The 69,204-nt window shown below is 34.2% G+C and overlaps 10 protein-coding genes and 1 long non-coding RNA gene across 18 annotated transcripts in view; 9 read left to right on the forward strand and 2 right to left on the reverse strand.

Annotated features, from left to right (window-relative positions):
* Positions 1 to 9,071: 9,071 nt before the first annotated feature.
* Positions 9,072 to 20,152, forward strand: LOC120253494. The gene is made up of 15 exons (XM_039261830.1): positions 9,072 to 9,774; positions 10,306 to 10,590; positions 10,702 to 11,019; positions 11,082 to 11,309; positions 11,478 to 11,578; positions 11,659 to 11,752; positions 11,900 to 12,280; positions 12,378 to 12,535; positions 14,670 to 14,736; positions 15,042 to 15,234; positions 15,348 to 15,433; positions 15,522 to 15,653; positions 15,753 to 15,917; positions 16,916 to 17,110; positions 17,805 to 20,152. Exons 1-15 carry the CDS (start codon positions 9,316 to 9,318, stop codon positions 19,905 to 19,907), a joined length of 4,965 nt encoding a protein of 1,654 aa, XP_039117764.1. The 5' UTR covers positions 9,072 to 9,315; the 3' UTR covers positions 19,908 to 20,152.
* LOC120253500 (11-beta-hydroxysteroid dehydrogenase B) lies at positions 14,519 to 17,131 on the forward strand. Its single transcript, XM_039261838.1, has 6 exons — positions 14,519 to 14,736; positions 15,042 to 15,234; positions 15,348 to 15,433; positions 15,522 to 15,653; positions 15,753 to 15,917; positions 16,786 to 17,131. The coding sequence occupies exons 1-6, from the start codon at positions 14,554 to 14,556 to the stop codon at positions 17,068 to 17,070; spliced, it is 1,044 nt and encodes a 347-aa protein (XP_039117772.1). The 5' UTR covers positions 14,519 to 14,553; the 3' UTR covers positions 17,071 to 17,131.
* A 399-nt stretch (positions 20,153 to 20,551) lies between the features above and the next one.
* LOC120253497 (inositol-tetrakisphosphate 1-kinase 6) lies at positions 20,552 to 25,560 on the forward strand. Of its 5 annotated transcripts, none has more exons than XR_005534294.1 (12): positions 20,552 to 20,758; positions 21,852 to 21,887; positions 22,317 to 22,515; positions 22,645 to 22,736; positions 22,857 to 22,922; positions 23,002 to 23,204; positions 23,547 to 23,700; positions 24,022 to 24,135; positions 24,320 to 24,382; positions 24,689 to 24,834; positions 24,910 to 25,053; positions 25,250 to 25,388. XR_005534294.1 is itself a non-coding variant. In XM_039261836.1 (12 exons), the coding sequence occupies exons 1-11, from the start codon at positions 20,630 to 20,632 to the stop codon at positions 25,044 to 25,046; spliced, it is 1,302 nt and encodes a 433-aa protein (XP_039117770.1). In that variant the 5' UTR covers positions 20,552 to 20,629; the 3' UTR covers positions 25,047 to 25,053; positions 25,250 to 25,388. The 5 variants fall into 5 exon arrangements, 4 of the variants coding, with proteins under 4 accessions (XP_039117770.1, XP_039117768.1, XP_039117767.1 ...); XM_039261836.1 differs by having other exon boundaries at positions 24,947 to 25,053; XM_039261833.1 differs by having other exon boundaries at positions 20,565 to 20,758; positions 24,903 to 25,053; positions 25,250 to 25,560.
* A 2,069-nt stretch (positions 25,561 to 27,629) lies between these two features.
* On the reverse strand, positions 27,630 to 32,244 carry LOC120253501. Of its 3 annotated transcripts, none has more exons than XM_039261841.1 (12): positions 32,200 to 32,244; positions 30,651 to 30,695; positions 30,481 to 30,542; positions 30,307 to 30,364; positions 30,153 to 30,198; positions 29,172 to 29,282; positions 28,988 to 29,092; positions 28,852 to 28,904; positions 28,696 to 28,756; positions 28,529 to 28,620; positions 28,266 to 28,454; positions 27,630 to 27,977 (listed from the first exon to the last, which is right to left on the reverse strand). In XM_039261841.1, the coding sequence occupies exons 2-12, from the start codon at positions 30,690 to 30,692 to the stop codon at positions 27,825 to 27,827; spliced, it is 972 nt and encodes a 323-aa protein (XP_039117775.1). In that variant the 5' UTR covers positions 30,693 to 30,695; positions 32,200 to 32,244; the 3' UTR covers positions 27,630 to 27,824. The 3 variants fall into 3 exon arrangements, with proteins under 3 accessions (XP_039117775.1, XP_039117776.1, XP_039117773.1); XM_039261842.1 differs by having other exon boundaries at positions 28,266 to 28,418; positions 30,651 to 30,754; positions 32,200 to 32,242; XM_039261839.1 differs by having other exon boundaries at positions 30,651 to 30,754; positions 32,200 to 32,242.
* A 4,944-nt stretch (positions 32,245 to 37,188) lies between these two features.
* LOC120253499 lies at positions 37,189 to 41,366 on the forward strand. Its single transcript, XM_039261837.1, has 6 exons — positions 37,189 to 37,356; positions 37,521 to 37,602; positions 37,708 to 37,828; positions 38,770 to 39,585; positions 40,308 to 40,409; positions 41,033 to 41,366. Exons 1-6 carry the CDS (start codon positions 37,203 to 37,205, stop codon positions 41,246 to 41,248), a joined length of 1,491 nt encoding a protein of 496 aa, XP_039117771.1. The 5' UTR covers positions 37,189 to 37,202; the 3' UTR covers positions 41,249 to 41,366.
* A 59-nt stretch (positions 41,367 to 41,425) lies between these two features.
* LOC120253502 (probable thiol methyltransferase 2) lies at positions 41,426 to 45,674 on the reverse strand. Its single transcript, XM_039261843.1, has 8 exons — positions 45,428 to 45,674; positions 44,178 to 44,308; positions 43,315 to 43,401; positions 42,597 to 42,697; positions 42,428 to 42,527; positions 41,902 to 41,948; positions 41,695 to 41,773; positions 41,426 to 41,596 (listed from the first exon to the last, which is right to left on the reverse strand). Exons 1-8 carry the CDS (start codon positions 45,639 to 45,641, stop codon positions 41,543 to 41,545), a joined length of 813 nt encoding a protein of 270 aa, XP_039117777.1. The 5' UTR covers positions 45,642 to 45,674; the 3' UTR covers positions 41,426 to 41,542.
* Positions 45,675 to 47,824: 2,150 nt separating this feature from the next.
* On the forward strand, positions 47,825 to 48,740 carry LOC120253506. Of its 2 annotated transcripts, none has more exons than XR_005534295.1 (2): positions 47,825 to 47,901; positions 48,153 to 48,740. It is a non-coding gene; the product is annotated as an uncharacterized LOC120253506 (long non-coding RNA). The 2 variants fall into 2 exon arrangements; XR_005534296.1 differs by having other exon boundaries at positions 48,236 to 48,740.
* A 1,049-nt stretch (positions 48,741 to 49,789) lies between these two features.
* Positions 49,790 to 50,990, forward strand: LOC120253504 (zinc finger BED domain-containing protein RICESLEEPER 4-like). The gene is made up of 2 exons (XM_039261846.1): positions 49,790 to 50,238; positions 50,322 to 50,990. Exon 2 carries the CDS (start codon positions 50,323 to 50,325, stop codon positions 50,926 to 50,928), a length of 606 nt encoding a protein of 201 aa, XP_039117780.1. The 5' UTR covers positions 49,790 to 50,238; position 50,322; the 3' UTR covers positions 50,929 to 50,990.
* Positions 50,991 to 51,005: 15 nt separating this feature from the next.
* Positions 51,006 to 51,878, forward strand: LOC120253495 (zinc finger BED domain-containing protein RICESLEEPER 2-like). The gene has a single exon (XM_039261831.1). The coding sequence runs from the start codon at positions 51,006 to 51,008 to the stop codon at positions 51,876 to 51,878; it is 873 nt and encodes a 290-aa protein (XP_039117765.1).
* Positions 51,879 to 51,881: 3 nt separating this feature from the next.
* LOC120253505 (zinc finger BED domain-containing protein RICESLEEPER 3-like) lies at positions 51,882 to 52,758 on the forward strand. Its single transcript, XM_039261847.1, has 3 exons — positions 51,882 to 52,389; positions 52,475 to 52,549; positions 52,626 to 52,758. The coding sequence occupies exons 1-2, from the start codon at positions 51,892 to 51,894 to the stop codon at positions 52,508 to 52,510; spliced, it is 534 nt and encodes a 177-aa protein (XP_039117781.1). The 5' UTR covers positions 51,882 to 51,891; the 3' UTR covers positions 52,511 to 52,549; positions 52,626 to 52,758.
* Positions 52,759 to 68,178: 15,420 nt separating this feature from the next.
* LOC120253496 (polygalacturonase-like) overlaps positions 68,179 to 69,204 on the forward strand; it is a 3,682-nt gene continuing 2,656 nt past the window's right edge. The window contains exon 1 of the mRNA XM_039261832.1: positions 68,179 to 68,625. Within this exon, the coding sequence (XP_039117766.1) occupies positions 68,179 to 68,625 (447 nt within the window). The remainder of the gene's footprint in view (positions 68,626 to 69,204) is intronic.

Genomic DNA, 69,204 nt, shown 5'->3' on the forward strand with positions numbered 1-69,204 from the left:
CAACGACTCACTCACAAACATGGTCATCGTGCGTCTCACCGTCCTACTACAAGCAAGGGGAGGATGCGGGTTGACACTAAGATGCAACACTAAGACTCCGTCGTGCATGTTCATGAGAGAATGCGACGCTCGTAAGCGTGAGCGAGACATGAGAGACGTGGCCTATTCTGAGGGGATCGACCAGGTCTCGCCTTGAAGGCGGGCGCGGCTAAGGGACCAACTAAGGGGTCATTCTCCTTGAGGTCAGACACAGCGCGGCGTCGGGGAAACGACTCACTCACAAACATGATCACGTCCACTGTCCTGCTACAAGCAAGGGGCGATGCGGGTCGGCACTAAGGTGCAATAGCACCAAGGCTCCGTTGTGCATGTTCATGAGGGAATGCAACGCTTGTGAGCGTGAGAGAGTTACGAGGGACGGGATAGTAGATCCGCGATGTTCCACACTTGCGAAGTAAATGGAGCCACCGAGCCCTCAAGAAATGGGGAACGAGTTGATTTGCAATAGCCTGCGGTACACAAGCAAACACAAAATTGAGGGGGCACCGGGGCACAACTGTGGACGGTCGTGGATAGCAGGATAACCCTACAAACCGGGTGGGCGGAGGATGGGCGGTGCCACGCTTGCGACGACTACGTCACTCGGCCCCGATCGAGGTTTGGGAGGCTCACCAGCAGCCACCAGGATGTGCCATGATGGCCGTGCGCCTGCGGAAGGTGAAGCATAGCACTATTGGCTCGCCTATAATATGCCATCAAGACATGTCATGCCCGACAGCCACCCCGATAGAGATGGTGGGTTAGCGAGGCACCACCTCAGCGGCTAGCACATGCACTAACCCAACAAAATGAGTGGCCAAAGCGCAACGGGGTCCATTACCCGGTCAAGTCAAGGTCTGGTGGCTCACCGTCAACCACCAGGGGAAACCATGTTTTGAGCGAGAGGTTACGTCGCGCTCGTAGCCTGGGACACACCCAATCAAGGATAACACTGTTGCGTTACCGAGTATGGCGGGTATAGGGGATTGGGGCACAAATGTTACAGGCCCGCAAATCGGGTGACCACTTAGCCCGCCCCTGAGTGCAGCTGCCACTAACCAAGGTTCGGGTGGCTTACAGACAACCACCCACCCATGTACCAAAGCATTTCCCTAAGTAACCCCGGGCGTAGACCCTTTTTGTTAAGAAAGGGTGCTTAACCTCAATGTGTGAAACTAGTGTCCTACCGGGACCCATGCCTATGCGTGAGGTAGCCAAACCATGTAAGTTCGGTGCCAACCTTGCTTGCTTGCTCGATAAGTGCAGATTTTCTCGGTTACCCTCACCATCAAAGCAGATTTTCTTAGGGTGTGGCAGTGCTTGCTGGCGTTGCTAGATGATGGTGCCCGTGGCAGCCCACAACCAGGTCACCTAACCAAAAAGACTGGTCATCGATAAACAGTGGCTGCCAGTGTCCGATTCCACTAGTCTACTGGTCATCGATAAACAGGCCTCGTCAAGCGATATTGGCCCGCCCACACTCGCCCTATTCATGTCATGGGCACGCCATGGGGTAAAAGTACTTGTAAAAAAAAACATCACCTCCTAACCCTAGGGTACATAAACCTTTGTGAGACCCCTTTTTATCTAGGGTGTCACTATGAAGCTTAATCATACCCAACTCCAATCAAACTCATCAAAACCAATGAACCCAAAAGGATTTTATGTGATGCCAAGTGAGGGACCGATGACACCAGGCCCATATGTTGTTGTCACTTGAAAACTGGTCTTGTTTGGTTTGGGCATGTGATCCTACTTCTCAGTTGAGAGAAAAAAATAGAATCGTAGGAGAAAAAGCAAAAACTTTCTTTTTTCTCTATATTTTATATGCATAGAAAGCTAGCTATATATAAGTTATTACAAATATGATTGTTACACAATTGATAAGAATGAGGAAAAGGTTGTTACGATCTCCTCTAATCCAGCAACAACTAGTGATAAGAATATCATATGTATCTATCACTTAGTTGGAGTTCTCATATCTATAGAAGTACCAATTATGTAGAAATTTGTTGCTCATGTGTCCTTGTCACCAACCATATTTCCTTTGATATTTGTGTGAGTATTATCACCCTTATCACTTCATGATTTATGGGACTCCTTATCACTCCATGAACTCACACATTTGATATCAAGATGAGACTTTTGTGTGTTAATATCCCCCTGTAAACTGAGCCAGGGCTGAAGGCACAGTTTGGTACGAAAATAGCAAGGCCAGTCTTGGGAACAGGTTCAGTAAATATATTAGCAACCTGAGTACCAGAGGACACATGTTTAGTGACAAGTAAACCAAGAGCAACTCGTTCACGTACATAATGGTAATCCAGTTTGATATGTTTACTCCTTGCATGGAAGACAGGATTGATGGTCATATACAAAGCACTGATATTATCACAATATAAGACGGGTGTAGAAGAGTGATATACGGAGATCATTGAGAATGTATATGAGCCATGTAAGTTCAGCAGCAGCATCGGCCATTGCATAGTACTCAGCTTCAGTACTAGAGCGAGAGACCGTATATTGTTTCTTAGCACACCAGGAAATGATATTTGTGCCAAGGAAAGTGCAATACTTAGTAGTGGACCGCCTTGTTGTAGAACAGTTAGCCCAATCAACATTGGAAAAGGCAGATAATTCAAGAGATGTATTGGAGGTGAGATGTAAACCGGAATTAATAGTGCCTTTCAAGTACCGAAGAATGTGGCGAACCAATTTGAGATGAGAAACAATAGGAGTGTGCTTAAATTCTTTTGCCCAAGAGTTTCCTTAGAGAGAGTACCAATGATCCAACCCCGAAGGAGGCGATCAGACTTTTGCCAAGCAATGAATTCTTTTATCAGTTGTGGTGTGGTATTTTCTGTGGTGTTTGGATCTAGAGTAATAAATTTTGGTGGAGGTGGGGTTTCTTTGGTGAAATGATCAAAAAAATCTTGGCTTTCGGCTACTCCTAGAATCTGTTCTCTCCATAATGGGTAATTTGACTGGGTGAGATTTAAGGTGACAAAATTGCCAACATTCAAAGAAAATGAAGTCATGTTGAGGAAAACAGGAACGTTCTGCGCTCTAATACCAAGAGAAAAAAAATAGAATCGTAGGAGAAAAAGTAAAATATTTCTTTTTTTCAATATTTCATATACATAGAAAGCTAACTATATATAAGTTATTACAAATATGATTGTTACACAATTGATAAGAATGAGGAAAAGGTTGTTATGATCTCCTCTAATCCAACAACAACTAGTGATAAGAATATCAGATGTATCTATCACTTAGTTGGAGTTCCCATATCTATTGAAGTACCAATTATGTAGAAATTTGTTGCTCATGGATGTCCTTGTCACCAACCATATTTCCTTTGATATTTGTGTGAGTATTATTATCCTTATCACTCCATGATTTATGGGACTCCTTATCACTCCATGAACTCACACATTTGATATTAAGATGAAACTGTTGTGTGTTAATAGGTTGTACAAGAAGTCATTCTTGTTCATTTGGTCAAGATGCTTCAATCAAGCGCAACTCCCTTCTTGCGCGCTACCCAACTCACGTTGTTCTATGCCCACACGCCTAAGGCAATTAAAACACAAAGTCTTCCTCAAGCCTTTTTTGGCCTCTTGGGTAATCAACGTTGATCTCGGTTAAGGCTTCCGCCAAAGCCCTTATAAAACATCCCACTCAAAGATCCAAATATTCTTAAGTTTTTTAACTAATCCTTCAAAGTTGTCAATCTGAAATATATTTAGCCAATATACTGACCATTTTGCACTGTATTAAGGGCATGATGTTAGAGCCTTTGCGAAGATCATTAGGGTGATCATGTTGGCTAATGCTTATCAAGTTGTTGAAGCCAAGAATGGCCAACGAATAAGATTTGTAAAAAAATGGTTATAAGAGGACAAGAGAACACAAGTAGAAAGCTTATATGAACTTACTGTTTATTCTCCAAAGGCTGCGAAGGAAAGACGACGACGACGAAGAAGAAGAAGAAGATAAACAACAACAATTTTAGCTATAGGATAACTAGCGTGGGTAACCGAACTTCTCGACTGATACCGAGTTATAAAACCATAAAGAGTTTTATGCATACCAAGACTATAAGGACAAGTAAACATGGTCAAAAGTACACAAAATTATAGGCTCAAGATCTCTCAAGCCTATGGTCTTACAAGACCAAGACTAGGGTCTACCTAAGACCAGGGTCAAAAGATTGTACAGGACAAGTGAACAGACAAGACTGTAGACATGACACATGACTAGATACCACACTTGGGTACAAGGCTTCCATGTCTTCCTTCTGTAGGTTATCTTCCCCGTGACATCTTTACTCCTTTGGAGTGCCAGCTCGAAATAGGTTTTAATGAGTCTCTTGCCTTCTAATGGCTTCCCTACTAAGGCTCAAAGATAACTGGGAGTTGAATGTGACCCACGAGCTTTGGGCTCGTTAAAGTCACCGGAACAGGGCCCATGACATCTTTTCTCCTTTAGAGTGCCAGCTTAAAATAAGGTTTAATGAGTCTCCTGTCTTCTAATGGCTTCCATATTAAGGCTCAGAGATAACTGGGAGTTGAATGCGGCCTGCGAGCTTTGGGCTCATTAAAGTTGCCGGAATAGGGATCAGAACAGTAGCTTTACCAAGATACGGGGTATGCAATCAACACCTAGAGATGAAAGTGTTGGGAGTAGATGCATTATAATGAGCTTTAAAGAATATATGTTCTAGCTGCTACATCTAGTATCTCTTCTTTGGTTGTAATCAACAAGCTTTGGAGAATATGTTATGTGTGTGTATACCCCGTTTAAAAGTTATCCTTGTACTTTTGTTTTTTTATTTTTTTTGACTGTTTGGTTACCTGCAATTAGCTGTAAGTAGCTGTAATGTAACTTATTTTACATGTAAAAGGTTGTTTCGTTTGCTATAAAATCAGGTTTATATGTAAAAAGTTTTGCAGTTTTGTGTACTTTTGCAGTATTTCAACTTACAATAAAGCTTGTTGTAAGTTGAAATGCAACAAAACATTTGGGTTAAAATCACCATTCTTCACTCTCTATATTATGCATTAAAATGAAATGAAAACTTACATGGTAATCAATTGTTAACATAATTAAACTTAAATTTTTTTTTTATGTTTTATTACATTAATCTTTTATTTAAAATATACCAATTTGTATTTAATTTTAATTACAAAAATATTTTTTTAGTATAAAATTAAAAAATATTACATAATTTTAATTTAATAAAATTATCATTATATTAATTAATTAATTAATTTTCTTACATTAGTGTTAAGAGTAATGCTATATATAACGAATGAATTTTACGAAATCCTCACACGACCAACGTGGCATCTGGTTTTCTCTTTCCTAATCAGCATGTATTAAAAATTAGAAATAAAAAAGAATTGTGATTTCAAGGCTGACATCATCACTTGTAAGTCTTGATCGGCTGATAGATAATGGTCATTAGTTGATGGACTACCAGTGTTGGTTAACAGGCGACAGGCTGCGGCAAATGGTGGACGTGAAGAAGAAACAGCTAGTTTAGAGATGGTGTGAAGACAAAGATGGTGATAACAAATACATCTTAATCACAAAAACAAACGAAAATTTCATCATCGTTGCCTGTCTAACAAATTGAAAAAAACAACCCATTTTTTTCCGTCTAACAACTTCATCGTTGCCAGAGTTTCCTCCATTTTTCCCCTTAAAAAAATAAATTTAAAAAAAGAAGAAAAAAAACACATCGTCATCATCTTTGAGCTAGCATCACAATCGACAAACCCTTGAATTGTCTCATTCTTCGCCGGTGGTGCTTACAGGCTTCCCCAATTCTCTTTGATCCCAATCCATGAATTCCTAGATTCTTGTTTTCCACTTCTTTTGGATTTCGTTCGAGAAAAAGAGATGCAAAACAATCTCTTCGCAAAGATCCGAGCTTGAAGCTTGTCGATGGCTGCAAGTCTTCCGCCATCTTCACCATCTCTCCATCATCGTCATCCTCATCAGCGGCTTCAACATTGTTGACATTGGCAGCATCGTCGTCCACCTCCTTTGAAACCTCTAGTAAAGCTCACCTCCTTCCTCTCCTTTGCTCCAAATCCATCCAACCTCCTCCTCTCTCTCTCTCACCACAACCAATCTCTGTCGAAGCCCCCTCTCGTGCTGAGTGAGTTGCTTGACCCGTGGATGGATGTCTCATTGATGGACTATTGGCGACAAACTGCCACGGTGTGGTTGACAGGTTGGCTACAAGTGGCGGCGGCGTTGGTTGATGGGCGGCTAGTGATGATGCGAAGACGGAAGATTAGGGCTTGCAAAATCACAATTTTCACAAATTTTTTTATTTTTTATTTTTAATATATGTTGATTAGGAGAGAGAAAATCAGCTACCATGTTGGTCGTGTGAGGATTTCGTGAAATTCATTCGTTATGTATAGCATTATTCTAGTGTTAATAGTAGATTGGGAAAGTTAAATTAATTATTTTGAGTTAGTGATTAATTATTTAAGTTTCTGATTATTATTTGGCTTAGTTATTTAAGTTTCTGATTATTATTTTTAAATATAATAAATACTTTATTAAATCAATTAATTAATTTTAAAATTAAATTAAATTAAATTAATTACTTTAGTTTATTTTTTTTGAAATGTATTAAATAATTAATAATAATACTGGATAATGGGGTAATCTCACCCCTCCACGTAAATGGTGACCATATCTTCTAAATTATATCAAACCAAACAAATAAAAAGTAATGCAACATTTTTAATTACAGTAAACAAAACAGTAATGATGTAAATTGAAATGTATTATTTTCACTTACACTGTAATTTTATAAAGATAACCAAACAACCCCTTAAAATAAAAATATTATCAAGTCATATAGGACCCTTGGTTTTAGAAAAATCATGGGTGTGTTTCCATTGTAGTAAAGCCATGGGAATAAAACCATGGTTTAGGATTTATAAAACCTTGGGCTTAAGTGGTTTTAAGACCATTTTTTTTGGAGTATTTGTAAATCTCTTTAGTATTTGTATTCCGGCATAGGTCGAGAGATTGGATCGGGCAGTCACTTGTGCTAGTTAGTGGTTAGCTTATAAATAAAAATTTATATATTATATTTTGTATCTTTGTATGTGTGCTTCTCCCTCTTTTCTACCCTTCCTTCGCTTAACACACTTCACCAATAGTGATTAGTGCATATTTTCTCCTAACACTCTCATCTCCGGGTGTTGAGTGCATACCACGTATCTATCGGTCGAGAGGATTGATCTGCCGTTCACCGTCATTGGTTAGCTTATGAATTAAAATTTATATTTTGTATTTTGTATTTTCTTCTTGTTGTGTGCTTCTTCCTCTCCTCCGCCTTTCCTTCGCTTGACACTCATCACCTTCATCTACTCCCCACACTCCCACCTTCGAGTGTTGAGTGCATCTTCATTTACTAGAGTTACAGTTTTGATCTCTTAGATCGGCTACTCTGCGGATTTGAGTTCGTGGGTTCTTCTCAGCTCGCAGTCATCTGCAAGTCTCAATAAAGAAGTCGTCAAAGAGCAAGTGGCCCGTTTAAGGTGGTCTGACTAATGGTGGAGACCCTTGTTTGACCTGACACTCCAATGGAGCTAGGATCTCGCCGGTCTTAGAGAAGATGGGATCAGGCAAAATCATAATAAATATTTTAATTATTTTTATTAAATAGTAAATTATGTAATAAAAAATATTATCATAAATCAATTAAATAAATTAAATAAGATAAATTTTAAAGTTTAAAAATAATTAAAAATGTTTAAAATTATAATTATGTGGATATAGTAAAGAAAAAGTTTAAATATATTTTTTTAAAAAAAAAAAATTGAATTGTGAGGTTCTAGAATGTGCAGGGCCCTTTTATAAGTGTTATAGTTTAAAAAAATGTTCAAAATTATTATATGGCTACATTTATGATAATACATAAATTTTTTTAAAAAAAAACATGAATTGTGAAACCGTAAAAAATTACGGGCTTTATTATAATAAAATTATAGGATGATAGTAAATAAAAATTTAAAATATAATTTAAAAAAAAATAAATTGTGAGGCCTTAGAAAATTTCGAGACCCTATTATAAAGCCAAATTTGTTATACATTTTATAGTTGAAAAAATAAAAAGTTAAAACCTTCGTGATGATAATTATTTGGATAGGATAATACTAAATGAAAATGTTAAATATAATTTTTAAAAAAAAAAATGAATTATGGGTCTGGGAAATTGTGGGGCTCTACGTATAAGCTTTGGTCACTTACGCCTAAGAGCAACCCTTCTTGCCGAAAAGTCAATCTACAAGAGGAAGACATGAAGCTCTGTATTGGTAATCCTATTACCACCAAATTTGGTGTCTATCTTGGATTACCGTGGTAATCTTATAACTTTTTATATTTTAATAAATTGATTACCATGAAAATCAAAGTAATAAGAGTTCCCAACCAAACATGGTTATATTAAATTATCGCAATATTCCTACCTATATAATATTCTCACTCATATTACCATGGTAATCTCGTTACGTGGTAATATATCATTACTACGAATTAAACGGCCCTTAGTGGGATCACTTGTGGCTTATTATCCCAAAAAAAAAAAAGAAAAATTATATACACGAGTTCACATTTTTCAATTGTGCACAGTATTAAAAACCCCTTAAAAAGAAAACCCCATGGTAATGGGGTGCATGACGCACCAAACACAGTCCCAAATCCAATAATTAACTAAAACAATTTTAAAAAAAATCTTCAACCAATAAGCAACCTCCACGTCATTCAAGCCACAGAACATCACACGCTGTCCAAGCGCCCACACAGCCAAAATTAAACAATCCTTCGGTTGGCCGCGCTTAACGGGTTCGCGGGAACCCGATAATCCCTCCCTCTCTTTCCTTTCTCTCTTTCTCTTTCTTCTCTCCTTTTTCCCATCCCTCTATTGAGTCTATTCTCCTCCTCCCTTGCTTTTCTTTGCGTTTTCCACCCTCCTTTTCCCTCTAATTCTCCCTCTCTCCATAAACATCAAAAAGTTGGCACCTTTACCGCCCCCGAACCGCCTGCCGGGGCCTCCATTCTGGCGATTCCAAGCTGGGATTTTTATGGTCTCCTGGCGCTCCTCGGCCGGCTTCCCCTCTCCCGACCATTTTGCGCTTCAATTTCTCATCCTTGGAGTTGTTTTCCTGAGTTTTTTGGGCTAAAGATTTCATCTTGTAATGGTGGTTTCTGAGTGATTCTTTGACTTTGTGGAGGTTCTTAATGGGCTGCATTTGCTCCAAGGGGGCGAAACCGACGGAAGAGGTCGAGGTTCAGCATGAGAAGGAGCCGAGCAAGTCGCCGAAACTGTTGTTCACTTCCTCAAGGAGACAGAATATAGGTTTTGTGGAAGTTGATGGCATTGGTGGTAATGATTTGAGGTTTGTGTCCAAATCTCAGGAGGCCGTGGTTGTTCCGGTGTCGGTGGCGTCTGTTGATAGGATTATAATAGGAGGTCATCAAAGAAGAGCTACTGTGGATGTTGGCGTTCATGGTACTGTTTCTAAGGGTGTTGCTTTAGGAGATGAGGATGAGCCTCAAATGGGGATTGTGGATGTGCCTGATGGGTTCAAGGGGGAGCATGTAGCCGCCGGATGGCCATCTTGGTTGACTGTTGTTGCCGCAGAAGCAGTAAAAGGATGGTTGCCACGCAAAGCAGAATCATTTGAGAAGTTAGACAAGGTTTGTTGTTGTAAGTTTGTGTTCTGTAGTTTGGATTGCATTGTTATGTTTTATTCTTTGTTTTTGCTAATTAGCTTTCACTGTTTGAAGTTCTTTTGTTTTTAATCTGTGTCTTGAGTGTGGTTGGCTGCATTGTTCTTTTCGGTTTGAGAAAAGTTTGTATTATGTAGTTTCATCTCTAAATTGTGAATTACATTGTGTTTTTTAGATAGGAAGTCTTTGTTTCTGCTCATTAGTTTTTACTCTATCTGAAGTTCTTTTCAGTTTAATCTGTGTATCTTGAGGTTGTGTGGCTTGCTCTTTTCAGTTTGAGAACTTAGATGAGGGCTTTTGTTTTAAGTTTTTTTTTTTTGCTTGATCTCTATGTTTTGGAGCATTGTGTTTTTGCATTGGCTAGTCTTTGCTCATATTCATTAGCTTTTACTGTTTGAAGTTTGTTTTGTTGAGAGTATGTGGAAATATAATGGTGAAATCATATATGGTTTTGTTTGCGCTTTAAACCTTCAAAATTTGTTTACCTTGCTTGTGTAGATTGGACAAGGCACTTATAGTAATGTGTACAAAGCCCGTGATCTTGAAACTGGCAAAATCGTGGCACTGAAGAAAGTGAGATTTGTTAATATGGATCCCGAGAGTGTGCGGTTCATGGCAAGAGAGATTCATATTTTGCGCAGGCTTGATCACCCGAATGTATTAAAGCTTGAGGGTCTAGTTACCTCACGAATGTCTTGCAGCTTGTATTTGGTATTCGAGTATATGGAGCATGATCTTGCCGGCCTTGCGGCAACACCTGGTATCAAGTTCTCCGAGCCACAGGTTTTTAGCTAGAAAGTTGTCTTACAAGCTTTTGCTTTTCAAAGTATTCAACTCATTGTGCATTTGCTTTTGCTCAACACATATAATCTGAATTCAGAAACCAAATTTCAGGTTAAATGTTATATGAAACAACTGCTTTGTGGGCTTGATCATTGCCACAGTCGTGGGGTTCTACATCGGGATATCAAGGGATCGAATCTTCTGGTCAATGATAATGGAATTCTTAGAATAGGAGACTTTGGTCTTGCAACAATTTTTAATCCTGATCAAAGTCAGCAATTGACGAGTCGTGTTGTAACTCTATGGTATCGTCCACCAGAACTTTTACTCGGTGCCACTGAATATAGTGTTGGTGTCGATCTGTGGAGTGCTGGATGTATTCTTGCTGAGTTGCTTGCTGGGAAACCAATCATGCCAGGACGAACTGAGGTAAGGAAACACATCTTACTTGCTTGTCCAAATCCAATTCTTGTTGATTAAACTTCTTGTAGGTAGAGCAAATGCACAAGATTTTTAAGCTTTGTGGCTCACCGTCTGAAGACTTCTGGACCCATTCAAAATTACCACATGCCACCATTTTTAAGCCACAACACCCTTACCAGCGTTGTGTCCGGGAAACGTATAGGGATTTCCCTTCTTCGGCTTTAGATCTTTTGGATACCCTTCTTGCAATAGAACCTGCTGATCGAGGAACGGCATCTGCTGCACTTAACAGCAGTGTGAGTGTATATATCCCTTTGTTTAACGATAAATGTCTGTTTCTAAGCTATTTGTAACAAAAAACATGCAATGTTTGGTTAATGTAACATTTTGTTCAAATCAACAATATTCTCTGCTTCTCTTCATTCAATGATCTTATGCCGACTAATTTTCAATTGCCTTTTCAGTTCTTCACCACAAATCCTCTTGCTTGTGACCCTTCGAGTTTGCCTAAATATCCGCCAAGTAAGGAGCTTGATGCTAAGCTTCGGGACGAGGAAGCCAGAAGGTAGTTTCTTGTGCATATATACTATAGTCTTTATGCGAAATCATCGCAATATTTGTGTTCACTTATTATGTTTACATCAGACAAAGAGCGGCTCTGAAAGCACATGGTGGATCAGTGAGAGGATCAAGAGAGCCTAATGGATATCCGGTAGCTGGTACTCTTGCAGAATCACATGTAAGGTTTTTCGTATGTTTTGTTATCATATCAAGTACACTAACAGGTGTTGGAATTTGATGATGTTGTTTTATCTGGTTTTGAATCATTGGCTTTCGGTTTGTATAAATTGAGCCTAATCAAATACCATTTATCACTTTGACATAGAATCAACATGCACGAGAGGATGTTGCAGCAGGATATATAACAGACAATGGTGTAGCAAGTGTAGTTTGGAATCATAAAACAGTTCCGGGTCGTTCATCAACGACGTTGAGGCGATCAAGTGGCCCGCAATTAAAGACACAGGGATCATACAAGTCTCAAAAAGGCAATGCTGGCTTTGCGAACTTTCCAGGTCTAGGGACAGGAAGCAACATTGTGAAATCAGATAATTTCAGGGAACCGACTAAGCATCAACATTGGCCAGAGCATCGACCAAGCAATCGATACAATCAGCTTGATGTGGCTGATGCATCTAATCATGTGCTTGATAGACCTTCCTCCACTCATAATAAAGATTTAGGAGTCAAGGACACTACAATAATGGTGAGTTCTTTAACTACAATTTTCACTATAAAAATAGCTCATCAAAATAGCTTATCAAACTTTTTGTTTCACTGATGATGATCATCACTGAAAGCAGGGTTATGGGACTAAGAAAAGTCGAATTCATTACTCTGGACCGCTAATGCCACCGGGCGGGAACATTGACGACATGCTCAAAGAGCACGAAAGACAAATCCAACAGGCAGTACGCAAAGCACGCTTAGACAAAGACAAGACCAAAAAACACTTTGGTTAGCAAAGCCTGCTGAAAGCCGAAGTTTCACCTGCAGATAGAATGCAAATTCTTTGCGTGTCTGTCATTCCGAATTTTTCTGCAATGGTACTGAATTGAAAAGGATGATGGCACAATTTGCTGAACAGATGAAGAACTTGTAATTAACAGAAAACAAAAAACTACATATGCTCAACCTTGATTTTATCCACATTGATTATGATTACATGATCAGAATGTGGGATGTCAAATGTTTAGTAAATATATTGCATGGTACTGCAGGAGTTGTATGGTTAACATCATCCATTCTGTAAATCAAATTTACTGTATATTCTTGTTGAAAATTGATGTCAGCATCTCGAGTAATGCTATTTGAACCGAATTGAATTCTCGATAGAAACATTAAGGGCTAACAGAAATTCAATGGTTAATTCTATTAAACTTATTTGTGCAAATAGCATTTACTTTTTCTTGCATGCAGACCTTCTCAAAGCCTCATAAGGTTACTATTTATTCCTGTATTGTTACACTGATTAATTCAACAGCTTTTGGGTAAAGGTGGAGTTAATAAATAGGAAAGTTATGACATAAATTATGAAGAAATTACAAAAATTATAGCTTTTTTTTTTAATTACTTATTTGTCAATTTTGCCAGTAAATTCTTATAAATGTTACATTTGACTTTGTTTCATTAAAGATATTTTTATTATTTTACTACTTGTGATTAAAGGCAATTAATTTGGGTTAAAAAAATAGGCCAGTATACACACTGTTGTTAGCACGGTATAAGGCATTGTTAGTGCACAATTTTTAAAAAAAAAAATATAACAAACACATATAATTAGGGAATGCACACAAAAAATTATAAATATTTGTCCATGCATTCTCACTCTATTTGGATTACAAACCCACATCAACATTAAGGGACTATTGATATCATTGCATTAAAATTATTTTGGACCTTGGTAATAAAAATTCTATAAACCTAAGTTTTTTTTTACAGTGGAGTCAATACCATTGCAACAAAAGTTTTTGAGTTCACATATTTTACATAGTATTTAGATAAATAAAAAAGTAAAAAGTAAAGATATATAACATACTAAACTTGTAAAGATATATTTATATGTATATGATAACAAAATTACCAGTGATTCCATGATTTTTCAAAAAATTCTATTCCCTATTGTCTTTCTAATAGATTAAAGTTAAATAAAAATATAGAACTATTACAATATATAAACACAAAAATAACCGGATTAAATAAAGTTTAACATCCAAATTTCACTTGTAGTTGTGGAGAGAACCCTATATAAAATACCTAGTTAATAATAAACTGATAAAAAAATATTAATATCACTTAAAAAATAATCATTAAATAAGTATCAACCAAAGCCACTTGTTTCAAGTGGTTAGCACATCAAAATAAGTCACTTGTGTGGCATGTAGAATAGTATTATAGAAACAAACACTTGTCGTCCTTTTAAAAAAAATAAAAATAAATATGTATCATTAACCAAGGGCCGCATTAGAAATAACCGTAAATACATGATTAATAATAAATATTAAATAATGTATATTAAAAATATTATTAGTCAATAGCCATACCTTCAATATTAATTGATGTACATTAAAAAAATTTTATATTAATATAGGGATAAAAAAATTATAAAATAAAATTCAAAACGGACAATATATAATTTTTTTTTCTAGAAAAAAAAAAGGAAAATTGAGTTCAGAGGACCCTGAATTCAAAACCATCTCAACAACCCAAGTACACAGAAAAAAATTAAGATAAAGGGAACACACAAAAAGACAAAACTCCTTCCATTTCCATATGTCACCACCTCAACAAGCAAGCACTACGTGTGCATGCATGGCTGCATGCATTGCATGCAAACATCCTCCAACTCTCCCAATCCCATTACACACCATATATCACCTCTCTCTACTCTTTTTCTCTCTCTCTTAACTTTGTTCTTATCTCTTCCCTTCAATCCCAATCCTTTTCAAGCACCTTCTCATCCCTATCCTTGCCACTCCCATGGATTTCTTCAACTCATTGCTCAACTTCATAGTACCACCAGCCAGCATGGTCATGCTTGCCTTTTCATGGCCAACTCTGTCTTTTATCCATGGTTTAGAGTGGCTTTTCCGTAGTCTCTCCAAGGAGAACATGGAGGACAAGGTGGTTCTCATCACTGGTGCTTCTTCTGCCATTGGAGAGGTAATTTCAAGGAATCTAATTTTGTTATCATGTTAATTTGGTGTGTATGAAAAAGCAGAGCAAAATTGGGACACCAAAAGGGGCTAATCTATTTATGTTTACAAATTCAATCTTGATGTTATGATGCTTTGATTTGTGCTTTTTATCTTGTTTTTGCTTCCATTTTTGCTAGATTTGGTTTAAGCATAGAAGTTAATTAGGAGATTTATTTAATTTGTGTATCATCAATCATCCTTTTGATCAATGAATGCATCTTGTTGTGATTGAAGTCATATTATTGGTATTAACTCTATTAATTAATGCAGCAAATTGCATATGAATATGCTAAAAAAAAGGCGAATTTAGTATTGGTTGCTCGAAGAGATCATCGTCTTCGAGGGATAAGAGAGAATGCACGATTGTTAGGTGCCAAAACTGTACTTATAATGGCAGCTGATGTTGTCAAGGAGGATGAATGCCGGAGATTTGTCGGTGATACCATCTCGTATTTTGGCCACTGTGAGTAACTGGAATGTAATCTATACTTACAATATTCGTTATTGAATTTAAGTTAATTCTTATAATCATATAAACATTTCTACCATTTTGTTGATTGCTTGTACCAATAATAGTGGATCATCTAGTGAACACCGCAAGCTTGGGGCATACCTTTTATTTCGATGAAGCTCACGACACTAGTGTATTTCCTCACTTGATGGTATATATCTAACTTTTTCAACGAATTCTATGTCAATATATGTGCTAATTGTTTTTTAAGTTTTTGTTGCTAAATTTGTTGCTGACAGGATATTAATTTCTGGGGCAATGTATATCCGACATGCGTCTCACTTCCGTATTTGAAACAAAGCCAGGGACGGATTGTTGTCAATGCGTCGGTGGAGAGCTGGATGCCAATGCCAAAGATGAGCCTCTATGCTGTGAGTGTCAAGATATATATATATATATATATATATATATATATATATACCGGTGCCTTCAAAATAAGTTCTTACTATAATTTCTTCACTGTTGATTAGGCAGCGAAGGCGGCTGTGATTAGTTTCTATGAGTCATTGAGGTTTGAAGTGAAAGACGAGGTTGGAATTACTATTGCAACTCATGGGTGGATCGGCAGTGAGATGAGCACAGGCCGGTTTATGCTAGAGGAGGGCTCGGAAATGCAATGGAAGGAAGAGAGAGAGGTTAGCATTTCTACTGTAAATTTTAAATAACTATATTATTGAAGTTTATCCATGATCAGAAACCCACAAATAAAGAATTTCAACTTCAATTGCTCACCAATGTATTGTTATTCTGCTGTAAATTGCTTATTGTTTCTGTTCCTTTTTCTAATGATAGATTAAAATGTGTTGTTCATGATAAAAAATTACATGTTATACTAAATTTTGAAACTTTTTCTGCTTTCACATGAAGTTGAAGTTTATCAATGATAAACAAATTACAATTAAAGAACTTCAAATTGTAACAACTTAGAGTTGCTCTGTTGTAAAATGTATATTGTTTCTGTTCTTTTGATTATATTTGGTAGAATACCCTATTTAGTCTCTCTAATACAGTCAGTCTGCCACTTTGGTCCTTCTAATATGATTTGTTCCTAAGAGGTTCCTCTATTTTAATATTTTAAAGATTTAAATCCCTCTTTTTAGTATAATTTGTCCATATAAAGTTTTTATGATTTATATTTTTTTTAAAATATTAAAATAGAGGGGCATCCTAGACAAATCATATTAGAGGGACCAAAAAGACAGACTGATTATATTAGAGAGACTAAATAAAGTATTTTACCATTATATTTTGTTACAGTAAAAGAGAGGTTTTTGTTTACATATATTGTCTATGACCAAATATTATATGTGTTTTCTTTGTGTGCTTCTCAAATGAACTTGTAAGTTTGTCAATGGTCAGAAAAACACAAGTAAAGAACTTCAATTTCTCACAGATTTTAAGTTATTCTGCTGTGAATTAGAATAATCACAATAGATTAAAGTTGATAAGTGATCAGAAAATTCACAATTTGACACCAATTGATACCAAAAATTGATTGCTTAGGTGTCATCAACCGCAAGCCATGTGGAAGAGTTTGCAAAAATGATAGTAGCTGGAGCATGCAGGGGCGACTCATACGTGAAATACCCAAGTTGGTATGATACATTTCTATTGTACAGGGTATTCTCTCCAGATGTTCTCAGCTGGACATTTCGCCTTCTCTTTGCGAACCATGGAACAAGGAAGCTCTCGCACAGCGGAACAAGGCAGCCACTCCTTGAAGGCCCTCCTCCCCGGAAACTGCTCACAGCACCTCCAACTGCAGTTCAATATCAGCAATGGGGATAAATGCATGACTATCAGAAATGAGAGTAGTAATAGAATTATGGTGCTTTTGAAGTTTCTTATGTTTTTGAAGTTGATTTCAGTAAACACTTTGAGCATGAATAAGGCATGGCTTGAGCCATATGAGAACTCTTGTACTTCTATCTTAAGTTTCTGTTGATCAATACCAACAACAATGTATGCATGATTTCATGAGCAGGACATTTGGAACGGTTTGTTATGTTTATTAGAAAAAAAAAAAATTAAACAAACATACTATCAGCAACAACTCAGTTTATTATTATTATTATTATTATTTTATAAAAATATATAAACTACAATTTTATTAATAAAAAAAGTTAAATAATGAATTATAAATATTAAGATAAATTAACATAAATTGGGATATACCACAAGCTGTGATTATAATGATGGATCAACTGAGTTTTCAGACAAAAATGTTCATGTAGAGTTAATCTTTCATAGTCACTCTGGATTGATCAGTCAAGATGATTCTCTGGGAAAATTTGGGAACTCTAAAAAGTTTGGTTAAAAGAGTATTTTTCTGTAGTTGAGTTGCAATGAGAAAGGAAAAAATTTTGTTACCTATTTCTATTGATAAATCAAAATATGGTCAACAACGCTATTAGTCAAAGGATAGGTGGATGCACCAATTCCCTGTCATGCAACTTTGGATCCAAAGTTGCCCACAGCTAGAGAGGACTCTACTCATTTTCCTTCCTCATGAGTTCTCATGAGTCATGAGCATTTCATCATCCTCCTCAAGGAACCTCTTGAGAATTCATTCATGGCTGCCAAATCCCTCACAAGCATTTCAACAAACAACTTCAGTCCCTTCCCTCATTGATGCCATTGCCAACCTCTCCGCCTCCAACCAACTCTCCAACGCCTTCACTGCCTTCTCTCTTCTCCAAGTCCACTCCCCTTCCTCCTTCCTCCTCCTCCGCCCCATCTCCTCCCTCCTTTCATGCTCCACCACGCTTAAATCCCTCCCCCATGGCCTCCAACTCCATGCACAATCCATTACTCTTGGTTTCCTCACCAACCATCTCATTGCACCCCGGCTTATCTCCTTCTACACCTCCCTTGGCCTCCTCTCTGATGCCCGTTCGCTTGTTGTTGATTCATTGGATGCCTTTCCGTGGAACGTGCTCATCTCCAGCTACGCAAAGAATGGGTTTTTCTTGCAGGCTGTTGATGCTTATAGAGATTTGGTTGGGAGAGGCGTGGAGCCAGATAGCTTCACTTATACTAAGATGCTCAGTGTCTGCGGTGAGGTTGTTGATTTGGAGCTTGGGAAGGAGGTGCATGCTCGGGTAATGGTAGGTGGTGCTGGTTGGGATTTGTTTGTGATGAATGCTTTGGTGGGAATGTATGGAAAATGCGGGTCACTTGATGTTGCGCGGAAGTTGTTTGATGAAATGCCTGAGAGAGATGTGGTTTCTTGGAGTAGTATGATATCCGGTTATGCATTCAAGGAGATGTGGAAGGAAGCATTTCAGGTGTTTGATTGGATGCGTGCAGAGCGTGTGGAGGTGAACTCTGTGACTTGGAACACAATTGCCTCGGGATATTTGCAGGTTGGTAAGCATGAAGAAGCATTGAGGCTGATATCTCAGATGATTTGGAATGGCTCTGGTGTGGATTTTGTGACAATGGTTATCGGTCTCAATGCCTGTTCAAGGTTTGGTTCTCTTAAATCGGGGAAGGAGATTCATGGATTGGCTGTGCGAATGTGTTCTGATGAAATGGAAACTGTGATGAATGCTTTGATTACAATGTACTCGAGGTGTAAGAGTATAAATTATGCTCGCATTGTGTTTGGAAGAGCTATGAATCGGAATTTGGTTACTTGGAATTCGATGATTGCGGGCTTTGCACTTGAAGATCAAGTGGAGGAAACTTCTCTGGCATTCCAAGACATGGTCTTATCTGGTCTTCAACCAAACTATGTGACAGTTGTAACGGTACTCTCACTTTGTGCCCGAGTGGTGAACCTTCAGCATGGTTGTGAACTGCATTGTCACATTATCAAGCATGGATACAAAGGCTACCGTCTGCTCTGGAATGCTCTTGTAGACATGTACTCCAAGTCGGGGAGGATATTGATCGCCAGAAGAGTTTTTGACACAATGAGTGATCGTGATGGAATATCCTACACTTCACTGATGGCAGGTTATGGGATGCAAGGGGATGGACATTCAGCAGTGAAACTCTTTGAAGAGATGATTGAGTATGGTATTAAGCCAGACCATGTAAGCATGGTGGCGATTCTCTCGGCTTGTAGCCACTCTGGGCTTGTCTCTGAAGGTGAGATGCTATTCGACAAGATGATTAACTTGTATAAAATTGCTCCTCGTATGGAGCACTTCTCTTGTATGGTGGATTTATATGCTCGAGCAGGATTGCTATCAAAGGCTGAAGAGATGCTGAATAGAACACCAATCCCTCCAACAGCAGCGATGTGGGCAGCTCTTGTTGGCGCATGTCAGGTTCATGGTGACACAGAGATCAGTGAGCGGGCAGCTCGCAAGCTTTTGGATATGAATACGGACAACGCAGGAAAATATGTACTGATTGCCAACATGTATGCTGCTGCTGGGTGCTGGGGAGAGCTTGCAAAAGTGAGAACACTGATGAGAGATTTGGGTGTGAGGAAGGCGCCTGGGTGTGCTTGGGTAGACTTGGGGACTGGATTCCATCCATTCCTGGTCGGGGACCGATCGAGCCCGCTTTCACCTGAGATTTATGATGTCTTGGATGCATTATTTGAACAAATGAGAGACACTGGGAATATTGATGCTGAAATGCTAGCGTTTGATGAGCAAGTGGAAGCATGAAATCTGAGTTTCAGAATCCAAGTGTTCCAGTGCCATGGTTTCTATAGCTGATGATACAACTTGAGTTCCAAGTGAGTTGCTGACTGAATTTTCAGTGAACTGATGATACAATTGAATTTCAGGAATGCAGTGAATGTTGCTAGGAATGTTAGCCATGAAATGCTAGTGTTTGATGAGAGCAAATGGAAGTATGAATTCTGTGTTTAAGAATTCTAGTGTTCCAATGCCTTTGTTTCTGTAGCTGATGATGCAAATTTAAGTTCAATTGAGACACTGATTGAATTTTCAGTGAACTGATGACACAATTGAATTTCAGGGATGGAGTGAATGTTGCAGATTGGCTTTAAATAGCCTGAAATTTTTGTCAATCAGGAAACACTAAGCCATTGCTACGAATCAATTTTGTTCATCACTGATGTATTTTTATACTTGGAAATTATATAAAAGTTATCCATTTTTTTTTTTTTTTTGCTATTAATTGGTCAATGACAAGATCAAGATTATATATATATATATATATATTTCCTACTAATTTATTTTGATTTTTTGTTTCAAACTTGTTTCTTTGCTCCTACAGGGGATTTGAAGGACCTGGATGTAAAAAGTTGAAAAGTTATCTGCTTTCTTGAAATTTAAAAAACTTTAAGGTATGTTTCTGCAAATATACCGAATGTAGAAAAACAAGAAAAGCGGTCACTCCTTCCGAGCTGTGACTGGCAGAGATGGGCTTCGTTCGGGGATTGCTGCTCGACGAGTCGCTTCTCCTTGCCGACGACGAGCATGGTGATCCCTTTCTCCCTCCGAGATCCGCGAGATTGCTTCGCAGGCTTCAGTATTCTAAACTTCGTGTGGTATACCAGCTCATCCGGAGTTTATTCTTTGAATCCATGGGTTTTAATCCTCTGAGGAAAGGGGTTTATTTGGTTCCCTAGGGCTTGTTTTTGGGTGGAAAAAGGAGAAGTTTTGTTGTAAACACTGTCGTAAAGCCTGTTTCTTTGTTGCATTTTCATTAGAATTGTGGATTTGATGTGTAAATAGCTGCGTTTTTTCTTTATTTTGTTAGTTTTATTTCATTAGGAATTGTTTCTTGGAGGGAATTTGGAAATTGCTCAAAAAGAGGTTTATAGATGCGTGCTTTCTTAAAGCTTGTTCCTTTGGCGCATTTTCCATTGATTACGCGGGTTTTGATTCCTGTTTTCTACCTGCTTATTTGTTTTCTTTACTATTGATTGCTTTTGGAGAAATGTGCAATCCTATCTAGGGATTGATAATATGATCAGTTGTCTTAGCATTTGCTGTCTTATTCAATCTGTTACTGGAATTTTGATGCATTTGAAGAAGTGCCCTTGTTTCATTTGTTTTGAATAATTTTTGGGAATCAATCCAAAGATAAACCTTTCTTTTGCTGGTGAAGTGCATAGGACTGGTAATCATATTTATCAAGCTTTATACTATCTATTTTTGGCTGAAATTCTGAATGTTCTTTATAAATTATTCCTATTAACAGTTTCTTGGTGAGAGCCTAAAAGGATAATGATGCTAATAAATCCAAACTTGGATTACAAAAGGTTGATTGCTTGCAATAGGTTGCAAGCCCATCTTTATGATAGCTAAACTATGAAAGGAGACATAATTTGGTCTTGGTGATGGTTCTTGATGTAAGTAGAAAGGAAAATCCAAATGTACATGGCGTTTGATTATGTTTTGATGAACCTGCCGTGTAGTATGCTATATTCTAGTTTTTCCCTTTGAGTGTATGGCTGTAGTTATGGGTGTTTATTTGTTCTTATTCCTGTATGTTCCTGAAGTTCTTTCAACTGTATTCAGTTAATTGATGTTGGCTTAGTGCGATGTTGATTGATATGTATCTTCTTTATTTCTTCTACAGTTCTAGAGCATTACTTTGCAACATGGCCTGACCTCTATATTGCATTCATTGTTCAGGGCATTTGTCATCAAGAGGATCTGTCAAGTAGAAAGGTGTGCTTCATTTTCATGTGTATGGGCAACATGTTTGTAGATGTTTATGTTACTGCAGCTCTTGAAAGTTCCATTTGAAATCACAACTGTGCATATTTCAGATGTGTAATTTACAATAACTTCAATCCTAATTTCACTGCTTATTTATACCTGCATCGGGATCTGATCTTTATTTGGCGATGAGGGAGCTTTCTGGTTATCTTGTGCCTTCTGAAAACCATTAATCAATCCTGGAAAGTGCAGCCTAGTAATACGAAAACAATCAAACTAGTATTGTCTTACTCTGCTTCCAATCCCATTTAGAAATTGTTTTATGATGATTTTAAACCCAGTGTGGCCATCATAATCTTCTGGTGAATGTTCACTATCTTATTACCAAGATACTGTACTAACAATGGACCATGACCACCTCTTCTGTTTTGTTTTTAGGCAAATTTTCTTGGAAGAACAGCAGCTTTGTACTCCTTAGAGTGCATCTCTATGAATCCATTATTTATAACTGATTCACTTAATAAGAAGCTACCAGCCTTGAGTGGCTCTGGTGAAACTTGTTTTTATGTGGCATCAGGAAAAAGTAACGAGCCTATATCTGAACTTAAGAAACTGGGTTGGAAGATCATATACCAGAGTAAGACTTCTTTTTAGTGGATAATATTATATCCTGTACATTGACTAAGCGGTGAACGCTTTGTGCTTTTGGGTGACCACAAAGGCACAAACAACCATCTTTTTTACTTACTGAAATTCTTATATTTAGGTGTTGACAGTTTGCCCACAACAAACAAAGATGTGCTACTTATTAGCCAATTGGAAGAGCTGCCATTCATTCTTTCTGGTTTCAATAAAAAGGTTATTTTAAACTAAGTTACGTTGTTTTTTCCCCTAATTATATACCCTGATTGGCGTAATTTTGGATTGTGTCTAAAGTTTAGTGAACCTTGTGGCTAACTTTTGTTTCATTTAATTCAGGAAGATGACAATTTGATTGTGGTCGGATATGTTATGAAACCATCACGGGAAGAGGATTTTGCCAAGGCAAGTCAAGTGTACAAATATAAACTGGCAGCTGACTTGTAAACTGCTGCTGAGACTTATTTTGCCTGGATTTTGTCAGAGAGGTGCGTTTCCGATGTGTCCTACTCAAAATGGACTGATGTTTGTTCCTCTCACGCTAGAGCTTCCTTTAGAGGTTCAAATGAAAGCAGTTGATGCAATTCTTCATAAAGCAACTGATGAGATCATCAGCATTGACATGAGTTCTTCAGTTGATTTACCAAAAGGAATTTCTTTCTCTGGTGGAATGTGTGAACTAGAAAGGTGAGTTAACTGGAAAATATCATCATATCTTATTGAAATATATTCTGAATCATGCAGATAGTTGGATAAAAATGAGTTCTTAAATATTACATTTCATTAAACAAGCTTGATGAGTGTATGCAGTTTTACCTTATCATTTCTTTTGATGATTTGGCTCTATTTTGGCTCTGGGCATAGATTAACAAAATCAGTTTTGTGGATTGTGGTTTACTCTGCTGAATTTCCTTCAAGCTGTTGAAATAATTATACTGTAAAAAATTTGTTATTTTGTTTTTTAATTTTGTTTTTTGTTTTCCATGTAAATGTATGATTGCTTTTATATGATGAATAATATCTTTGCAGGTATTTCCGGGGCCATCCTGAATGTTGCATAGTTGATCCCCTTGGTAAAATATATCCACTGCTGGATCGTCTTAAGATACAAGGAATTTTACTTGGATTGGAGGACCTCAACATCAAAAATCACAATAAAATCAGAGGGCCTCATTTTATGAAGGTATTTAGTTAAGTTATTTAATATCATTTGAGTTAATTGTAACCAGAATGATGAAATATTTAGTGTTTTAAATCTAAGCCCTTTGGACAATTTGCAACTAATCCCATTTACCATAAACTTCAAATATAATTGCATCTAGTTATTTTGTGCTAGTAAATCTTTGACGGTACCACTAAACTTTGTTTTATCTCTGACTTTTAGCTTTCCAATGAATCCAATCCCCAACTCTGATGCCTTTCATGCCATTTCTTTCAATTATTGTCTGTCTCCTTGCAGTGGTACAATACCCAAAGTTTCTTTATTTGTATTGTTCATTCGCAGCTTGATAGTCTTCAAGATAGCAATATTGGGGACTTACTATTACAATCCAAATTGTCTTTTCCTGTCATTTTAAAGCCTCAAGTTGCATGTGGAGTTGCAGATGCACATAACATGGTACTATCTTAAAATGAACTACTTTTGCTTGTCTTTCTTGCTGTTATAATGCATCACTGTACAGCTGTTGAATCAAAATTTAAATGCATTTCATAGATATGATTTTTGTCTCCCAACATTTTCATCTGTTGTGAGAGCTAATTCAAGCTTTTTAATGGTTTTAATTCTTGAACCATTTCTGCAGGCATTGGTGTTTAAACTTGAAGACTTTCAGGATTTATCTGTTCCACTTCCAGCTATTGCTCAGGTAACAGAGAACTGGCTGGTGATAATTGTTTAATTAATTAGCCGGCCTTGATTCACATTTTATTTTCCAATATTACCTCATTTTTTTCGTGCATTTCAAATGCATGGTCTGCACTTGCTTCATAGCAAAGCATTGTACTCATAATTCACTAATAAATTTCTAATTAATGACATAAGCCTACTGCCGACATTGTTAACATGCTGAGGATAAGCAAGCTTTTGAAGACTAACTCAGTTAGATAAATCACTCGATGAACATTCAATTTTATTGTGTATTCTGTAATACTTTTTTGGGTTAAATAAGCAGGAATATGTGGACCATGGATCTCTGCTGTTCAAATTTTATGTACTGGGGGATAAAGTTTTCTATGCTATCAAGAAGTCTATGCCAAATGCCAATGTCTTGGTGTCATCATCAGAAAAAACCGGCTTCTCTCCGCTTCAATTCAATAGGTAGCTCCAACATTCGACAAACATTTTATTTACTGAAACTCCTGAGATAGATATACTTAAATCTGCAGTTTGAAGTCTTTGCCTGTCGCTAAAGAGGACCAACCTTCTTCAGATGTTCAGAAGATTTCCGAGCAATCTCTGGATTTGGAATTAGTTCACCAAGCTGCAAATTGGTTAAGAACAACCCTTGGTCTCACTATCATTGGATTTGATGTTGTTGTAAGTTTTTCTTTCCTGCTTCATAAATACTGCCACGATATTTTTTTTACATATTGTTCCCATTTCAGTTAAGTTAGGAATATATGTATATATTACTCTCGGTCTCGGTCTTGGTCTGTCATTCTATAAATCTATTGGTTTGTATCGAATCCAAATAGCATATGAATAACGCATGTATCGTTTCCTCGATTTTCAGATACAAGAAGACAGCGGTGACCATGTCATAGTGGACCTAAACTATCTTCCATCTTTCAAGGAAATTCCCGACTGTGATGCCATACCTGCATTTTTTAACGCAATTAAGCATGCATACGAGTTATGGAAAACAAAGCTGGTGACCAAAAATCCCTCCGATGCACTTTGAATTGATGATCAATGATATGCTAACACATGAACAACACAGTATGTTTTGTTTTAAATTTTGAAGCATGTTGAACTTCTGAAAATTTTTAAAACTTCAGAATGGGAATAAATTTTCAGGAACAGGAAGTTGGCTTATTTGCTTCATCGTTGTTTATTTATTTGTTGTGGTATAATGTACAGTGGAAATAGGTGCTGATAGAAATGTTATAAATTTCCATTAGCCATATGGTGTGCATTGTCATTTCCATCCCCATGTTAGAGTTATTGTTGAGCCGCTCCAGCATGAGATAACAACAGAGAATTCCATTTTTTTTTTTTAAAAAAAAGGGAGGTTGAAATTGCTTGTTGTATTTTAACAATGTTTTCAGACCTAGACCGGAAAATGAAACAAAACCAGACCGGGAAATGAACTGACCAAGTAACTATGTCATGGGGTTGGATTGACCTAGTTTGATTGAACCAGATGACATAGTAATTATAATATAAATATATATATATATATATATATATATATCTCTTGTATAAGGTATATATATATTGATTAAGGACTTCCTTTCAAGTGTTTGTAGACCTAAACATTGTGCAACTGTACACTAACGTGGACAAGGTATTGGCTACAAATAGTTTGGGGAATTTGTCCGGTAAGTGTGCTTTTGTGGGGCTTTTATTTTTGTGTCCATGATAAAATGACTAAATTTATGTATATCCTTTTCTTTAAAAAAAAAATTTCTTATGTCACTCTTAACAATTGAATTAATTTTCTACCCCCAGAACCAATATTCTACTACTTTATTAAATAATAATGATATTTTTTAGAAATGAAATGATAGAAAGAAAGAAGCACAGATAATTTATAAAAGGTTTTGTTCAAACTCTTACGAAGTGGAGCTTGTTATAGATTGTTTATGTATTTAAATCCGTAAGATTTTAAAGTATATAAATTAAGTAAATAATATATGATTCAAAGAAATCGTATAATATGAATTTAGATCATAATAAAAAAACCATAGGGTTTGTTTGGTGGACGGGATAGAATATGGATGGATATGATATGAGGACTGGATAGGAGTAGGAAAGGGTATGGGCATGATAAGCTCATATCCTATCATATGTTTGATCTGCACCGGATAAACTATTAGACATCATTTTGTTATCCTATTTTATGTTTGAAGTGGACTGGAAAATGACAGAATATGATATGAATAACATGTAAATAGACAAAATTACCCATTATAATATAGTTATATATATATATATATATATATATATATATATATATATATATATATTTAAAATAGACTTTTTTTTTTTGAATTTTTCTTTAATGATCTACTTATTGGTATATTTTAAAATTTTTAAAAATAAATAACCTATAAATAATGTCCACAAATATATAAATTGCAATATCACCAACTTGCAAAAATTATATTTAATACCTATTTCATTGGAAAAAATCATACACAAAGTCATCAATATGATATAAACCTAAAGTAACAAACTTACTAATGAAGAATGAATAGATCACATCAAAATCAATTTGAAAAAAAAATCATCAGATTAGAGAAACTAAAAATAAAACATGATTAAAAAAATATATTTAGATGAAAAATAATTTGTTCAAATATGAAGATTGACTGAGAAATCTTTAACCACTCTAAATGCGTAAAATCCTACTTAAAATAGTAAAATTAGTGTTCTATCTAGTTGTTGACAAGCTTTTTTGTCCAAAGTATCGTGTTTAAAAGATCAAAAGAAGAGATACAATGCAACTAAGGGAAACAAACTAAATAATAGGATAAAAAAAGATAAATTTGTTTTTTTATCATATCCTACTTGTTTGTATCCTGACTCCCCTATAAGATTCATTATCATGTGTTTGGCATGATAAAATAGACCAATAAAATAAGACTATCATATTATGTTTGATGTGCCAATAGGATATTATAGTCTATTATATCCCATCGTTTTTATCATGTCCATGAAACGGGCACTTAATCACAAACACAATTGTGGGCTCAGGCGCATATAACAAAAAAATTCCAAATTTTAAAGGACAAAAAAAAAACCCCTTTTCCTTCCTTCAGCTACATAAATAACTAGCTAATGCATCAGCGATTCTGTGGTATACAGGAAAAAAACTGTCATTTTTTTTCTTTTGTAAAGAACCTGCACTAACCAAACAGTTGTTTCAAAGAATACAAAAGGCAGAGAGCTTGAACGCAACTGAGAAATTTATAACTCAATCTCCTTTTGTACAAATACCATAAAGATTAACATGGTATGATTTGAGTTCAGAAGTTCTACATGTCATGCTTTACAAGTCAGAATTTGTCATCTGTGCAGACAGTAAAACTGGTCTTTCTACCACTTTGCACAAAATGAAGATGCCATTGAAACAATGGCCTTCATCAATCTGAATTGATTTTAGCATTCAACAGATAGTCCATGTCCAGACTTAAAACAGCGCGCTTATTAATCTCGCCTACGATGCAGCAATGCTTCTCATCCATGTTGATGGCCGCAACATCCTGAGGAAAAATGCAATCTACGCCTGGAGACACCTGTGGATCGATTTAATAGATCAACAAGTATAAACAAGTTCAAAGAAGTTCAAAGAAGAGAAAAACAATGTTTAAGGATATTAGTTATGAGTGTAATATGTCCATGATTTTCAATAATTGAAATTTTGCAGGATTTATCAGGTTTATAACATTTGTTTATATATCTGATGTTTGAATTATGCTTTTAAGGTTCTTGAGGATCTCTCTAGTTAAAAGCTGGCCAAACTTGAAAATTTCGGAAAAGAATGCTGCTTTTTATGCAAAGAAAGGTTTTGATCATGTGCTTACATCGAGGAGGACGTCTCCCAATTTCATCTTGACAATGCCGCTCCGATACACCAACATTTTCCCCATGAGACCAGAAGGGAGGTCTTGCAAGATGCGGCCACCACCATCTTTCTGACTGGCAGATTTCTTCTCCAGTGGAAGAGATGCCGGAAGCTGGAAAAAGAGCAGCCTGGCTTCATCAGATCTCTCCTGTTATTAGTAATAAGTTAAGACAACAGAGACATTCCACCAGAAGTCAATGTATTGTCAATAAGGCTGTTTACCATCAAACCAAGAGTCTCAGCTGGTCTAATCTTGTTTGTATCTTCAACTGAACTTTCCGAAGCCTTCCCAAACTCCTCTTCATCTAGAATTTCTGGAATAAGTCTATTAGTATATTAGCAACTGTTCCATTGCAGAGAAGTAACCGTATTTGTGAACCCAAACATACCTGGAATTCTGAAATCTGGCCTTCTCAAAGGAAGGGTAATAGGATAATAAGAGTTCATATCCTGCAGAATGAAGCATTGAAATGAAGACATAGCCTTGACACATAAAACTGGAGAAATGATCTCAGCAGGCTGCAAGAAAGTGGTGTATTACTAACCCAAGGGTCCACATGTTTCTTCCCTTGTTTTCGGGCTAACTTCTCTCCACCATCTGCCAAATAATAATAATAATAATATAGATTAAATGGTAGTAATGTCGAATGAGCAACATACAAATGACAATTTAACAAGGACCTTGACTATTCATCTCATCAGCCATGCCTCCAGAAACGTCAAATGACATGCCAGAAGCTGATTGACCTAGGTCATCACGATCAGGCAAAGCACTCATTGTTTGCACTGCAAAGATATCAAAATTTTAAACATCGAGGACAGAAAGCAGTTGGTCAGTCAAATAATGAAATCAAAGGTAAATGACCACTGAATGTGGGAACTTGATATCTTCTTTCATCAGCATTGACTCCTGGGTTCCCAAATGATCTAGCATGCATTGAATTGTCCGTGTGTCCAAATGTTACTGTTGGTTCAGCTGCACACATGTACAAATATAGCAACAAATTGATTAATAATCAAGACATGCCACTAATTAGCACATAGCAAAAAAAATACAATATTCATGGGTTAAGAGAACAAGCAATCTCTATCATCATATAGAAGAAGAAGAGAGGCGATGTGAAACATCTTAAAAATGCTACATAGACGTCAATGGGTCCAATTATAAGCCCAAGCATTAAAAAATCTGAACCGGTTTGTTACACCAAGCGGTTCCTTCACATCAAGAGATCAAAACTAGGAACAGTTCTAATCCCCTAAATCTCATGAACTTGGCTTCTATGAAGATTCTATTTTCTATTTGCTATTTAGACCACTTTCCCTAAGTGATTTCAACAAACTCTTCTTTAACAAATAAAATGGCCTTTATAAAATAAATCAGCCAATAAATAAATAAATAAATGACTAGTTTTAATTAAAAATAACTTTATGAGTAAATACCCCTGATTTCAAACAACAAAAATAATTCATGCAAACACACAGATGACCATTGATCCTTTGAAAATCAGCACTTTTCAGTAAATTGATATATTCTCAACCCAGATTCTTGTGTCCTCTGGTCCACTTCAGTACTCTAAACAAGACAAGGCATTATCTCCAGCCATCATAGGTCATGCATTTCTCGCATGCCAAAATGTGCAAGTGTTTATTTGAAATACCAATCATAATAGCAATATGAAGCATAATCATCCTTTTCCTGCCCTCTGCACATATATCTAACAGGCATCCAAGTCAATAGGCAAAGAACTTACCTTGAATACCTGAAAACATTAAATGCTCTTCCTAGCCAAAATAAACTCAATTTGTATATTACATGTAATACAAGGGCAATAACAATAATACTTACTTTTCCTAGGCACCTTAGACAATTTTCTCCCAGAACTTTCATGAGCCTGCAAAAGTGCAGACCTGGTTTTAAAATTTAAAGAGAACAAAATCTAATATAGTAATGCTTGAAAATTTTTTAAATGTATCTACATTCAAAGTTTACAATCCAATACCCTGAGTTTCTTCATCAGCTCACTATCTATCTTAATGCTGGCATCATCCAGTGGATCCCTGTCAGTAATAGAAGAATATGAGAAACTCACCATGAAAACCTGAAACAAAGCAATGTACACTAAAAAATATATTAAAAAAAGAAAAAATAAAAAAGGAAAGGTCACGAGAATAACGTTTTTGCTGTAACAGTTGGTGGTGGTTTGCGAGGGGGGACTTTAGGCGAAAATTTCATTAGCTGCAGATGAAAAATGAAGCATGATATGAAGGCAAAAAATAAGCTTACTTCTGATAGAAGATTTTTCTTCCCTATAATACAAATTTATTAAACAAAAGGGCAAAATACCTTTCGAGGGGAAGCAGAATTACTACTTGATTTGTCTCCCATAGTCTATTGCCCACAAGAGCCAGCACCAACAATTCAAAGCATTAGTTAGTTAGCAAAGCTCCCTACAGATGATAGAGAGAACTCCAACACCATGTGTTAGATAATGGTGCAAGCACAACATTTAATGCGTAATTAACAAAAATATGACATGAGAATTCTAAGATCTCAATTCAAGGCATAATTTAGAAGACATTATCCTTTTAAGAAAGTGTATCACTAATTCATCTTTAACTTATCAATTTATGAGTAGGTGTGAGTCTTGCGTACTTGGGGATACATAAATGCAAACATGATTCTAGTGTACTACCATGCAATTAATTAGCCATATTGACTTAAAATGAAAGTTTATGCTTTCCCAATGAAAATACAGCAACATTATACCACCAAGCATGAGATCTTGAAAAATTGAAGTCATCCACATCTGAATGTTTAAACAGGGGCACAGGAAATTGAGCATAGCTGTTTAATTTATTCCATATCTAGAATCTAGGACGCCATGAGCAGGACAACAACATGCAGTACCCATAAAACATAAGGTTCGTGCAAATTCAAGTGAAACCACCAGGCATGTCACAACTAATGTACGATGCAACCCCTACAAATTCCAATCACACCCTTCTTTGAAACGAAAAACAAATCCATCTTCCAATTATAAGATCATCAACCAGTTACTAGGAGGTTAATAGCTTCAAGCAACTACATAGAACTCAACCAGAACCAACTAAAATTTGGTAGCCATATGGAGTATAAGCTTCTCTATTCCCAACATTTCCAAGTGAGCTCATTCAGCATAATTCTACCATTACATCAAGAAACGGGAAAAATAACAAAAATAAACACAAAAATATTGGACAAATCACATCAGCAGCACATAAGTAGGAGAGCAATCCACAATAACCAACCAATAACCACAAGATAATGGCTTCTAAGTTTACTCTTCAAGCAATTACCTAAAATTGAAACTGAGAAAACAAAGAAAATTGCGAAACCCTAGCCAGCAAGTAACCTATGAACTATCAAAAACTCCATTTTTACACATTCACATCAAAAAATGAAAGCAAAACCAAAAACATAGACAGACCACATCACCAACACATCCAAAAAGCAAAAACTTGATGAACCATTGATAGAAAATGTGCAATTTCTTGCCTAAAAACCGAATTTTGGAAAGAAAATCTCATTATTACACATTCACATAAAAAAAATGAATGCAAAACTAAAACAAAGACAGACCACATCACCAGCACATCGAAAAAGCAAAAATTTGAAGAACCATTGACTGAAATTGTTTAATTTCTTGCCTAAAAACCGAATTTTGATAAGAAAATCTCATTATTACACATTCACATCAAAAAATGAAAGCAAAACCAAAAACATAGCCAGACCACACCACCAACACATCGAAAAAACAAAAAATTGAAGAACCATTGACTGAAATTGTTCAATTTCTTGCCTAAAAACCGAATTTTGGAATGAAAATCTCAAGAGAGGGAGAGAAAAAGGATACCTAGGGCACAAAGAACGAGAGCAAGTGACCTGAATTCGCAGTCGCGGGAAGGAGAAACAGAGCCGTGAATATATAGATGTGACAGTTCAAAGATCACAACCGTTACTTTTTGCCTCGAGATTCGCAACATATGCTTTGCGATGTGTTATCTCTCCAGATTTCGAAGAGGTATTTTTTTTTTCCTTTTTTCTTATATGCCCCTGTGAAATATTATAATTTGTTATCTGGCTGAAAGATATTTGAAATAGGCCCCTTTGAAATCATGTTCTTTAAAATAAATTTTGGTATTAATATTTTATTTATAAGCTTTTAAAACTTATGTAACTAAGTATAAATTTTTCCAGATGTAACGCGTGACAGTTGAGAAAAAAATGACGGATTTTTTTTTTATTTGAAAATATTAGTGAAATAAAACTTTTTTTATTCTTATCTTGGTTTTATTTTTATTGTTAATTTATTTATTTTATTTTTTTTAAAAAAGAAGTGTATGGGTTATTTAATTGATTTGGATGGAATCAATACCCCACCCGCTCTCATCTTGAGTTATTGGGATCCACATAAAAGCCCAAACTCTTAATAGAGTTAATTCTTCTAGGTAAGTTTTGAACTCTCATAATCATTACTTTTTCTTAAGGGATCTGGGGTTAGTGTAGCTAATCAACCAGACTTGTTAACCTTGATATTTCAAGTTTTTTTTATTAAATTTTTTTTCAAAATATTTAAATTTTATTGAATTTATTAAGTTTAAGTGAGATATTAATATATGAACTAACTCCTTTTTATCAGTTTGAATCACAAACTAAAAATAAAAATAAATAAATAAAACTATCAAATTTTCTAATCACCACTACAATTAATTTTTAATCATTTTTATAAAATTTTAATAAACCAATCAAATATTGATATAGTCCAAAAATTTGTGCTCGCACATATACCATTATATATTTCCTCATTCTAGTTCAAATCACAATACTTGAACCAAAAAGACCACCAAAAAATTTTCATTCTAATTAATTTTTCTTATGAATAATAGCATACAAAGTCGCTTTTTATGAATATAACACAATACAACAACACTTTGAACCCGGATGTACGATATATATACGCAATGATAAAAATAAGTATATGAATCCCGGGTGAACAGGTGTATTATAGCAAACGACGGAGTAAACGATCTGTTGGGGAGAGATTTGAACCCATGACCTCCCCCTTACACTTTGGTGTCATACCATTGGACTATCCAATGGTTGATAATTTTTTTTTTTTATTACTCACAATTATTACTCACAATAAAAAAGGGAGCATAAATGAAAGGCATCTAATAAATAAGAATTATTGACAACAATAAGCTAACTATTGACAATATAATTTATAGACAGAGATAAAAGAAATGAAAACTTTGGTAACTTCTAATTTGGACTACTTGTTGGGTTAATTTTTTTAATAAAATAGAGTTAATATTTTAATACATTTATGCTTTCACTGTATGTGAATTAAAATTTGAACCAATATAAATAAAAATAATCTACTTAAAAAACTTTAGTATTAATAGGCTAAGTTGTTAGCAATGCAACTTAAGATTATTTCTTAAGATTATTATTGTCTATATAGAATATTTGAAGTTGAAGTTTTATTTTATTTTATTTTTATGTCAAACTTGGCTTCGGTCAAGATAAGAGACAAAATTAGTTTTATCATTTTTGTTCTATTGCCTCATATATGGACAGAGAAATGGTGGACTAAGTTATCCTAACATCATCTCTCTAATTTTTTTATATAAATTATTTATTTAAAATAGCTTAAAAGGTGGGGCCACCTAAGTTATTGTCTATTTCTAGACTATTTGATGAGGTAAAGTTTTATTTTATTTTAAAAAATAGCCAGCTTAGTGCAAAGTTAGGCACTTAGTCAGACTCATACACCCCTTAAGTGTACAAGTCATAAGAAGTAGTAAAAAATATAATAAAAAAGATTAGATAGTCAAATTCATAAGGGCTGGGAATCTCTTAGTAATAATTGCTCTTCTAATATCTAACTTGTTCAAAGATTGGAGAAGTTCTAATTTATGAATCTAGAAAGAATAAGAAAGGGTGAAAGAAGACAGATAGAAGTAGGAAAGTAAACTAAGTAGAGCCACTGATATGAAGTAGCGCCCTGGACTAATCCTCAAGAGAAACAAGTATTGACTCTTCTACAATGACTATCAGGTTTATCTTCTTGGATTGAAGAGTAAACCTTAAATCGAAAGGCTCAACACCATATGCCTTATCTCTAGGCACATACTCGATCCTAAACTTCTATGTGGCTCTAGAAGCAATTTTACAACTACAGTAATCATACAAATCAAGTTTTGCAATCACAACTACGGCAATCATGCACATCAAGTTTTGCAATCACATTATGGAAATCACAACTATGGCAATCATATACTTCAAGTTTTGCAATCACAACTATGGTAATCATGCACATCAAGTTTTGTAACACAAGATTTAACATAGAAGAATCCAAAAAAACTCCATAGTCATTGCAAAAGAGTAAGTTAAATACGTATCTGTTCAAAGTTCAATAGCTCGGGGTACTGGAGAATGGTTAGCCCTTATGGGTTCACACAATGACAAAAGGATAAAGAAAACAAATAAGAAAGAACTCATCGAACTCCCTCTTGCATCTCTAATCCTCCCAATAGTGCTCCGAGGACCTTCTTGCCAACTCAGCTCCACTCCAGATAATGCTCCAAAATCTCAGCTCTCTTCCCTAATTGGATGCTGGTGAAGATTGTCCAACGGCCGCCCTCGAAAATCCAAGCTGAAGTCCCCCAAAACCCTAATTTGGGGCTTAAAAACTAATTCCCGACACAAGCATGGCCGTGCTTAGGCCATGCTTAATGACCATGCACTTTACAAGTTGTTCTAGGGTTTGCATCAGCTCGTGCTTAGGCCGTGCTTCCATCTACACGGTCGTGTTCTGGCCTCTGTACCCGTGTTTTCCTCCTTTTGATAATTTCTTTAAGTCCTGAGATTTACTCTGGGTATAAGCATGCTTTGAGCACGCCGTGCTTCTCTTGAAGAGTTGTAGATGAATTCTTTTGGTGCCTAATTTGCTCTAATTCCTGTTCTATTTGTCCTAAGACATGTTAACCTGGACAAATACGAATGCTAAAAGACAAGCAAAACATATATAAGAGGTATGTAAAATGTCAATATAAAATGCACTCATCACTCAGGCAATACATGGCCAGGCGAGGGTCGAAATCTCGTACTCATATATTGTAGGAGTATTGTTATTCATTGTTCACTGATCCTCCGTACTATAAAATATTACTCATCCATTATTCACTAGTACTTAATACAGGTCTCCTATAGGAGGAGTCATATTTTCCACCTCTCCAAAGTTGCATGGCAGACGAGGTTTACCATCATTGGGTTATGATCTCTAATATATCATTTTGGATATACGTGAAAGGCCTTTATTGTCTCACATGTTAACTCCCTCGTTATGCTAAATCTTTAAAGGATCATTAAACCCCTTAATTGGTGCATCTTTGCACATGCATATAATTAATTATGTTATTTTGTCATAAACACCCCCTCCTTATTTTATTTAGATTTCTTGGCTTATCTGTATTTGTGTGTGTGTATATATATATATATTGCTATAGACACAAATAAATAATTTCATATTGTTTATTTTCATTTTTTTTATATAATATAAGTATATCCAAAAAGAATTAAATAAAAAATAGTTTTTGATGTATTAACTAAAAGTAATAAGAACTCAAAAGTGTACCACTTCTCTTAATGAATAATGTTTTTTAAAAATTCAAAATCAAAATAGAATATATAGATTTATAGTTGAACCAAAAGTTTGGCTGATATGATAGCAGTATTTCATCTCTGTTTAAGCTTGAGGAAGGTGCTAATCCCTCCCAACTCAAAAACCTAAGATTTCGTGGTTTGTACACATTTATAAATATATATAATAAAAAATTCAATCACATATTATATAACATATGCATCTCTAAACAGTAGTAATTAGGAAGGATCACACAGATACATGAGTACATCCATGGGATAAGACCAGCAAAAAGTTAACAAAAATAACTAACGAATCATAATAACAAGCACAATTTAACCTGTCCATGTAGCGGGTTGGGCCGAGTTCAGGCATGGCCAAGTCTATAATTAATAAAATTCAAGTTTATCTAAGTCTGACCCAACCCAATAATTTGGACCTTTATTTTTGCCAAAACTCGTCTGGATTTTATGGCCTTTAACCAAGGCTCGTCAAAGACTGCTCAAATTGTTTTTTTAATCAAATAATAAATAAGTTATAAAAAAATAATAACAATATTATTTGTCAATACTACCGAATATTATTCTAGAAAACAAATTAAAATCAAAATACCAAATGTACATCTTTGTTTAGTCACAACAACTAAACTTCAAAGCATTATAACCTGTTATTATAACTAATTAATAAATATATTATATAATTTGAGACGAGCCAGGTTTTTAATAATAAAAACTAGACCCGGCTGTTTTTAAAAACAAGCTCCATATTTTGTCTAATCGGGCCTTATATATTTATTCAAACCCTCCCAATTTTCGGCCAAGCCTTCAGGCTTGGGCAGGTAGCTTGGTCTTTAGACAAGTCTAATCACAAAAAACCTCAACAACAACCAAAAGAAAATAAATAAATAAATCAATAGAATTAAAATAAATAAAACTAAACATCAGACCAAGAGACAATGACCCAAATCACAGGACATTGCCAAATGTACCGGCCCTTTCTTGATTTTAAGTGTTTGTTTTGCCTCAATGAACTTTGGATTTGCCGGCCAAACAATACTTACATTATGACCTTTTGCAAATTTAGATAAGCTTTTATACATACATACATATATTTATATATATGTATGTATATATATATATATATATATATATGTACTTACTAACTAGTAAAGTTCATTTTAAGCTTAACTTTGCATAACTTCACATTTGAGGATGAGCTCCGGCCGGCGATCAGGACATGGCATGCCGCCGATTGCACGTCGGCAACGTGAAGAGGACTTAATTTTGTTCAAAGACATGATCAAGAGAGAGGAGCGGACTGTGAGTCTTCTTCAACCGATATCTGTTGAGTTTGAGCCCGGTGAAGGTGATATATATATATATATATATATGATAATTTTTTACTAAATGTTTTTTGGCTAATGAAATAATTGATTTTTTTTTAATAAATATTTTTAGATTGAAGATTGTTGTCACAAAAGCATAATATTGTTTTTTTTTTCTTTTTTTGTTATAATTTAATTAATGCAGGGAATTATCGATTGTATAAAATTCCATCAGGGAAGACAGAAGCTGATTTTCTTGCTGCTGATGGGAAGAATGACTATGATTGGTATTTAATGAAATCTTTTTTTTTTTATCATTTATCAAGAAATTAATTATTGTTTTTATTTTTTTTAAAATTTCTAATTTGATATATATATATTATTGGTGGAAGGCTGAAGACACCACCAGGAACTCCATTGTTTCCATCACTGGACTTGGAAGCTGAAGATCCCTTGTTGAACATGGCTGTTCATAAGGAACTCCCAATCCTTCAACCCATCAAGCCTTCAAGGGTGAGTTATTATTATTATCTTTTCAAAAAAAAGTTATTATTATTATTTAAATAAAAATGCAATTGAATAAGTAATAGTAATAATAATAGTAATAATAATTGTGGGTTTTATCTCAACTTATGAAAAACCACAGGTTTTTTTCTTTTAATAGATGTCAATATTATAAGTGAGTAATTGAAATTCTAATGAATTATATTATGGATGTTTTGGCATTCAATTGAAAAGTATAAGAAAAATAGATTTTGACCCGTCTTCTTTTTTCACCACTTTGGGAAAGAAGAGAAGTATAGCTTTTTGTTAGTATGTAGTACATAAAGGCTGATTTCGTACTTTGAAATTGTATAAATGAACAATAATGTTTTTAGTTTATATGTTATATAAGCAATTATCCTTTTCAATGATAGGATAGAATGTATATATTAATGTAGTTTATGTTGAAAAATACACTTAATTACATTAATTGTCTCTACGACAATAGTCTAATGGTTAAAATATTTGACTTACATAAGAGATCAAGAGTTTGCATGTCTCTAGGGTAGCTTATTTAATAAAAAAATAATAGTTTAATAAAAAAGTAATACTTATACAAAAGTGTTTTAAAACTCATAAAAATATAAATATAATTAATTTATTATATATATCCACATTCGTTTATAATATAATTTGTGATTTAGATGGTAAAGATTTGAATTATTTCAAAAAAAATAATTATACAAAAAAAACGTACTTGAAAAAAAATAGATCTATATTTTGTTTTTCTTTACTAAAACACTGAATAAAAGTGAATATATATATATATACATAATAGGGTCTACTTACACATATAATTGTTTATTAAAAATAGATTTTTACATTCAACCATTATATTTTATCAATTCATCAGTCATAGTAAAAAAAATTTTCCCACGATTATTGGCTAAAGCACTGTTTCAACCATGCAGTTATCCAAACATGTGCATGCAGATAGAAGCAAACCCTCACAGCGAACAAAATCTCCGAGCACCATCTACACCTCCGGCTATTCATCGGCATCAATCACTGGCTCTTCATCGGTGTCAGTCACACCAAGATTAATAAAAGCTGAAGCTCGTTCGATTCATCGGACCACAAACATTTCAAGCTCAGTCAAGAGTAATGATCAGAGAGGCAATGAAACCATCTACAAATCTGAAAGCAAACAAATGCCACCAAGAACAACAACAACAACCACAACCACTGCAAGGCAAAATTTTGACGGAAAACTACCACCGAACCGCCGGCCGCAAATCCAATCAAATATGGCTCAAACACTTATTGAATTCACCGATGAAACACCGAAGAATTTAATAACTGAAACACGGCCGAATAACCGAAGAACATCATCAACAATGAGAGGTCGTAGCATGGCAATGGCTGATGAAAGACACCAAGAGAGTGGAAGGAATATTAGGAGGGTTTCATACTCGCCAATTAGCACAATGAGGGGAAGGAAAACTATGGATTTAGGGGTGGAATATGATGGTACCAAACTGAAAACTATCCATAATGGTAATGACAATGGTAATGGTAATAAAAATAGAAATGAGGGAGTTGTGATGGGGAGTAAGATGGTGGAGAGGATGATGAATGTGCAAAAGACGATTAGAGATCATGAGAAGCCCAAGGCCGCCGCCACCGCCACCGCCACCGCCGTGGTGGGGATATCAGGGACAACAAGGTTTGAAGGAACAAGTTTTGGAAGTTCGATATTGAAGACTTCAATTACACTTCAAGAGTCGGTATGTTTTGCTATATATATAAAATAATTTGACAGTCCTTAAGCTCTCTACATATTGCTTTTAATTATTAGTACCATCAAACATCCCAAGGTTTTAAAATGCTAAATACATGTGAAAAAAAACTTATAATATATGTAAATATATATGTGTATATATAGATTCTTATTGGATTAAGTTATTTCTTATATTAAATTATTATTTTAAATATTTATGTGGAAACATGGGGTGAGCATTTGTTGTAAGTTTTTTTTTTTTGGTCACGTGCCCTCTTTAAAATGAGAATTTACTTATGCAACCCTATAAAAATGGGAATATTCTCTAATAAATCATTCTCATTTGTTATATATCACTTGGACTAAAAATCAAATAAAATTAATTTTATAAAAAAATAGTTTTTACGCTTTTCTTTTTTTTATTTATTTTAATAAAAACAAAAAAAATAATATATCTTTTCATTATATTTATAAGTTCATTTTAACATATATAAGTATATAAAAACATTTTCTAAAAGTACCGAAACAAATATGATTTTTATCAAGACATATTAGCTATAACCACCTATTTTATGAAGATATGCAAACAATTTTTTCATATATATATATATATATATATAACATTGCAATTTGTAATATTACTTTATTTATATTTTCTACCAAATTTATTTCATTACAATTAATTTCAACTAAAATGTTTTAATTTAATTTTCTTGTTTTAATTTTTAGGATGAAAAGAAAATTGAAAGCGAAGGTGTTGCTCGTCCAACAAATCGGTTGAGAAGCGCCACACCAACAACAAATACTGTTCTTAAGAGAGAATCACAAAGAGTAAGTAATCAATATTTGACATAAAAACTACATGTTAAAATATATTACTTCTACATGTTCAAATTATTAAATTGGCTCAAAATCTTTAAAAATAATTATAATCAATAAAAAAAATGGAATAAATATTGCTAAATTACTCGGTGGGCTGCCTCTATCAATTTGGGACTTATGGTTTGAATTATAACACACTTTGGTACCGAGTAGTTTAAATCATTTGTAAAAAAAATACTAAAATGCCGAGCTCTTAATTTAAACCTAAATTTATATTTTTGTCATCATTTACATTACTCATAATACACGTACACGTACTAATTGAGAATCATTTAAGTGTACTTAAAAGCTATACAAATAGATATGAACAGTTCTTATTAGCATATGTTCAATTAAATATAAATAAAAATAAAAAGATAAATTCAAGTCTATTTTGATGTCACCTAGCAACGGATTTAAATGTTTTGACATATTTTTACAACTCAAAACAGAGACAAACCACATGATAATTTAGCAAAATTTTCCAATAAATTATATATATATATACACACCCTCCCTCTCATTATGAGATACATATTTGAGGTAAAATTAAAAGCATTTCTAGTATCTTAATTACTCAATCTAATTTTCAGGATGAAAAGAAAAATGAAAATGGAGTTGCAAATGTTCCAAGGATGAAAATGAGGAGCTCCACACCAACAAGTGCAACTGTTTACACTAGAGAATTCCCAAGAATGAACACTACTCCAGACTATGAAACAACTAGAATCCTCAAAGGAAGACTCAATGCTGAGTCTCAGATCATTGTGAAGAAGGGTAATCCAAGGAATAGGTGTGGCCTTTGCTAGTGTTTAAAAATAAAAAAATAAAAAATAATCATTTTTAAGGTATGTAATCAGAACAATTATTTTGGTAGTTAAGCATAATATAATGGTTATTGCTTTTCTGAATTTTCTTTTGGGGTTGAAAATGTAAACAAGATAATATGCACAATTTACTTGAATTTTTTTTTTTTTGGCCATTTTTCTAATGATAAATATTTGTTTAATTAGGCATCAGTATATGACATTGAATTAGTAAACCAATAACCTTACCAATTGATAAATAATTCTCAAGATATGAACTAAATGAGAATTTCATACTCAAAGAGATGACTTGCTGTGCACTTTCTTCCATCTCCCAAGCTTTTCCCTTCCCTGCCAATAACATCATGTTAAATGCTTGTAAATCACACTACTTCAAATAAATTTCATAAACTTATGGAGCAAAACATTTCATGAATCATTAGAAATACCTTACGGGGCTCGATCGCAAGCTCATTGTCTACAACTGAGATGAGCTTGAAACCAATTGGATTCAACACCTTCTCGTATCTGTTAATAAATTTGGAGCATCATCAGATTTTAATAGTTCGTCAAGGGAAGACATAATTCTTCGATTTAATGTCAAGAGGCGGATATCTTTGCATATAATCATTATCAAAGTACAATAAGATACTCACGCAGGCACAGAGACACTATATGGTGGTCCTCCTGCTTCATCACCAATCTGCCATCAAAAGGACAACATGAATAACAGAATGCTTTCTACTTCAGTAAAAAGTTAGCCAGAATAAGCATTTTATTTTTTCACTTTTTTCAAGCAACCAGATGAAAGCTAGTTATGGAACTTTGCTCAAGGTAGCTGATCTGGTATTAGTGAAAAGCATCACTAAAAGAATAGCAAGTATGCTAACGTTGAAAATTTTAGATTAAGTAACTGGAACCCAGCCTTACGATCGGCATTCAACTTTCAGGACTTCATCACGATGGCAGTTATCAGTTGAAATTTGAATATTGACAGAGACCGCAAAAAATATGCAGCGGGAAGAAGTAATTCATTTTGGAATAAGTTTATGATAATAAACCAACCGGTCATAACTCTCAGAAAACAACTCATCACAAAGCTGTAACTCGTGCCTACATTGTAATTGCTAAATTCAATCTAGAGAAACAATTGTTAGAATTGGGAAACTTATACATCCGTACCGGAAACATAAGCGTCAAAAGCTCCCCATCAGATTTCAAAACATCCCCGATTTTCTTTGCCCAATCAGGCCTCATGGAAGGATCAAGTGCACAAAAGAAACTGCAGCTCCACATTGAAACAATGAGATAGGTTTAAGTTGTTTATCAACTCAAATAACAAAAGACTTACGTGTAGTCAATGATTAGATCAAAGAGCTCAGATGGTTGATAAGTGAAGAAATCAGCTGCCACAAAGGTACAATAGCTTGCATTTGGCAAAGAGGAAGACAACTGCCAAACTTAAAATAAGGTTAGAAATATGCTTGCATCAAAAGCTGAAATACTAGTTTAAGGCAATAGTTTAATTATAAAAGAATTTATGCTTAATTTAGTCACAGTTCAAGGCCAAGATCGTAATCATTATTATTTTCTGATAACAACCCTGTGCAACTGCAACAATGAGATTAAGTTGGATATGAGTTTCAAAGAATTATTTCAACTCAAATAAAAATAATATTTCTCAAGAAAAGATTATGCATTTTGACAAAAATTGCATGTCTGTGATAATAGACATCAGGATCATGTTGGAGAAGATGTTACAAATTAATTCAGTTGGTATATTGAAAAGTGATTTAGATTACAGTTAAACATAACTTTCAGCATCAGAAATTATAGATGTTTGAAATGCGGTTCAATATTTATACGAGCATTTTTTTTTTACTAACAAATACGTCAAAACTAGTTGTGCAAAGTGAATTAGTTCCACAGTGGGTGATCTAGGGCCATCACTTATTTAGATTTAGATCTTGACAACCCTAACAGCACACTGTTGTAAAAGCAAATATTCAGGACCTAAAAAGTTTACACATTAGATTCGAATCCTTCATTGACTCTAATACTTAACTAACCTTTTCAGCTTTCTTAATCGCAGAATGTGATATATCCAAACCAACAACATAACGTTCTGGACCAGCAATAGCCACCACATCATAGCCCTATTAAACATAAACAAAAGTAATTGGATAGAACATGAGGTTAACAACAACAAAATACAGCAAATAGGATTTTAATTGGATGATCATAGAAATATTTACGAAAAGTATAAAAATTCACAACGAAAGATAGAACAAACACCCAATATTTTCTCAAAAAAATAAGCAAGCTATCAAGTGTAGATGATTGCAATGAAGCTAACAAGATCAGGTGCAAGTCAGATCCATCTTTATGAAGAAATTCAGGTTAAAAAAGAAGTCTCGATATCACATGAGCAGTAATGCAAATGCTATACAGAGAAAATATAGGAAAAAAAATTCTGCGTGTTCAATCAAGAATAATCAGACAGAGCTATTATTGGACCATTGCCAAAACCTTGACAATCAACACAAAAAAAAGAAATAAACTAAAAAGAAATTTCCAACCAAGCACAACCACATCTATAAGACAGAGCACCCATGTAGAATCTACGCTGATAAACTACCTTGCGTTATAAAACTTCAGTTAAAACAAATATCCACTTAGCAAATAAGCAAATTTAATGCAAATTATAATGGCGATGTATGCTTAATAGAATTAAAGACTTCTGATTAAGCAACTGTTAAAGGCATTCAAGTGGCATACGCTGACTTTCATGTCTGTAAAAACAGTATGAGTTATATCATGTGCACATCTATAGCAATACAGTTGCATGCTTTATGTGAGAAAATCTACCGAACATTGTAAAACAGAATTTCTAAGTCAATGCGAGCAACAAAAAAGATAGAGTGAACCTCACACTGCCACATCCAGGGATGAAAACCCTGCCTTTAGGAAGGTTTCCAGTCTGAAGGAGATGAGTAAAAATAGGTGTTGGCTGCCCCAAATCCCATGGAGTCAATCCTTCCTCCCAGCATTTTTCCCAACCATCTTCCATTTAAGGAAACCAAGAAAACAGCGAGTTATACATTCAAGGATAAAAATTATTATTATAGTATTATCTGCCTTTCTCAATGTACAATTATCAATTTGTAAAGATATACATCATATGTTTTTAGAAAAGCTGGTTCTTTTACTGTCAATGATTAGAACATCATCACAGTATCATGAATTAATAGGTGTAAAAGGAACGACTTATCACAAAAAATAAAACTTCTGAACAGTATTTCTTGTTCTTAGTATTTTCTGGATATCAGGAAATATCAGTGGCATGGTCGTTGTTCTCATTTAACATCGATGCTAGTTATAAAGGGGTTGAGAAGAAGCATATACAAAAGCATAAGAAATCTATATGTAGCCTCAAACATAAATCTTAGTTAGCATGATTAGTCCTCGTCAAAAGAGTATTCTGTTGACACTGATGTTCCTATGTATGTCTTCCCTTCCTCTATTCAACTCTAACAAAGAAAAGAGAAGTAATTATTCTCACTTAGAACTTATACTCATATTTGTCGAGCTAACAAATCCATTTGATTGGGTGCACTTCCATCTATGTCTAATCTTTGCTTTTCCATGACAATAGAAAATCTAACCCTACTACATTCGGACATACACTATGAAATATCCAAAATCACATTAAAAGCTTGCAACATAAGTCATATTCAAGTACTTCACAAGCAGTCCCTCTGTTACCCAAAAAAGTTGCTTTTTTATCTTTTATTTCTCTATGAAAACCAAAAAAAAAAAAATCAACATCATATCTCTCATTTCATCACCAACATGAAGATAACATAGAAATATTCTTACCTAACTTACAATAAACAATAAACTCACCAAAATTACAGAAATTCCAATCAATCAATCAACTTTCAGGCAAAGCAATAAACAGCTAAACTGTGACAAAAAAGCCACCATCTTTTGCAAGCATTAGAGACCAAAAAAGAAAAAATTCTCATATTGAATCCAAAAAAATCCATTCCTCGTCCATTCAAAACTAGAATTCACACGGAATTTCACAAATCAAAGCGAAAGATCATTATCACAAAAAAGTTCTAGGGCACAAAATTACAACAATAAAATTTACAAAGACTGAGACACCGATCGACTCACCGGCGCCGATCAATAGCCGGAGATTGACGATCTTTGGGTTGGAACCGAGATCCTTGGAGTGCTCGTGATCGTCATCACCACTGCGGCTCCCCATCCGCGCCATCGCCATTAGCGCTCCGGAGAACTCCGAAGCCGATGATCTCCTCCACCGTCGATCTCGAGGCACCAAACGAGCGGTCAGGATGCAGCGCTGGACGAGTACGGATTGAATCATTGACTACGCTGGCAAAAACACGCTTCTAAATATTTAAAGTAAAAAATTAATTTTTTAGTTCCGGTAAAGTTTCACTATCCCTGTTCAGTATGACTTTTCAATATTACATATAGTCCTCTTTTATTGTTCCTATTTTTTTTAGTTCTTGTCTTCAAAACCGTCAATTAAGTTGGTATGAATAATCAAAAATACTCTTGTCTCAAAAACAAAGATTGGAAAATTTTTTTTCCTCCATGTCACATCTACTTTTGAAGAAAAGTAAAACCAAAACTCAAGAAAACTTCAAATGTTAAAACTTTTTCATTTTTTTTATCAAATTTTTCTTCTTTTTCATCTTGTTCTTCTTCATCTTGTTGCTGAAGCTTCCCTTTTTTTCTTCTCCTTCGATTCTTCATTGTCCGCTTTATTATTTTACACCTTCAAGAGCCCATGAAAGAGCTTTCTTAAGTTCGTCATCATCTGATTTTTTATTCTCCATCTTCTAGAGTTCGGGGAAAAAGCTTTTTTGAGATTTTTCATCATCTCATACTTAATAGTAAGTAACAACGGATAACTTTTGTAGCCTTTTCAAATTCCATACAGGTGTTTATAATCAATGGGAACCTTTTATGCCGTGACATCATACAAAGGAGAAGGACATCTGCTTCAATTCACCTTATTGAGCTTATGGGAAACAGTAATTTGTGACATATGTGAACGGTAGGCACTGGACGTTTCTCGGGTAAGGGTGAAGTTTGTAACACCTGACTCGTATATAATGTTTTGTGGAATCGAGTGTTAGTTACCTTTAATTTATGTGTTACTGTGTAACTAAACGCTTTTATGTGTATTAAATTAGTTTCATGTGTTTCCTATAGTAACAGTACTTGCTGTGTAATATCAGTACTTTCTGTATAATATTATGTGTTCTTGTGTAATAAACGTTGTTATTGATATTGTTTGTGTTATGCATTGTCATGTAGGGACTCTTTCTCAACAAGCATGAATGCCGATGTCGAGACTTTTATATCCCAACATCCTCTCGTGCGAACTCTCAGTATTGTCATCATTGAGAATGACGGTGCGCGATATAAACACGTGTTCTTCTCATTTCGGGCTTATTTGTTGAGGTTCAAGCAGGGGTATAGGTAATTACTTTTTGTTGACAGATCATATTTTTTTTTTATAAATACGGCGGGATTCTATTAGGTGCAACCGACAAATATGACAATGAAGGTTTCGTCCATTTAGCATTCGCCATGGTTGACAACGAAACATATGAAAATTGGACTTGGTTTGTAATACCATGTCCAGATTTTTGACCTCATGCTCTTTTTAGATTTTTGTACATGCATTAGGGGCAAAATGGTCATTTTACACTAGTGGCATTCTAGCATGAGTGCACAGTAGGTTGTGTCTGAAAACCAGCCAAAAACCAGGGGCAAAACGGTCTTTTGGACTCATTCTTTCAATTTTCTCTTATAAGGGGCATTTTGGTAATTTCTCATATTAAAAAATAACTTAAAAATCTGAACTTTGAAAGTATAAGAGAGCAACGTGGCTCTTTGGCTCTCATTCACTTCTTATCTCTTTGTTTCTATTTTTTTTTCCTTCATTTTGGCCGAACCCTTAGTTTTGAAAAATTCGATTTAGCGATCTTCTTCGGGAGAATCAACGCTTCTATCCTCTTCCTCTCATTCTCCCGAGCTTGGTAAGACTTTTGATTCGAGGTTTTCTCGTATTTTTCTTCCGTATTTAATTGTTTTCGAAAATCCTTGAAACCCTAGAAATCAACATTGGTTTGAGTTGTTTTGGACTCAAAACGAAGCCCTCTATCTTGTGATTCATTTGTGTGTATGTTTGTGAAGAAATTTCGCGATTTGGAGTTGTAAATCGTCGATAAACCATTGATTAAGACAAGGTTTTACTGTAGCAAATTCGCAGGCTACTGTCGCAAGTCCGAAAACACTACAACACCAAAAAAAACCTTGCCTTTTTCTTGTATTTATTTGGTCCAAATCGAAGCCCTTCTTTCTTGGAATACATTGGAACTAGTTTTGCTTTGATTTGAGTTCGTTTTGGTCCAAAATGATGTCGTTATCCCCTAACACCCTAGAGTTACATGTTCGACATGTAACCTTGCATTCGCATGCATTTTAGTTTCTGTTCTTGCGTTCATTGGTTCTTAGATTCTTTGTTTGACTCTAGGTGGCGAAGCTTCCTCCCAAGGGAAGGAAATTGCAGACCTGTGAGCGCGTCTCAAGACAAGACGACGGGTTCAGTGAGTGGTTTAATTGTTAATTGCATAGATTTAATAAGAGTATAATAGTATTTCTTTATATGTTTTATATCATGAATTTGATGCTAAACCAGATTTCATTTGCTATATATGGATATTTTGAGTATGGAGTTATTTTGGCAAAGATGATTCTAGTATACTTATACATGTGTATTTTGAAAGAAGCATGTTTACATGTAAATGTATTTTACATGCAAATGGATTATGGATTGATGTATATTTGCATATTTAAGCATCGTATGCTTGATTTCTCGAGTTGGAATCGGAAAGAATTGCACTATAGCATTCGGATTTTGATGGTGAATGTGGACTTTAGTCCAACACTGCAGTGTAGGGTTCCACGGTCCGGTCTAATGGGAGACGGCGTGGTCAAGCCTGAGTTTACCCTGGTCAAGAGGTGTGCGGAGCCATTGACAGGGAGTTCTTATATGAGAAACCCGGGGTCACTACACGGGAATCTCAGTGGCCAACGTCAAGATTATGAATACCTCAATGGCTCTCAACCTAGTTGTGACGGCGTCTAAGTCGGAGAGTGTTTTTCAGGCCAATGACTTGAGATTGGTTTTATCGTTCAGTTGTGCAAATATTGATATCATTTCTGGATTGTGATGAGGGGGCAGAGGCCAGCTGTCGCTCTTAGGAGGGCAGTCTCTCACAAATATTTTTATCACTATTGACTGTGATGACGGGGCGAAGCCTAGCTGTCGCTCTTAGGATGGCAGTTTCTCACAAAAATTTATATTTTCGTCGGAAAATGTGACTTAATTGTACTATTTATGAACCATTGTGCTATTTGTTAACTTGTCGAATACTTAGAACTACTTTTATATGTTATTATTATTGTGGTAATTACTATTTGGGAATGCTTTGCTACTCTGTTATATCTATGCTGTCACCACTCACTAGGTAATATCTGTTATATCTATGCTGTCACCACTCACTAGGTAACATCGAATGGAGATTTTCTCCCTTCGATGCGGTGGTGCCGTCCGCTGGTTCGACCAAGACAGTAATTTCATTGACAATGTTGTCAATGATCTTGTCAATCGCGGGTAGGGGTGTATTTGAGCCGAGCTATTCGTGAACGGCTCGGTGTTCGGCTCGGTTAGGGCTCGTTCAAGTTCGGCTCGTATTGTAAACGAGCCAAGTTTGAACTTGATTTTCAAGCTCGATTAATAAACGAGCCAAGCTTGAGCAGCCAAAAGCTCAGCTCGTTTTAGCTCATGAACATAGCTCGCGAGCAAGCTCGTGAACACAGCTCACGAACAAGCTCGCAAACAAGCTCGTGAACAAAGCTCATGAACAAGCTCGTTTATAAGCTCGTATATATATATATATATATATTTATATATATATATATATATATATATATATATATATACATGTATATCACATATGTTGTTGTTGTCATTATTATTATTATTATTATTATTATTATTATTATATACATGTATATTAAGGTGTATATGTGACTATGTCATTATTGTCATCATCATTATGATTATGATTATGATTATGATTATGATTCTTATTTTATTATTATTATCATCAATATTATTACTTGACTCACATACTTGTAAATTGCAATATTTAATTAATAAGATATCAGTTTATATCATATAACAATATGTATAAACATACAATGATGAGTAACAACTTAAAATAATAAGTAAAGTATATGGTGTGATACTTTAAACGGAAATGACAAATAATAAAGAAAAGCATAAATTAAAGTTATTTGGCTTAATTATTTAAGTTTTCTAACTTTCTATGTATTGTTTAGTCAATACTACTTGTTATTCTAATAAGATGGCGTATAGTTATTTAAGTTTTATGTATTATTTTGTCATTCTTGCTTATTATTCAGAGTTAGTGCTTAGTTATTTAATTTTTTTTTTATTATTTGGCTTTTCAATTTAAAGTATTACATCCTATATTTGTACGTACATACTGATCATTGGCATATTAAAGATTATTTAAATAAGATATGACTAATGTATTGATTATGTGAAGTTGTGATGTTTGTCACCTTCGTCAAAAAAGTAAAATTAAGGATATCCCATACATAATAATAATATAATAATAATAATAACAACAACAATAATAATAATTATATATGTAAATGATGTATGCCCCTGACGATACATGGCTGCGTCGCATGCGGGAGTCCGAGGGAGCGAGCATCATTCTTTTCTTTCATCAATTTTTTCAACCTAAGCCGCCACACCAGTCCATCACCCATCCACGACCTGCTCTTACGTTCTTCATCATCGGCCAGCCTTCATCCTGACGAGCTTTTCATTCGAAACAAAAGAAAAGGTAAGTCTACCTTCTTCATTCTCTTCTTCTTTCATCTCTCTTTTTCATCTCTGATTTTATTTTCGGATTTTTTTTTTTTGTAGAATGTCTACTCCTGCATCAATTGATGAATCATCTGCTAATGTTAGTCCCATTGGAAGTGTGGGAAATTTCGATAATGCTGTTAATGAGGCTAACAATGTTGAAGTTAATGAATCTCCCATCAGTGTTAAAGATGATGAAGTAGAAGAAAATCCATTTGCAGCCAAACAAAGAAAGAAGACCTCCAAAGTTTGGGATGAATTCAAGGAAATTACTCTCTCAGATGCAACAAAAAAGGCAGAGTGTATTCATTGTAGGCATCAACTTGGCCTGTTGAAGTCTGGAGCAACAACTCAGTTTATTCGCCATTTGAAGGTGTGTGTGAGACGACAATTAGCATTGAAGGGACAAAGGCAGCTGACTATCTCAACAAATTTGGCAAAATCTAAAAGTGTGAATGCAATTCAAACCTGGAAGTATGACCAAGCAAAGGTGCGGCAAGTTTATGCTCATATGGTTTTAGTGCATGATTTAACATTTTCATTTGCTGAGGATGAAGTTTTTAATCATTTTATGAGAACTGTGAGCCCTAACTGGGAAAGAATAAGTAGAGGCCTTTCAAAAAAAGATTGTATATCTGCTTATGACATTGAGAAAAAAAAAGAGTAACTTCATTGTTGAAAGAAGTTGATCGAGTTAGTATCACTACTGATTTATGGGCATCTACGGTGCAAGATGTAGAGTATATGGTTGTTACTTGTCATTTTGTGGATTATGAATGGAAATTGCAAAAATGTATGTTATGCTTTCGTTCTATTGTCCCTCCACACACTGGTGTTGTTGTTTGTGATGAATTAGCAAGATGCATAGTTGATTGGGGTCTTGGGAAAAAGTTGATGAGTGTCTCAGTTGATAATGCAAGTTATAATGATGTTGCTGTGAATTTGTTGAAAGCTAATCTAAATTTGAACAATCAGAATGCACTTGTGCTTGATGGGAGATTATTTCATGTGAGGTGTTGTGCACATATTTTAAATCTCTTGGTTCAAGATGGGCTTGGTGAAATTAGTGATATAGTTTGCAATGTGCCTGCAAGTGTGAAGCATATCAGTAAAAGTGTATCTCGCCTTACTATGTTTAGTGACATTACTAAGCAATTAAATCTGTCAAATAAAAAGCTTGTTCTTGATGTTTGCACAAGATGGAATGCTACATATTACATGCTTCAAGCCGCTCTAGATTTGAAGGATGTCTTTCCTAGATATCAACTAAGAGATTCAAACTACCATTACTTGCCATCAGAAGAAGATTGGAGTAAAGTCCAAACTGTTTGCACATTTCTTGAGGTATTTCATTATGTTACAAATGTTATTTCAGGTTGTGAGTATCCTACTTCAAATTTGTTTCTCCTTGAACTCACAAGTGTAAAGAAAGCTTTGTCTAGACATGTGGAAGGTGATAATGATTTTATGAGACAAATGGCAGCAAGAATGATTAGAAAGTTTGATAAATATTGGGGGGACAATAATTTGTTGATATCAATTGCAGTTATTTTAGATCCAAGGAATAAGATGACTTTGGTTGAGTGGGCTTTCCCTTTTTTTCTATTCAGTGGATGATGTTCCAAACAAAATGAGTTTTGTTCGATCATCACTTTACAAGCTTTATAATCAGTATGTGGAAGCTTTCAAGGCCAAGAGTGACATAGATACTCAAAATCAACTTTCTGCTCCTACAACTTCTTCTTCATCCAGTGCTAGTGTTGGTAGATCAAGAGGAAGGGCTGAATTTGATAATTTCATTACAAATGTGGGTTCTTTTCAATTGATAAAGTCAGAATTAGATGTGTACTTGGAAGAAGGTGTTCACATACACAATGAGAGCATCAATCCTCCATTTGATGTCTTGGAGTGGTGGAAAGCTAATTATTTGAAGTTTCGGGTTTTGTCAAAGATGGCTTGTGATGTTCTATCCATACCAATAACCACAGTACCTTCTGAGTCGGCTTTTAGTACGGCCAAAAGAGTTATTGAGTCGCATCGTGCTTCATTAGCACCGGCTACAGTTGAAGCATTGATGTGTGGTGGAGATTGGTTGAAAGCTTATTATGGGATTCAAAGAAAAGAAAAGGTAAGTAAAAATAATTTATGTTTCCTATTTTTTTTAAATTTAATTATATGTAAGACCATTTTTAATATTTTTTTACATTTTGTAGGAGAAGAAGGAAGTCCTTGAATTTCTTTTAAAATGAAGGCATCTTTGACAAGAAGACAATTAGTAATCAATATCGGTATGAGTACTACATTTTGTTTTGAATTTTACATTTTCTATTTGTGATTAACACTATTTTATCTTTTTTTTTTTAGGTAATTATGCTTTTGTCAAGATGCTTAGACTTGTGAGTTTGTTTGGGGTATGATGAGTTTGCTTACAAGGAAGGCTCAAGTGTTCTTATGCTTTGTTATTTAAGTGATTATGGACAAAATGCTTGTTATTTTAATATGGATGAATTACTTGTATTGGATTCTATGTTGTTGTTTATCTCAAGATTGTGTTTGAATTTGTCATTTCATATTTTCAATTTATTTATTGCAATAGATGATTTATTTTGATGTAAAAAATGCATAAGTATATTATTTGTGAATATATAGGTTCTATTTTTCATAAATGAGCTTTATAAACGAGCTTTGCAAACGAGCTTCATGAACGAGCTTCTAAATGAGCATCTAGCGAACACTAGCTCAAACGAGCTTCTAAATGAACTCGAGCTTGAACAAACTAGTAAACAAGCTTTATAGAGTCGAGCTTGAGCCGAGCTCGAGTTTAATAATTCCTCAAACGAGCCGAGCTCAAACAATATTTAAAGCTCGATTCGAGCCACGAGCCGAGCTCGAGCTCATCTTTTTAGTCACGAGCTGAGCTTGAACCCATAAAAGCTCGGCTCGGCTCGAATACACCCCTAATCATGGGCATGACCACAGGATCAACTGGAGACACAATCTTTGCTGGTTCTTGTTGTTGAGGGATTGTGTCAACCTTCGACGGGACACTGTCATCCGCCGGTTCCATCGAGATGGGGATCTCTTTGGCCATCGTATCGAATACAACTATAGCTTATTCCGGATCAATTTCCTCAGACGCTATCGTTGTAGTCGGCCGATCAACCGCAGGTGGTACTGCTATTATTTCCTCATCAGCCGGTGGAGGGAGAGGCATTATTATTTTTCTACTTTTGGCAATTCTCTTCAAATGTGGTCCTCTTCGAACGGCCATCCCAATGACGTCATCGTCATAAAAATCCAACGCCATCCCACTCACGTGCTCGATAATTTCTCGGGCTATCTCGGCTGCATCCAGGCTTTTCCGGGCAGCGTCCGTGCCAGGTGCTTCATTTGTTTGTAGGGACGGCGTATTCGATTGTGCCCATCCTTCCAATGCCTCCATCCAAACAACAAGTAAAGGAACTCGATCATCAATACTTGCCACGACTGCAGTAGACGTGCGGTGACATTGTTGCCAAAGAGGCCGTAGCTATCGGGGGGGCTATTTCAGTAGGAGGGGATGTTGCCATCGGGGAGGGGTGTTTCGGGTAAGGGGGTTGTTCCGATAGGAGGGGATGTTGCTGTCGGGGGAAGGGTGTTTCGGCGGGTAGGACGGGGCTCCTCCGGTCCTGAGGAATTCATGTGCGGGTTGTATAATAATATATCTGTCTGAGGTCATATATATAGAGATAATCCTTCCTCGCCATGCCTGCTACATACATCTCTGGAGAGTCAATTTATAAACAACGGCCCACAACTAGACTCTAGTTTAATAGACATATATTGATACCTACCTGGTTCAACAATTATTACTATCTATAATATAATATTTTATTATATACTGGGTCAAATTGTTTGAATTTTCGCCGTTGCAATCCAGGCACCAACTATACTAGTTTCAAATTTTGGAAGATGAAAATATATTTAAATTTCATGTAGGACCCACAAAATTCAAATTATCGGAGAAGAAATCCAGGGGATAGCTTTATTTTAAATCAACCAATCAGGCGATGCCACGTGGCAGTACAGTACGAGCGGCCATCCGTGTAATATTAGCGGATGGCCGGGGCACACTCTCCTATAAATCATACACTCTTATCTTTATGGTTTGAAGACCCTCCACTATTCACAAGAGTGTAAACACTATAAATTTCCAAAATGCCACTACAACCCAGGCAATTCAGATTAAATGCTAAGAATATATTTCTGACATATCCGCAGTGCTCATTAGCAAAGGAATATGGTCTGGAAAAGCTGATAGCTGTTATCCTCCCTAGCAACAAGAAATTCATTAGTGGCAAGAGATACACATGAAGATGGGAGTCCACATCTGCACGCATTAATACAATTAGAAGGAAGGGCACAGGTAACAAATCAAACATTGTTTGATATTGTTTCCCCCAATTCTTCTATTGTTTTTCATCTAAACATCCAGTCAACAAAGTCAAGTGCAAATGTAAAAGCATACATAGAAAAGGCAAGTGATTACGAAAATTTGGGGTACATTCCAACAGGACGGCAGATCATCAAGACATGGCAGAGTCTCATTATCAACTGTTTATGATAAAGCTCTGAATTCAGGTTCAACGGAAGATGCATTAAAGATTATCAGGAAACATGACCCCAGAGTTTTTACATTACAATAGCACAACCTAAGGCCTAATTATGAAAGTATATTTTACAAACCTCTAGATCCTTTCACATCTTCCTGGGCTTATTCAACATTGGATTAAACATAATTTCTTGATTAATGCCGCTGCGCGGCCTGGGGAGAATATAATAATACATAAGGAAGAGTGTATTCTGCCCAATAGCTTGATTATTGAAGGCCCAAGCCGTATTGGTAAACTACATGGTCCTAGTCACTGGGTAAACATAACTATATCTGTGGTCATCTAGATTTCAATCCATCAACATTTCATCAAGATATATTATACAATGTAATTGATGACGTGTCACCAGATTATCTATGTATAAAGCACTAGAGGGAGCTCATCGGTGCACAAAAAGACTGGAAAACTAACTATAAATACAGGAAGACAATTCGTATCAAATGAGGTATACCATCTATTGTATTATGCAACCCGAGTACCGATTCAAGCTACAAGGAATTCCTTTACAGGTCTGAAAATATAGGCCTCCGAGATTGGACTTTAAAAAATGCCCAGTTTGAGTTCCAATTTGATCCTCTATTCATCACGGCCCAAGAGGGAGACAATAACACCAACCCATCAACCGATTGTTCAACTTAACAATGGACAACAGAACCAGAGAAATACTTACGGAGGAACAGGCAAATACTGGCGTATTTTATTGGGAACTCCGTAATCCATTGTATTTCAAAGTAAAAGATCACTTGGACATGCCATGCAACAACAACTAGGACCTGCTGACAATGGAAATTAGATTCAATTATAATCTACGGAGAGCTCTTAGTATTAACAAATATTGGTTAATCTTCCGTATATGGACAACATTACGTCCACATATGGAAAACTTTCTTCATGTATTCAGATGTAATTTTATGAATTTTCTTAATAGTTTCGGTGTTATTTCCATTAATTCTGTAATTAGGGCCGTTAAACATTTCGTGGGCCGGTTTGATCAACATATACTTTTTGTAGAAAACTCGGCCCAAGTCCAATTCAACCTGTATTAAATGTTTTTAATGATATTCTACATATAATGTTTTATTAATTATTCTGGTTACTGATGTGAAATGGTTTATGATAATCACAAAAATGCATTTTATTGAAAAATTTAAAATAATGCGTATAATATACGGATAAATCCGAGTACATATCACCAGAGAACTATAAGGATAAATCCGAGTACATATCACCAGAGATCATTTCATTTTGAGGACATGGCATCGCCCAATTGCTCCACTTTTATTTTTTTTATTACTTCCGCTGGGGACAATAACCATAGAAACAGCGGAGACGTCCTCGTCTTCTTTATTTGTACTGGCAGCTACACATAGCATACGGTACACGGCTTCTTCATGTTTATGCAAGGCGTTGACGAACTCTGGAAAAGACTGGGGATTCTTCTTCATTGCTTCCGCAATACATATCCCGTGGATGTATTTAATGAGCTCTGTCGGACCATAACGAAGAAACAGCAGATAGACAACCATAATTTCTTCTCTGTCCATCTTGTATAATAATATATTTGTCTGAGGTCATATATATAGAGATAATCCTTCCTCGCCAAGTCTGCTACATACATCTCAGGAGAGTCAATTTATAACCAGCGACCCACAACTAGACTTTAGTTTAATAGACATATATTGATACCTACCTTGTTCAACAATTATTACTATCTATAATATAATATTAATATTTTATTATATACTAGGTTCCATTGTTTGAATTCACACCGTTGTAATCCAGGTGCCAACTATACTAGTTTCAAATTTTGGAAGATGAAAATATATTTAAATTTCATGTGGGACCCACAAAATTCAAATTATCGGAGAAGAAATCCAGGATACAGCTTTATTTTAAATCAACCAATCTGGCGATGCCACGTGACAGTACAGTGCGGGCGGCCAAACTCACATTTTAAACAGAAACAACAATTGTTAAACAAATACATCAAATGTTTAAATACAATCCCATTACTTAAACGAAAACCTCATTTTAAAACTGCAACCATATCAACGTAAAGGGAAAACCTACATTGTAAACATTACACAACATAACAATAAAAAAATCTCTTTCGATCGTGTACACAGACGAAAATGAAAACCAAAACAAAACCCTAGCCGATGGATCTCTCTGCAGACTTCAATATCATCCAATAAAAACAGAACCACAAAACAACACCGAAAGATCTCTTTTTCTAACAGAATTGTTTAAAAAAAACCATAAATACAACTTCTCCAACGGCGTCCATCTCGGCTCAATACCTTAGACTGCGATCTGATGAAATGCCGAATACTTGAGTTGGAATTCTTCTCCGAACAATGGCGGAATGCGAAGTTCTTTTTCGAGACAAGGATGACCAGGCAGAGACAATTTTGGAAATGGAAAAGCTGAAAAGATGAAGAGAGAAAAAATATATATAACCGGCGCCAGTAATGGTTGTCTCTAGGGATTACCCAAAACAATAACCCCCCACTCCCTCTCAAACCGGACACATGATTGCACTGCCACAACTTCCTATGCAAGGGGCAATTTCGTTCATAAAATTCAAAAGTAACTCTGTTATAGCGGGTTATAACTTTTGGGGGTTTGAAAATCATTGACTTTAAAATGAGGGTGTTTTTAGGGATTGCCAAATTAAGGGGTGTTTTTGGCAATATTATAAAGTTAGGGGGTTTTATTTGGCAATTTCCACTTATTTAATCTTAATATTAATTATTTTTTATTTCATATAGTCAATTAATCTAATCAGTGAGATTAAATTTAAGCTTAAAAGAGTCACATATTTATGCTTTGAGAAATAAAACATGTTTGGATAAAAAAGAAAAAAGGAAAAAAACAAGAGGTAACTACTCGGTCAAGTCGTTTGTAATATCAGTATTTGAAGTTCCTTTCATTAACAAAAAAAAACAAAAAACTAACAAAAAAACCTTAAAATTTTAAATTATTTCTTGTCCAGAGTGTTTCAAGTGATTAGCGTTATTAACCCAGTATCATTTCGGGAAAAAATGTGGCATAGGTTTAAAACTAGAGGAAATAATTTTGTTCTCGTACAGACACTAATAATTCAAAGTGAGGACGCATGAGGATTAACTCCGCACGCACCCTTTAATTAATCAAGAGTTTGTACCTTTTGTAAAGAAAATATATATATATATATATATATATATATATATATATATATATATATATATATATATATATATATATATATATCACAATAAAAATAATCCATAAAATAACATCACATTAGTGAATAATTCACAAAATATGAAACTTAGATACACAGAAATACAGTTAAAGATCAACTCATTGGACACAAATAAAAAAATATATAATTAGAAAAAGCCATCACGATCACTATGCCTAATAAATATATTCTGCCTAGGGAAGAAATACGCTCTATATTTGAAAAAATTCGAGTTCAAGTTTCTTAACTCGTAAGTCGCAAATGCATATTTGACTCTCCTATGAAAAATACGATGTTATATAGTAGGGGTGATTGATTGTCTTAGTATGCGGATGTTCTGAGCGTGGACATAGATAATCTTTTATATAAGGGCACTAATCATTTATTCCTATAAAAAAAACTAGGAAAGAATTTACAAACAAAGATAAATAAAAAACAATGGTGAATATAAATTTTGAAAACTCTTGATAATTAGTTGTGGAAAAAACTACACTGTTTTTGAAATATTTTATTAAAAAGTAGAGGAAAATAAAGGATTTTGGTAAGTTAGTTTAGATTATTAAAAGAAAATTTGATTAAAAACTAAAATAAAGGATTTTGTGTTGTGGGCCCCATCTCCACCTCTCCACTCTTACCACTGTGCATATGGTTTTATCTGATTATTCAGTATTTTTTTTAATAATGTGCAAAAACCAAAAACCAAGTTAGAAAAAAAAAACACCTTCACGGTCTCCACTACCAAGAATCGAACCCTTGGCAATTGCTTGACAAAATAAATACCCTATCCATTAGGATAAAAACTTACAACACAACACTGTAAAATAGTTAATTAGCATATATAAAAATTTACAACCACGTCCAACCTTATGCGACACGTGTCCTTTTCAGAAACATAAGAAACCCTTTATATATATATATAGCAAGTTCTCCCTTTAGGTTTTCCCCACTGTTCTTCACTTCTTCTTGTCTGAGAGTAAGGTTTGGTTTTGATTTTATTTATTTATTTTTATTTATTTATTTTGTTTTCATCATTTTCAAATCCATCTTCAAGGGATTTTATTTGTTTATTTTTTTCAGGATGTTGAAGTTTTATTTTACTGCTCGTGGTTTTCTCCTAAGCCAGCCATTCAAAGTGAAGGTGGATGGATGGATCCAGCACTCACCACTCCCAACTCCACCTCCAGCTCCGGCGCCGCTGAAGAAGACTTTTTTTTGAAGCATGGGTTGAGGCCACGACAGTGATTTCCAGTGTCAAAGATGCCATTTCGGGCTCAGACGACAGTGACAGAGACAGCGAGAGCGAGTGAACTTTTAGTGTGTTGTTAGGATGAAGGAGGAGAGTGCCAATGAAGATCAGCCCTCATGAACTTTTAGTGTAGTTTTTTTTAAGTGTTAATGTCTTGATGATCTTTGGCCGGCCGGTGATGTCGTCTGACTCTCCCTTTTCCTTGTTCCTTTTTTTTTTCTTTTTTAATAATTGTTATATCTGTTTTTATTTTATTTTATAAATATATAATGGTATATGAATTCTTTGTGTCATTTATCTTTTTTTTTATGAATAATTTCTTTGTTATTTTTATTATTTGGCGAGATATCATTCGTGGTCTCTGAGAGCATGTACGTTCCTCGATGATATCGGTTCATCTTGAATCAAGATTAATTTCTAGCCGTCGGATCCTACAACAGTCTTTTCATCCTTCTGTGTGAGAGCGCCACGTTACTGAATTGCATGGTTTGTTTCCAACCAAGATTAATTCCCAGCCGTCCGATCCCTCACCGATATTGTGGGGCCCCACACTGTCTGATACTTCACGTCCCTCTCTGCCTTGCGCTACACGGCAACGTTCTTTTTTTTATTTGTTATTACTTATTTAATTTTATAACTTATAAATAATGATAATAATAATAATAATAATTAACCACTAGCTTCAATGGTGAGCATTTCCACTCTTATATAAACTCAAAAGAATCAAAACCAATGCATAATAACACTCCAAATTAAGAATAGTTGAGAAATCCAAAAACTATTATAAATGCAAACAAGTATTTTAAATCTCTCTATGTTGGCCTTGAGAATATATTTTTTCAGCAAGATGAACATATAGTCCCTCTTTTATTGTTCCTATTCTTTTTTGTTCTTGCCTTCAAAATCATCAGTTAAGTTGGTATGAATGGTTAATAATGCTCTTATCTCAAAAACAAAGATTGGAGAGATTTTTCCTTACGTGTCATATCTACTCCCGAAGAAAAGTAAAACCAAATCCCAAGAAAACTTCAAATGTTAGAACTTTTTCATTTTTTTATCTAAGTCTTCTTCTTCTTCATCTTGATCTTGTTGCAAGCTTCCTGGTTTTTTTTCTCTTTTCGATTCTTCATTATCTCTTTATTATTCTACACCTTCTAGAGCCCATGAAAGAGCTTTCTTAGGTTCGTCATCATCTCATACTTTATAATAAGTAACAACGGATAACCTTTTGTAGCCTTTTCAAATTCCATGCAGGTGTTTATAATCAATGAGAACCTTTTGTGCTATGGCATGATACAAAAGAGAAGGACATCTGCTTCAATTCACCTTATTGAGCTCATGGGAAACAGTAATTTGTGACATATGTGAACGGTAGGTAGGCACTGGACGTTTCTCGGGTAAGGGTGAAGTTTGTGACACCTGACTCGTACATATATAATGTTTTGCCGAATCGAGTGTTGGTTACCTTTAATTTGTGTATTACTGTGTAATTACACACTTTTATGTGTATTAAATTAGTTTCATGTGTTTCCTATAGTAACAGTACTTGCTGTGTAATATCAGTACTTTCTGTGTAATATTATGTATTCTTATGTAATATTATCCGCTTCTATGTAGTTTTTAAGTTCGATGTGTAATAAACATTGTTATTGATATTGTTTGTGTTATGCATTGTCATGTAGGGACTTTTTCTCAGCAAGCATGAATGCCGATGTCGAGACTTTATATATCCCAACATCCTCCCAGTGGAAACGCTCAGTATTGTCATCATTGAGAATGACGGTGAGCGATATAAACATGTGTTCTTCTCATTTCGGGCTTATTTGTTGGGATTCAAGCAGAGGTATAGGTAATTACTTTTTGTTGACGAACATATTTTTTTGGTAAATACGCTAGTGTGTAAAATTTTTCGTTAGTGTGTAAACCCATTTGTTCCTGTGTAGTACTAAACGGTCATGTGTAGATAAAACTGTTAATGTGTAATACTTTTGATACATGTGTACTACCTAACATTAATGTGTAAAATAGTATATTCTTATGTATTATTTTAGGTTTGTATGTATGATATTACATTCGTGTGTAATATTATCACTACGTACCTATGTAGTAAATATAGTTAATGCGTAAATCGTACATTATTATGTATTATCATAGGTTCATGTGTAACATTAATTGTTTATATAAATTACCAACTTTTAATTGGTTTCTCGTCATATTAACACGCAGGTTTAAACTTATGAGCATGCTAGATGAGCGGCACAAAGTGTTGACTAGGTGGGATACATACTTTTGCCCTGAGATAAGCAAGAAGCTTGAATAAATTGTTGAAGAGAGTCGGTCTTTGCGGGTGGACCGATCAATTGATGACACTTACAAAGTGATTGACGATCACAACAATGTTGTTAAGCTACGGGTCCGAAAGTGCTCCTACAGGAGATGGGACATAATCGTCAATCCTATAATCCTATCATTGCAGACTAACAATAAAAAATCCTTTATACAATTATTTTACTTATTTTGAAGTTTTGTACTGTCTATGTTTACGTTTACATATAGTTGTATGTATGCTTTATGTGTTTTATGTGTAGTAACATGTGTTTATGTGTAATGTTAGATCTTCTTGTGTAGTATATAGTGTTTATGTATAAGTATGTTTCTTTCTGTGAAATAATGTTTGTTCATGTTTAATTATGTTTATTCTAGTGTATTTATAGTTGTATTGGTGTGCTATACGATTTTCTAGTTTACCATTCTGTTTTCCTATGTATATGTGTTTCCAGTGTTATGGATTTATATTTATGGAAATATTTGCATGTTGAAATAAAAATTTTACCCACAGAAGAATAAATACTAATTAATAATAATAATAATAAATAAATAAATAAATAAGAATAATATTAATAAATAATAAATAAAGAAGAAAAAGAAAAAGTAAATAATAAATAAGAAGAAGATGCAGAAGAAAAAGAATAAATAATAAATAAGAAGAAGACGAAGAAGAAGAATAAATAATAAATAAGAAATAAGAAAAAGACAAAGAAGATGGATGGTAATTTTGTTATTTTGCGCTGCTGGAGAAGTTTCTCCGCTCAAGAGAGCACTCTGATAATTTCCACTGCCACTTAATCCCACATTTCACATTATTTGTGGAATTTGGGCTGAAAAATAAAAAAAGCTCAATAAGGAGGGATCTTCAAGAAAATGGGAAACTAGTAGGGACTAATAAGGAAAGTGCAAACTTCTCTGGAACTATTAAATACTTTTCGTTAATTATTATAATAAAATAAAATAAATAATTATATTCTAAATATTTAATTATTAAACTGAATTTATTATCAGTGATGATCTTATTTATTCAAAAGAGCATCTTATCTCCTCGTGTGTTCTCGTATCCCTAATCACAATTTTCTCCAATCAAACATTTCTTCATTATTATCTCCTTCCCCCCTATTCTCATTCACATTTTTCTCTTCTTTTCATTTCTCCCTTTTCAATTTTATTCAACAATTCAAACATGCCCTAACTTTTAAGGGGTTGTCTTGTTCGAAGGATTTAATTGGGAATTAATCCTTTTATATATATATATATATATATATATATATATATATATATATCATTGTAAGCCTTTTTTAAGATGTGGAATAATGAGAGTGAGGGACATGAGGGGGGAGTCCTCATGCCTCTCAGGCTCACTTTTGAGGAGAGCGGAAGAGAGTGGAAGTTATGATAGGGTAAATTACCCATTTACTTATTTAATAATAAATTTATTAATCTAAATATTTTATTATAATAATTAAATAACAATTAATCCGAAAATATTCAATATAATATTAATTATAATAAATAAAATGTATAGTATTTAAGTGAACTATTTTAATTTTAATACTTAATATTTTAATTAAAAGTGTATAATAATTGATATGAATAATTATTATGACTTACTTTTCTTAATTAAAGTTAAATAATTATTTATAATAATAAATATTTTCAAAAATATAATTAGTCATTTATTATGGTTAATTAATTGTTAATTAATGATATTAACAAAGATTTGGATATTAAGAAATAGTGTCACATGTGAACTATTAAAGGTAAATATTTATTTATAATAATAAATTTATTTTAATATTTAAATAATTTAAAAAATAATTGTCACAACTCATTACTATTTATAATAATAATAATAATAATAATAATAATAATAATATTTATTTGCATAAAAGACATAACAATCATTTTATTATTATTTTTTCACTTTTTCAGTTCCCAATAAACTACATTTCCAATCATTCTAACAAAGCATAGTTTTCATTTCCATGAATTTTCCAATCCCCCTCATTTTTATTATGGATGTAGTCATCCACTCTTCTCCATTCCATTCCTTGCAACCAAACAATCCCTTATACTTGTCATTTTTTAAATAATAAATTGGGGACATTTTATTTTTTTAAAATAAAATAAAAGGTTTTGTTAAATATTTTTAATTTTTTAAAAAATATAATTTCGATAACACCAACCACCTCTTTATCTGTTAACACCATTTATCAAAGAATAACTCTGGTTATCAAATGATTGAACAACTGAGATCAATTTACTTAAGATATTTAATTGACATTCATAAAAAGTATATAATGAATTATGAGTTTAATAGATCTGTTTAGCAGAAAGATGAATATTTCTTACTCATTATCAGACAATCACTTGTTTACAAACCTTTTGTGGGATGGATCTTTTGCATAAAGTGTTGGTATCCTACCAAGAAGATAAGTTTGAATCTCAGCTAAGCCAGATAAGGGCACATGTGCATTGAGGTATTAACTTCACATTGTGCACACTTCTAACACATAATTTATCTACATTTTGTACAAAATTAAAAATAAATAAATAAATAAAATTATTATTATTATTATTATTATTATTATTTCGATAGGTTTAACTTTAAAAGAGCATCAAATATCTACTTCCAATTGAAAAAAATTCTCAAAATTAAGAGTTGAAAAGGCATTCGGTTTAAAAATATGTTTAAAGTTTATATATATATATATATATATATATATATATATATATATATATATATATATATATATATATATATATATGCGTTTATATTTATCATCATCAATTTTAAGTGACAATATAAGATATTAATCTTCTTAATGTTGTCATTAATCTGACTAGTAAGAGGGTGGTATTTGTAGGATTAAGGTGGTGTTAATATGCCATGGTTGTTGAGATGATCATTAAGAAAAAAAACTCATGATCATTATTATTATTATTATTATTATTATTATTAAAAATAAAAATTGTTATTCATTAAAAAGTAATCATTGATGAATAGTGGTTGAAGCCAAAGGCGACTTTCGGTTAGAGACATTAAGTCCTTGGATATGGTTTAACCCAAGCTAGTCTCATACATCCAAACCTAGTCATGTAATTTCTTTCATTTATATTCTGCTGATAATTTTGGCACCAATAATTATGAAATCGATCTCTTGATTTATTTTTTTCCTTGCATTGACAATGTTAATTAACTATTTTCTTGGATTGTTCATCTTGATTTATTCTGATTTTTTCCTTCGATTGTTGATCATGATTAGTACTTTCCTTAGATTATTGATTCTCTCAACAAATATCTTTTTTTGAACATTGGATCTCTTTTACATTATAAAAGGGCAGGGAAAACCCTAACCCTGATGTGCTACTTCTTCTCTTATTTTACTTTAATATCTTCATATCATTTGAGAAACCTGAACTTGGTGGAGGCTGAACAAAAGCTCCTCTGGCGAACGTACTACACAACGAGCTAATCTTTCTAGTGAGTTAGTTTATCCTGGCATTGAAGTGAGCCCACTCTATCATATATGAAGGAGGCCAATTTAATATTAGGACAGTGTCTTTGCATGCTTCATCCCAAATTGATTTTAATTAGATTGTATGTTGATTAATTGCATGTTAATCGCTATTATTTTCCCAACATTCCTTGCACGTGGCTGAGACCCAAGGTCGACAACATGCACTATAAAATAATGGTGTGTAGAACATGTAAAATACGAGTACACATCCCTGGCACATGGTGAAAAAAAAGTCCTCGAGTCTATTTATATAAAATAGTCAAATTCCTATTAAATTTAGGTACAAAACAAATGGGACCAAATAGGTCCAAAGTAAATTAAATCCTACCACACCGAATTCTTATACAAAGAAACATGCCGTTAGATTGGAACCATTGGATTGCATTTAATATTATATAATAATATATAATATTTGCATAGATGATATGAGATGTCGTAGTAGTCATTGACTTATTAATTATTTAAAATTGTTAGTCGAGTGATAACTAATTCTTTAATTTGCATCACATAATAAAAAAAATTGATGATAAAATCAATCTTAATGTCAAATTCAAGAAGAAAATCTTATGAAATTAATAATAATCCATTTAATCAGTAGAACCTTAATGAGTTTTATTGATCATTATGCACATTTAATATTAAATATATTTACTAAAACAGTAAAAATTTTTAAGATTGGACTTATTAATGTCTTTTTATATTGTATTTTAATTGTTCAAGCGAAGAGATTTATTTTATGATGGAAATTTGAGATAAAAAATTTTGATAGAAATTGGAATATAGTAAATGAAATGTATATCATGCATACACATCACTACTTGTTTTGAACCAAACACTCCAATAAATTATTTCTTTAATTCATCATAATTGTAGTAGTTTATCAACAACCAAACTACCCTATATTTTAATAAATAAAAACCATAAATTGATAAATTAATTAAGAGCAAGTTACCAAATAAAGAGATGATTACATTTTTTTTAGACATATCGTTACATTGTTCATTCACTAAAAATGAATATGAAAAAATATATATATTCTAAAAAACAAAAAAACAAAAAACCAAATATGCGTGAATAAAATATGGCAAGAAAAAAATTATGTTCATCATGTTTTAGTTGCTTTAATTGGATAAATTATTATTTATTTATAAAAAATAATTACGATGCAATTAACATGAATGATAATAAATCAAAAAAATTACATAAATATAAAATAAAACTTGTTCCAAACCCTGTATATATACATATATAAGTTTAAGTCATTTGTGTATGCACGTCGACGATGCATTGTTCACTAGAGCTGTTGGTTTATACCTGTTGGATAAAAATCAAACGACTATTATTTAGATATTATATAAAATTAATGTGTGGCTACTCAGTACTATTTTAAATTGTTTAGTAATGTCCATAAATGAATTGTAACCATTGGATATTAATCTAACTATTATTGTGGACGTCCTAGATGATGGATTCGATCTCTCTACATATGAATAATAGACGACAAGCGTCCTTTTATATGAATATAAATAGTACTAAACAGTACTGGAACCCAGATATACAATATATGTATAATATGAGAATAGTATAAGAATCCCGGGTGAACAGTATATGAACAGTGCGGTGAACAGTGCTGTCGGGGGAGGGATTTGAACCCATGACCTCCCCCTTATACTTTGGTGTCATACCATTGGGCTACACAATGTTTGACATCTCTCTACATATAAATGATGTAGTTTATATAAATAAATAAATATATCTATATATATATGTATATGATTTCCTTCTTAATATATCTATTATTGTTATTAGCTAAATTAATGTAATTTGCTTTTCTTCTTGAGTTTCGTTTTGCATTTAATTTGGCACACTTTTGATCGATCAATGTCAACATACAAAACTTTGAAGAATTAAAAAAAAAAGTTCAAGTCTTGTTCCAAACCATTCCAAGCCAATTTCTCGCTTTTAGTGGCGTGAGTTTAGGGGTGGAAGATATATAAATATTGATTAAGGACTTCCTTTCAAGTGTTTGTAGACCTAAACATTGACCCTTTTCTGTCAAGGATTTTATGGTCATTCTTTTACGATATTCCACTATAACATCAATTTATTTATTTTATAGTTAAAAATCCACCAACTTTTGTACTTATAAATCTCAATAAAATACTTCTATTTGCATATAGATAAATAAATCAAAGCCACATAGTTTGGGGCCTTTGGATAATTAAGCAATAACCGTGGGTTCTTTGTGAAGAAAGAAAAATGGTGAGAATTTGAATTCCACATAGAGAAATTAACTTCACAGGAGTTTGGACTTCTATGCAAATCTCAATAACTAAAAATGAAAAAGTGTGAGACATTTATTCAATGCACGTCCTTTAATTAACCCAGAGGCTTATTCTTTTGTTAAATAATAATATTAATATTAATAATAATAATAATAATAATAATAATAATAATAATACAATAATACATACACACTTGTAAATATATATGGATAAAAGATCATCATAAAATCTTAATATTTTTCGGTGGTATAAACAAATATGATTTTTTCAAGGATGTTATAATTTTTTTTTCATCAAAAATATTATAATAATTATTTAATGAGTTATTATTATGATATCTTTTATCATTTAATTATTTAAGGCATGGATGTAGAAAAAAAAATTATAAAGTAATATATGTCAAAATAGAAGTTCCACACTTTTCCCAACCACGATGCAAAGTGGTCTACATTTAGTTGACCTCACAAGCCATGGTGGAATATCATCTCCATTGATTTACCAAACAATACCAAATTTTCCACTAAAATGAACTCATTTTATTACAATGGGTGGTTGAAATCAAATAGAAAGTCAACACCTTCCAAGCTTAAAGACACACTCTCTCTATATATATATATGAACATATATGTTGATCACTTCATCAAACCCTAACCCTAATGGCAAAAAGATCACATTTATTACTTCTTTGCCAACTTACATTCATTCTCTTAATTTTCTCTTCATCAAATGCTTTCAAATATAATATCTTGAGCTTTGGAGCCAAGCCAGATGGAAGAAGTGACTCAACCAAGTCATTTATCAAGGCTTGGCAAGCTGCATGCAAGTCATCTAGTTCTGCCACCATTTACGTACCACAGGGAAAGTTTGTACTTGGTTTAACCAAGTTCAATGGGCCTTGCAAGAATAATGATATCCGATTTTCAATAGATGGGACTTTGCTGGCTCAGTCAAGTAAGGTTGGGCTTGGTAAATTGAGTCAATGGATTGTGTTTGATAATGTTCAAGGTGTGAAGATTGATGGGGGTACATTTGATGGAAGAGGAAAGGCTGTTTGGGCTTATAAGACATCAACTAGTTGTTGGGGTTGCTCCCTAGGTGCCTCAGTAAGTTAATTAATTAATATATTATTATTATTATTATTATTAGTAGTAGTAGTAGACTAGTAGTAGAGAATATTAAATGGTTTACTCAATTTTTTTTAATTTTTTTGAAAAATCTATGAAATTTATCAAATCCTCAAAATGTCCCTGATGTTTAAAACAAAATTACCCTGCTCACTCACACCTATACCTTTTTGGGTTGTTTGGGCTTATAGACATCTAATAGTTGTTGGGGTTGTCCCCTAAGTGCATGGATAAGTTAATTAAATATTATTATTATTATTATTACTATTATTATTATACATTAAAGGGTCTATTCATTTTTTTTTAATTCTCTGAAAAATCTCTGGAATTTAAAAGATCTTCAAATCTCCCTAATTTTTTAAAACAAAATTGACTTGATCACATATGTACATGTTACTTATAAAATTTTATCAAAATATTGAGAGCACAATGAATAGATAGAAGAAAAGTTCAGAAAATAAAGATTAAAAAGTAAATAGAAAAATAAAAGATACTATTATTAATTATTATCAATAATAATTATTATTATTATTATTAAATGATATTTTTTAAAACAAA

This window comes from Dioscorea cayenensis, unplaced genomic scaffold, assembly GCF_009730915.1.
Source record: "Dioscorea cayenensis subsp. rotundata cultivar TDr96_F1 unplaced genomic scaffold, TDr96_F1_v2_PseudoChromosome.rev07_lg8_w22 25.fasta BLBR01000104.1, whole genome shotgun sequence".
Classification (NCBI taxonomy): domain Eukaryota; kingdom Viridiplantae; phylum Streptophyta; class Magnoliopsida; order Dioscoreales; family Dioscoreaceae; genus Dioscorea; species Dioscorea cayenensis.

What these genes read in the sequence shown, in the direction of transcription:
- LOC120253500 (XM_039261838.1), top strand. Translation starts at nt 14,554, where the DNA reads ATGGATTTCTTCAACTCATTGCTCAACTTCATAGTACCACCAGCCAGC. An exon ending in CTTCTTCTGCCATTGGAGAG is followed by an intron (nt 14,737 to 15,041) that starts GTAATTTCAAGG and finishes TAATTAATGCAG; the next exon opens with CAAATTGCATATGAATATGC. An exon ending in CATCTCGTATTTTGGCCACT is followed by an intron (nt 15,235 to 15,347) that starts GTGAGTAACTGG and finishes TACCAATAATAG; the next exon opens with TGGATCATCTAGTGAACACC.
- LOC120253499 (XM_039261837.1), top strand. Translation starts at nt 37,203, where the DNA reads ATGAGCTCCGGCCGGCGATCAGGACATGGCATGCCGCCGATTGCACGT. An exon ending in TGAGTTTGAGCCCGGTGAAG is followed by an intron (nt 37,357 to 37,520) that starts GTGATATATATA and finishes TAATTAATGCAG; the next exon opens with GGAATTATCGATTGTATAAA. An exon ending in CAATTACACTTCAAGAGTCG is followed by an intron (nt 39,586 to 40,307) that starts GTATGTTTTGCT and finishes TTTAATTTTTAG; the next exon opens with GATGAAAAGAAAATTGAAAG.
- LOC120253502 (XM_039261843.1), bottom strand. Translation starts at nt 45,641, where the DNA reads ATGATTCAATCCGTACTCGTCCAGCGCTGCATCCTGACCGCTCGTTTG. An exon ending in TCATCCCTGGATGTGGCAGT is followed by an intron (nt 43,402 to 44,177) that starts GTGAGGTTCACT and finishes TATGTTTAATAG; the next exon opens with GGCTATGATGTGGTGGCTAT. An exon ending in CGATTAAGAAAGCTGAAAAG is followed by an intron (nt 42,698 to 43,314) that starts GTTAGTTAAGTA and finishes TAAGTTTGGCAG; the next exon opens with TTGTCTTCCTCTTTGCCAAA.
- LOC120253504 (XM_039261846.1), top strand. Translation starts at nt 50,323, where the DNA reads ATGTCTACTCCTGCATCAATTGATGAATCATCTGCTAATGTTAGTCCC.
- LOC120253501 (XM_039261841.1), bottom strand. Translation starts at nt 30,692, where the DNA reads ATGGGAGACAAATCAAGTAGTAATTCTGCTTCCCCTCGAAAG. An exon ending in GTCTAAGGTGCCTAGGAAAA is followed by an intron (nt 29,283 to 30,152) that starts GTAAGTATTATT and finishes ACATGTGTGCAG; the next exon opens with CTGAACCAACAGTAACATTT. An exon ending in AGAAACATGTGGACCCTTGG is followed by an intron (nt 28,757 to 28,851) that starts GTTAGTAATACA and finishes TTCATTCTGCAG; the next exon opens with GATATGAACTCTTATTATCC.
- LOC120253495 (XM_039261831.1), top strand. Translation starts at nt 51,006, where the DNA reads ATGGTTGTTACTTGTCATTTTGTGGATTATGAATGGAAATTGCAAAAA.
- LOC120253497 (XM_039261833.1), top strand. Translation starts at nt 20,630, where the DNA reads ATGGGCTTCGTTCGGGGATTGCTGCTCGACGAGTCGCTTCTCCTTGCC. An exon ending in AGTATTCTAAACTTCGTGTG is followed by an intron (nt 20,759 to 21,851) that starts GTATACCAGCTC and finishes TTCATTGTTCAG; the next exon opens with GGCATTTGTCATCAAGAGGA. An exon ending in GGAATGTGTGAACTAGAAAG is followed by an intron (nt 23,205 to 23,546) that starts GTGAGTTAACTG and finishes ATATCTTTGCAG; the next exon opens with GTATTTCCGGGGCCATCCTG.
- LOC120253505 (XM_039261847.1), top strand. Translation starts at nt 51,892, where the DNA reads ATGAGTTTTGTTCGATCATCACTTTACAAGCTTTATAATCAGTATGTG. An exon ending in GGATTCAAAGAAAAGAAAAG is followed by an intron (nt 52,390 to 52,474) that starts GTAAGTAAAAAT and finishes TACATTTTGTAG; the next exon opens with GAGAAGAAGGAAGTCCTTGA.
- LOC120253494 (XM_039261830.1), top strand. Translation starts at nt 9,316, where the DNA reads ATGGGCTGCATTTGCTCCAAGGGGGCGAAACCGACGGAAGAGGTCGAG. An exon ending in CTTCTTCTGCCATTGGAGAG is followed by an intron (nt 14,737 to 15,041) that starts GTAATTTCAAGG and finishes TAATTAATGCAG; the next exon opens with CAAATTGCATATGAATATGC. An exon ending in CAAAGATGAGCCTCTATGCT is followed by an intron (nt 15,654 to 15,752) that starts GTGAGTGTCAAG and finishes ACTGTTGATTAG; the next exon opens with GCAGCGAAGGCGGCTGTGAT.